At 38.1% G+C, this 72,089-nt stretch overlaps 2 protein-coding genes across 4 annotated transcripts; both read left to right on the top strand.

Moving 5' to 3' along the window:
* The first annotated feature begins 7,092 nt into the window (after positions 1-7,092).
* On the top strand, positions 7,093-16,733 carry LOC148870066 (FkbM family methyltransferase). Its single transcript, XM_088973882.1, has 2 exons — positions 7,093-7,868; positions 15,852-16,733. Exons 1-2 carry the CDS (start codon positions 7,245-7,247, stop codon positions 16,209-16,211), a joined length of 984 nt encoding a protein of 327 aa, XP_088830008.1. The 5' UTR covers positions 7,093-7,244; the 3' UTR covers positions 16,212-16,733.
* A 19,349-nt stretch (positions 16,734-36,082) lies between these two features.
* LOC148870065 (Radical SAM superfamily protein) lies at positions 36,083-68,057 on the top strand. 3 transcript variants are annotated; one of them, XM_088970357.1, is made up of 8 exons: positions 36,123-37,400; positions 37,494-38,132; positions 45,671-45,834; positions 47,011-47,101; positions 47,216-47,373; positions 50,579-50,750; positions 52,541-52,651; positions 67,426-68,057. In XM_088970357.1, exons 2-8 carry the CDS (start codon positions 37,761-37,763, stop codon positions 67,507-67,509), a joined length of 1,152 nt encoding a protein of 383 aa, XP_088826483.1. In that variant the 5' UTR covers positions 36,123-37,400; positions 37,494-37,760; the 3' UTR covers positions 67,510-68,057. The 3 variants fall into 3 exon arrangements, with proteins under 3 accessions (XP_088826482.1, XP_088826483.1, XP_088826481.1); XM_088970355.1 differs by having other exon boundaries at positions 36,128-37,246; XM_088970356.1 differs by having other exon boundaries at positions 36,083-38,132.
* Positions 68,058-72,089: the final 4,032 nt, after the last annotated feature.

Below are 72,089 nucleotides of genomic sequence, written 5' to 3'. Positions count from 1 at the left end.
TCGTTGTTGAGAAGAGAGCTTGGGATTTCCCTGAGCTATAGTGCCAAAACACCATTCACACGGGAGGTGGCTACCTATCCGTGGAAGGTGACCAAGGTTGAAGATGAAAGGATATCATTGCCTTTTCGAATGATTCAGGGAACATTAAATAAGGGAAAAAATGTAATTTAAAATATTAAATACCCTCATCTTATACATCAATACCCACTCATGAATTGGCATTGATTCAGAACTAGCATCTATCCTAATTGTACATTGGGTTTAAGAATTCTGATGCTGGGCTGAACCGATCATCGTCATGGTACACGTGTAAGGTGATTTCATAGAGATGATTGATTGGAATGATCCATTTGAAGAAATCACATGGTTTCACGTTTGGTTGTTTTCCTTGCATACAATAACCGTCAAAACAGTTACCAACAATTTGCAATCATCCCAACAAAGCACACAACTTTTCGAGGGAAGGTATAAAAGAACTTTTGAGGGTTGGAGGTTGTCTTGGACACCCTAATGACACATTTCTTCCCATAGTCTCAGACCTTTGTTTTCAACTTAAGGTTGATTAGTGATTGAAGTGTGAATGTCAAGTGCTCACACATTTCTACAACATAAAATGAAGAAATTACAATGAAGATATTGGAAAATGAATAGACACATCCATGAATAAGTTAGGAAGTTAATGCAAACTTTCATGCAACTATTGGAAAATTAGTACTAAACACCAAAAACAATAACCTTTTAAAGTTCAGTGCTCAGACATTTCATGCAACTATTGTTTACATGCACATCTCAAACACCAAATAAGAGAACCCTTAGAAAGCCCTAAATAAACCCTATTAAACATAAACTAAAGAGAAGATGGAGGAGCACTCACAAAATAGCAGGAGATGTTGTAGGTATAGCCGCTCCCTTGCCCAGGTTGCCACTCAAGTTCCAATGTGCCAAGAAGAAGCTCCCTTATTCATCAGGAGAACCACTGCGGTAGAAATTGAAATGGGCCTTTGGCCGTCAGGTGAACAATGGAAATAAGGGTATAATTGTCCAAAAAAAAATTGGAAGTGCAGTTTTGGGTCATAGTTTGGCGTTAACAGCGAAAACAGAATCTTCTGCTGAGATAACAGACAGAACACTGGCGGGAGGGGGTCTTTGTTTAATGAATAAAGTTCATGGGGTTTTTGTCGCAAAAAAAGTACAGGAGGGCTTTGTTACAGACCCCATAATACCGGGGGTTCGTGTAATTTACCCTTTTATTATGTATAATATTATCGGGCTCTCGGGCTCAGTCGGGCTTATTTGAGAAAGTCCATGCTCAGACGAAAAATAGTCAAGCCTGATGTTTAGAGCCCGAGCCCGTGGACTTGAAACATTGTCCAAACCTGATTTGAAACGAATCAAACCGGTCCGACCCAACAGGCTACCCAACCTATGAATAGGTCTAAGCTAGAGCCCTCCCCTAAGATTCTAACGTCATCTGGTCTAAAGCTGGTTTAGATGATAGCTGCTTCAAGACCCAAAAATGACCGGCTGACAACCGAATTGGGCTCTTTGCATATTTCACCAAATATGTATCTATATACTAAACTGCAATATGCTGATATGGCACATTGCTGCAATGTGAAAAATCGAGTTATATCTCCTGCACATTCATCTCTGCAGATCAACTCAGAGGGTGCCATGTCAGCACCCTCTCATGCATCAATTTCAGTGATAGTGGGATTAACAGATGTTTCAAACGTCCTCCACTCCTATCCCATTTTTAATATATTGAAATTTATACTAAATTTTAAAACAAATAAAAAACAGGGGTTAAGGGGTTTCTTCTTCCCCTGTCAAATAAAAAAGGGTGTGCTCTCCAAGGAGCTGATATATTAGTAAGCAGAAAAACAATGAATAAGATTTCTGACTTCTGGAATTCCTTAACCAATTATAGAACCACTAGTTCCTTAATCCATCATACAACAACTTCTTAGGTCCAATTCTGGCTTCCATAGCAAACCTACCCAAACTAGAACATTTGGACCTAGGAGGTAATAAATTGACAAAAACATTCCTGACTCACTTTGGATATCGCAAAATCGCTTCCTTCATTTCGGCCTTTCACAGAACCAACTTTCTGGTACAATTCCCAAATCGTTAATCCATTTTAATGCAGATGCAATCTATCTTAGTATGAACAAGTTCACAGGAGATGCGTCCGGCGTTGTTCAAAACAAACAGAACATTGTTGCGACGAGGGTGAAGCTTCCCAAGAGCCTAGAATATTTGGACTTATCCCATAAAAAGACCAGAGGGAGTATCCCCAAGGAGGTCATGGGATTGAATTTGTATTGGCTAAACGTGAGCTATAATCGGCCATACAGAGAGATTCCATTCGGCGGGAAGGTGCAGGAGTTCAGTGCCGACTCTTTCTTCCATTACCACTGTATGTATGGTCAGCCACTCCCCAAGTGCTAGTAGCTTATTAGATTCATCGTAGATGATGAACGTAATGGACTATGTTCGTTGAGAGCAAACCCATTTCTTATTTGACAAAGAGGAAGAAGAAACCTTTAACTCCTGTACATACGTTAATCCTACTCGCCCATATGAGATTCACGCATGAGAGGGTGTTGACATGGCACCCTCTGAAGATATACAGGGACGAATGTAAAGAGATCCGGACTCTTTCAAATCCTAGAACGCACTTATCTGAGTTCAAATCAGCACCCCACAACGTCACACAGCACATCCCTCACGGGATGAACATATGCCATCATCGGGAGATGTTCCCAATACACGGCTGACGTTGTGAGGGGCTGATTTGGTCTCAGTTATCTTCACTCACGTTGTTCTCAGAAGGCATTTATCTGGGTTATGGGATTTTTAGGTATTTTTCTTCTTTTTAATATTTAATATCACATTAATGACGTGTTGGTTCCCAAAACATGGTGGGAGACCAAACGTCTCCTCTCTACCATTTTTCACATTCGAACTCTAACAAACAGGACCCTCTCACTCTCAGACGTCCAGCAATCACATTCTCTGAGTCTCAGACCGAAAACAACTTCACTACCTTCAAGAGATCAAGAACACCCTGTCGGACTGTGAACACCACCTTCAACAGACCAAAGGTTGAACCATCTCAGCCACTCTTTTTTACTGAGATTTTCTTTCCTTCCATTTGTATGCAATCTCTCACTTGTGAGTTTTTTACGTAGGTTTTCTTCCAAGTATAAGTTTCAGCTACTCCTGTTGCCGGCGTTGCAAAAGTTTCAGTGAGGTTTCAGTTGTAGCAAGCGTTGCAAGAGTTTCAGACGTTTTACCTCTTTTTTGGTCGAGCATACGTTCCAACTGTTTTTGGGTTGAGCAAACATTTCCAAATGTTCTAGATATGTTTCAGCTTCTTCAGACATTCCCAAACAGCAGGTAGGAGGTCAAACCTCTATTTTATTGAGAAACAACGCATAAATAACTGAAAAAATGAAGATTTAACAAAAGAAGAGTAAAAAAACAAAAAAAAAAGAAGGTAGAAACTAAACAAGTTGATGCATGAGCATGACCTATATAACATTTAGTGCGAAGAGGACGACGAAAACGGCCTGCGATGACCCATTTTCGAAAAACCCGAATATGAATAGTCGGGTCCAGCTGATTCGAACCCGTACTCATTACGGTTCATCTGGACCCATACATAGTACGGGTCAGCTGGAAATGTGCACAATATATTTTAAATAATAAAAAAATAAATAATAACAATAATAATAATAATAATAATAATGATAATGATGATGATGATTGACAAAATATAATATATTTTTATATTATAAATAATAATAATTAACGGTATTTTAATAATTATTTGTATTTTAATAAATACTTATTAAATAATGTTAGCTGTTAATAATTACAGTATTTTAATAATTAACAGTTAAAAAACATTGTTAATGATTATAGTATTTTTAATAACTAGTAATAATCACATGCGTTGCACGTGAGAAAATTTTCTTCATATTAGTTACTTGAATTTTAGATATACCATTGTTAAGATAGAAATTGAAAATTAACATAAGTAACAATATCATTAAAAATAAACTTAAATGCTTGTAGCAAATAACTATTACTATTATTATTATTATTATTATTATTATTATTATTATTATTATTATTATTATTATTATTAAATTTTGTATTGCATTTTTTTCATAAATAAAAATAACTTTTATTTTAAAATTTATTTTTATTTCATATGATGAATGTATAACATAAAAAATGCTCTCAAATATTTTCAACAAAGTTCTATACATTTTCATTTTTGGTGTTCTATCTTTTCTTAAATACTTATTATTCAATTATGATATCATGATTTTCTTTGGAAAGTTGGATAGTTAGTTTTAAATTAGGGAAATTATAGTCAGAGTTGATTGTACATTTAAAATTAAGCTACAAGTTGGCCCATAAACCAACAAAACTTTGACAACTGGCTCTACATTTCAAATTATAAAAACCCTCGCCATGTCATCAAAGGCTTATGTGGTTGTTGCCAACATGGGGCTCTTAATCCATATTGGACACAACAAAAAGCTTATACCAAAATTGCCCTTTAATGTTGGGTGATTGGAAAATAAAAAAAAAGGGTTTTTAGTTTCTCTCTCTCACTCTCACTCTCACTCACTCACTCACTCTCTCACTCTTTCTCTCAATCTCCACTCACACTCTTTCATTCTCACGGTCATCTTTATTTGTTTAACGACTATATGATTTGAAAATAAATAAAAATGGTTTTTGATTTCTATATTTACATTCTCTATATCAATTTCTCTCATTCTCTTTATCTATATATCGTTTTCCCTCAATCTCTCTCATCCTCTTTCTCAGTCAATCTCTCATCTTCCCTTAATTTCTATTATTCTCCTTCAATTTCTCTCCCACTCCCTCTCTCATTCTTTTTTATTTTTATTTTTTTACACACTTATGTGGTATTAATTAGATTGTATAAAAGAAAATGAGACCAATTTGGTATGGTTCAAAAATCATTACACCCATTTGATAAAAAATCACAAGAAGCTCTTGGCTATGTAATTTACACAAATTGGAGAATGATAAAGATTGAGGAAGAGAGAAGGAGATATTGACCGAGAGTGAGAATGAGGGAGAAAAATGAGAGAGAGGTTTTGATTTGGCTATAGACTAAAGCAAGAAGAGTGGGAGATATAGAGGGAGTGTGAGATCGAGAGATGACTATGAGAGTGAGAGAGAAGGGAGGGAGATCAAGAGACAGAGGAAGTGACAGAGAAACTAAACACCTATTTTCAATATTGGTTTTTTGTTGTGTCCAACATGGACTAAGAGTTTCATGTTGGCAACAACCACATAAGCCTTCGATGCAATGGTGGGGTTTTTATAATTTGAAATGTAGAGCTAGTTATTAGAATTTTGTTGGTTTCTGGACCAACCTGCAACCTAATTTTAAATATACAACCAACTTTGACCATAATTTTTTCTTTAAATTATATATTTCATTTACATTATATAAAATATTTTTTACTTTATCACAGTTAATTTTTGTTTGTCTTTCATTTGACTCAATACACTAACCCACCATCCAAAAAGAAAAATATTTTGATTTTTAAGTTGACATTAAATTTTTGTATTACATTTCCATCATTGATAAAATTATTTTTTATGTATAAAACTTATTTTTGTTCAATATAATGAATGCATGATATTAGAGATGTACCCAATATTTTATTTTTTATAAATATATAACATTAGATATGTGTCCAAAATTTTCTTTATTTTTTTAATACTTTTGTGATTATTTGTATTTTCTATTATTAAAAATTTTATTAATTGATTATGGCATCATTTCATTTATAGGTGGATTTTAAATCTGGCATTCCATTTTCACCATTAATAAAAATACTGCTTACATTTTTTAGTTATTTATTTTAATTTTTATTATTTAATTATGACATTATTTATCAATCCATTTGACCCCAAATGGTCAAATTTCTTGCCCACCATGGGAGGGAAGAACATGGTTTTGTTTTCAAATTACTTTTCAAAATATTTATTTTTATACTATTAAAATTAATATTATGGACTTAACAACAAGAATTTAATGATGAAAAAATATATTTTAAATATAGGATTTAATGAGAGAGAATAGGAAAATATTTTTATTTCCAATTGGTTTTAAATTTTACATTCCATTTTCATCATTAGTAAAAATATTTCTTATTTATCATACCTATTATTTTTAATATGTATGTTAAAAAATGTTTCCAGTTTTTTTAGTTTTATTATTTAATCATTTCAACGTGGATTAACCCATTTGACCCAAAATGATTTAATTTTTTACCACCACCTAGATGAAAATACTATTTTTGCTATGTAGATTTTAAAATTATAAGCTTTTATATTATTGGAATTATTAATTTATTAAGTATGAATCCAATTAAGAACTTAATGATTAGAAGAAACAAAACTAACTTAAATATATGAATTAATGAACATGAATACAAGTTAATAACTCAAATGTTGGATTTAATGAGAGATAATTGAATGCATTGAATATCTTTAAATTACCTCTTTTCAACTCATTTAATATTAAGAACTGATTACCCTATTTGTCCTCATTCTTTTATTAATAAATTTAAATATAAAGGGGTAAAATTTGTCCTTAGAAAAATCCAGAAATATTCTTGAGGCCTTTCATGCTTTTTAAAATAGTATAGATTTCATTATTTTAATATTGTTAATTAACAGTACCAATTAACCATATTTTCAATAATTATAGTAATTTCATAAATACAGTATTTATTAACAGATAACAGTATTTTAATAATAAACAATATTTTCATTAAATAACAATAATTAATAATTAACAGTATTTTAATAATAATAATAATAATATGCAATTGACTTTCTTTTGACCATTCTTATTATAATTTATTTTATTTTTTTAACAAATTGATTAAATCGTTTTTTTAATTCTTTCAATTTTATTTATAAGTCTTAATTGTTTTTCATTCTTGGTTAACAAAACCCGTGCCATACACGGGTCTCCGCTAGTGTAGCTTAAAGCTTAAAGGCTGTCTGTGTAGCCAACCTCGGAAAGGCAGAAGCTGCTGCGCTTCATCCCTCCTGAACAAGCCAATGATAATGCATTAAGGAATCGAATATAAACAGAAAGAACAGAACTAACGACGTCCCGGAAAACTTCGAATCTCGGTTTTTCTTCTTCTAATCGTTCTTATTTCTCAATGGCAAATGCCTGGAAAAGAGACAAAACCCCACCACTGCTCACCCCTAGAAACCTGCTATTGTTCTTCCCAATCTCTGTCCTCCTCATTTTCGTCATCGTTTTCATTTTTCGAAGCTCAAATTCAACCCCTAGTCTCGGCGATCAGATCTCCTTCAAAAACCCAACTCCATTTCGTTCAATCGAACCTTTTGACTGCTTCAAATGCCCACAGTCCTATCCTGTTATAGCTAACCTTGTCGAAGGCGTCCGCTATCCGTTCCTCTACTCTCTCGCCGATCTAGGTACTCTCCCCGACAAACCCCACAAGAATATCGTTCGATTACTCAAGGGGAAGCCCTTTAGGAAACCTGACATTTCCGTAACAATTCAAGAGGTTCTAATGCAGAAGATGGGACATACTGGTGGTGGTGAGAATGATGGTTATATTGTTGATGTCGGTGCCAATGTTGGAATGGCGACTTTTGCTGCTGCTGCGATGGGGTTCAAAGTTTTGGCATTTGAGCCGGTGTTTGAGAATTTGCAGAGAATATGTGATGGTGTCTTCTTGAATCGGGTTGGGAATCGGGTTACTTTATTTGAAGCCGCTGCTTCGGATCGTCTGGGAAATATCACCTTCCATAAGGTACGATTTTTGTCATCGGTAAATATAGTTGTTCATTCTAACTATTATTGAGCTTTCTTAAAATCACTTGTTTCTGCTAAACCGGGAGACTTGAAAGCATTTTAAGGTACATATTTCATTTCCTTTTTGAGTTTCTGTTGTGGCCGAGAAGATAATGATGGTTGACCCTCTTTATAACCTTGATTAATGGTTGTCGCCACATGTATCCTCATGGACCTCATCCATGACTCCAGGTTAATGGTTGTCTTAGCCATGGGTTATCACAACTTGAGGATCAATTCTGCCTACACTGGTCCATCGAGTCCAGTCAACAGAGCATGCTGGAAGACAAAATTTGCCTCTTGAGATGGAATCAAAAGCTTAAACAGATCCAACATTATTTTAAGAACATATATCGTGGAACCCTTTCAAAAAGTTATTTCTCTAATGTGCTAGATCAAGACCTTTAAAAGGAGGCTAGGTGAGCACAATATCAATATATTACCATTTGCATTAGGATGATAAGTCTAATTGCCATTTGCACAACTGCATGTAAGGCTTCCTGGTGCAGATATGGAAGCAACGAAAGAATCAATGGAGAGTTAAGTCAGTTTTCCAATTTCTATACCAATTTCAGAATTTTTGGGTTATAGTATATTGGTGTTTCAGATTTTTATTTATTTTCTAGCTGTTGGTGTCTTAAGAACATGGTTCTGTTTTTCAGTTTTTTCTTTCTATTTTGAAAGTACTATTTATGGTAGATTTTTATTTATTTTCTTGTTGTTGACTATTTTTAATAATTTCGGGTGTCTTTAAAGTAAGTCAGTTGTAGTAGGATCAGTAATGAGTTATTAGAGTTGTTTTAATAATTAGAGTCCTCACTGGAGTGTCTTTATGGGTCATCTATGGATTTATTTGTTTTATTTCTAAAACTATTAGAAGTTGTTTTGGGCCAGTTTCCTGGTGCAAATTGGAGTCTGTAAAGGGACATCGGAGTTAATAAGTTGAGTCTACAAATAGAGTCATTGTATTTGAAGTTCAAGAAGAATTGACTTGAAGAAATAAAGTTTGGTTTAGTGAATCCTGGTTGTTGCCAGAAATTTGTCTTCTCTCTCTCTCTCTCTCTCTTATTTCTTCTTCTAAGCAATCTCTCTTTTTTGCTATTTATTCTAACAGCAAGAGTTCTCTTTCTTCTGATTTCTCTTTCATTCCTTGGTGGACAGCAAGCATCCTACTCGCTTTTCCATCCATCTTCTTCATCTTCAATCATCCACAGCTCTCATTCACCCCACAAAGCCTACCAACATATCTTAAATTAGTAAAGACCCATACCCGTCATACATCACTTCCCAAGCAAATTAAGCAGGGTAACAACTAGGCAATGGATTTTTTATGTTAAAAACATAGATCCTAGGGTAGTTCCCTAGGTACCATAACCATATTTCTTTAATAATTATTCATGATTTTCATAAGAAAAGTATAAGTTTCATATTAAAGTATAGAAAATCAGCATATTCATGAGAAGAAAAGGAAGATGGAAAATAAAATTCAAAAAATATAGGGGCTGAACCCTTATTTTTGTTATAGGAAAAGAAGAAAATAAAAAGTATTGGTAGTAGTAGTAGTAGTAGAAGAAGAAGAAGAAGAAATAGAAGAAGAATATATGGAAGAGGAAAATGTGCTGATTAGATAAAGTTTTAAGTTCTTCCTTACTTATTGGTTCAGGTTTTTAAGTCTTTGAGGGTTCAATACAGCATTTAGCAATGTTTGTGTTGATTAAACCCTAATAAATAAGAAAATAATAAAAAGAAATTAGTATATAAACACATAAAATGATCATTTTAGACTTTTTAGTTTAATAATGTCTATTTTATAATTATAATATAAAAAAAGAATGAATAAAAAAGTATTTTATAGTAGGAAGTAGAAAACTGCTTGGCGATTAGGCGAGGCGAGCCTCAAAGGGTGCCTTGTCGCCTAGGCGTCACCTTGACAACTATGGTGTGTAATAAAGTAATGTATACAATAAAGAATCATTAATTAACACAAATAAAGAAATGGATTAATGATAATTGAGCAATATGCATAAATAATTTTCTTGAGTTACAAGCCTGTAATTTTGATTAGTTTTTTGCCTCTTAAATGTCTCATGTATTTTGTATTTTGGCTTTTTGTTAAGACAGTGGGGTGTTATCTTGACACCCCTCAGATTGTATGACTTCTTTTTTTCTTTAATGATTTTATTTTTTACTCTTCGAATAAAAACACAAATAAGTGGTCACGGTACAAGTCTTGCAATAAGTATTTTGAAATTTCAGCCTTGTCTGTTTACAAATTGGTCACTTACTTGGGTAAGTGCACTTATCTAGGTAAGTGTCTCCTAGGTAATACTTACCACCTAGGTAAATTCACTTACCCATGTTCTTTTGATTCCTAGGTAAGTAATACAATGACCTTTTTACCCATAAAAAGCCAATGTTAAAATAGGCTACCACTTGGGAGATGGGTAAGTTTTATCCAGGTAAATGAAACTAACTTTACCGTTGGATTCAATACTTATTGAAAAAAGAACACTATAAAGTTGGTCAATGGGAAAATGATACCCATTGACCAACTTTACACCTCTTATTTACTGATAAACGAACGAGGTGAAAATTAGGCTTATTTAGTGAACTGGCTAGTTTCATAAAATCGAGACTATTTCAGTGGCTTCTTGGTTAAACCGATTGGTTAGCTAGTTTTGACCGGTTTTCTATCAATTCCAATTTCTAGGGTATGATTGAACCGGCCAGTGCCCTGGGTCACAGTTCAGTTGGTTCGGTTGGCTGGTCCAGTCCGATTTTCTAAGCATTGGTGAAAATTAGGTTCATAGTTGAGGTCTTAAGCAACTTAACCCAACCCAACCTTGACCATCGTCATCATCGTCCAAGCTTATCCCAACTATAAGGGGTTGGCTACATAAATCCTATTTCACTAGTCCATTCTATTTAATGCAATATCCATTGTTAAATTATTGGCACTTAAATAATTTCTTTCTACTACCCATATCCTTTTGGGTTTACCACTTGCCCTTCTAGCCCCTTCAACTTGTATCAAATCACTTCTTATAGGTGTTTTTTATTTTTTATTTTTTTGAGAAATGTTAACCAAGATTCATTAAAAAAAAAGAGAGGCACATGAGGACTTCTTATAGGTGTTGTTGATGGTCTTCTATGCATATATCCAAGCCATCTTAGTCTACTTTCTCTCATTTATCACCTATTGGAGGTACTCCTTAGTTCCTATGAATGACTTCATTTCTTATCTTATTCTTTTTAGTTTTTCCATTCATTCATCTTAACATATGCAATTTTGTCATACCCATATCTAGCCAACACTCAGCTCCATACAACATATTTTGCCTTACAACTGTTTTATAGTGTTTTCCTTTTAATCTAAGTGGTATTGACCTATCATATAAAACTCTAGATGCAACCCTCCGTTTTTCCCATCCAGCTTTAATTCTATTGGTAGCATCCTCCTCAATCTCACACTTGTTATGAATTATCAAACCAAGGTACCGAAAATGTCACATTTGAATTAACTCTTAGTCTTCAATCCTAAGTGTACCTTGATTTGCACTCCCATTATTAAAATCTCTTATATTTTGTTTTCGTCCTACTTATTTTGCCCCTAGCTCTTCTAGCCCCAGCTTGCAGGAAGTTGGTGGAGAGAAATAGGGTCTTTGGCTAAGGATGAGGTAAAATTGTCATAGGGGACGACTATACAATGGTTAGTAGTGAAGAGAGTAAGAGACAAGTGCAAGTCCAAGGAGTGCCTATTAACCATTTTGCATATGCTGGGTAAAGACAAAGGCTGTGGAGGTGAAGAAGGATATTGTTTTTGAGCATTGCAAGAATCCTAATTATATGAAGGATACCTGCTGGAAATTACATCCACATCTTTTACCAGTTAGGTTCAACAGTAAGAGGATTGGGAAGATTGGGAATGCTAATGTGACCATTGTTCTAAAAGGGGAGAAAGAGTTTGGTGATGAGAAATCAGCTATGGAGCAACTTGCAATTGTGAAGTCAAAGTTTGAGGGATATGGCTGACTTATTAACGATTTAGAGACCACTGTTTTTTTCCTTTTTGAGTAAACTAAAAATTCCATTAAAAATATAAAGATAAAGGAAGGTGATAAGATATCACCCAAGAGAAGAGAAAACTAACTAAGACACACCTTTCACAAAAACATCAGCAAACTACAAAAAACTCTGTCAAAATAAAGAACCAGCTCCTCAGGCAGCTTCACAATTCTGCGGCATGAGCAAAATGAGCCTAGCCTAGAGGAAATAGGACCCTAATCTTCCTCTTCAAACACTTCTTCCTGACCATCATCATCTTCATCCCACCTCCCTCCTCCAATTACACCTCTCTTCACGCTTTCTTCTCTCTTCTTCCTCTTGAACTCTTCAAAGGCTTCCTGGCTAATTCCTCACCACCCCAGAAGAACCGGCCCAAGCTTTGCTAATCTCTACATCTTTTTTAGCTGCTTCCTCAATAGAAATACTTCCAGGTTTCTCCACCTCTTCAAGGCTTTTATCAAAATCTTTTGTAGTAGAAACAGATTCACCATCTGTTGATTCTTCATGTTGGCAAGTCCCCAACAGCATACCCGAGTTAGATACAACCAGAGAATCCTCATCATTAGCAGCTTCATTTGTCAGCGTAGTAGTCTTACTGCCCCTTGTAGTTCTTTGTAGGACCAGCCCCTACCAATATATGTTTTTACCAAGAAAAGACTTTGTTGACGTGAACAGTATGTGAATATCTTACTCCAGTAGCTCCACGAAACCTTTTGGAGGTCATTGTTTCAGCCACAACTAAATCTTTCTTAGCCTCCCTCCTACCCAAATCCACACATATCCTTCCAATCAACACCTCCTCAAATAACTGGTGATTAGCATCAGCGTCCTCTGTTTGGGGCATGACACAGTAGTTTGTGATAAAGTTGCCACTTCCTTCATCACCAACACTACGATCTCCTCCTAATTTGGCAACAATGACCCCTTTCAAATCCTTCTCCCTCTCCTTAACCCAGTCTCATCTTCTATGTGGATCTCACTAGAAACATTAAACAAAACTTCTTTCACAATAGAAAGAGTCTGAAGACGACATACCACCGTTTTCCTTTATGATGTGTTTGGTTTGAAGGAAAAAGTAGGGAACGGTAGGGAAACCTTCACAAACCTTGTATATGTTTCCCTACTTTTCCCTTCCTTTCCCTACCTTTTCCTTCAAACCAAACATAGCATTAGTGTCACAGATTCAAACTCCTCCACGGATTCACCCCTATTCTGCATGTAGCAAGCATGAGTATCATTGCCATTGCCAAGGCTTCGGACAACGTCACGATTAGTATGCCCCTCCACTGATTTCACAGTGATCTTCTCTTGCTTACCTCTATCGGATTTGAAGATCTCCCATTCTAGCTTATTTCTTTTCCCCTTCGATCCCTAATCAATGAAAATTTGCTCGATCTCCTACGTCTATCATTTTTTGAATGTTTAAAAGTTATTAATCTCTTTCTATTTACCCATAGACTGAGCGGGACGATTGTCTTTCTCACATATTTTGGTTTGCCTTTGGAAGGTGGGCCCCAACATCTTCCCAATTCCCAACGCAAGACTCACCTTCAAAATGCAACGTTGAAGGCTTTTCATCTCCCTCTCCATACCCCAACCCCTTTTCCTTTTGGCCTATCACATGTCTCTCAGCTTCTATCCTCCCTTTGACATCATAAATTGCTAAGTCCAGGGGGCCAGCCCCATTTTTCCTTTAGCCGACTTTGAGTGGGCCCCACTCCTCTCTCCCTTTTCCAAACTCCCCAAATCTTCCCTCTTCACCTTCCCAATGTCTCAAAAATCAATTAGCCCCAAAACACCAACCCCATTATCATCATTTGATTTTTTGTTCCCAAAATGCCCTCATCTTCAACCTTCGGCCCTTCCTCTACTACGAGCCCATTCGACTTCAACCTCCCATATGCATCCCCGACATCCCTAAACGTTTGGAAGCTGTAGGCATGTAAAGGAATACCAAAAATGTTTATCTAGCCGAAGCCTGATAACCCCACATTTCTCAAAGATCCAACAAGGGGGTTCCACCTCCCCAACATTAACTCTAGAACTACTCATCAAAAAAAAAAAAAAGTTAACTCTAGAACCCATAGTTGATCTTGTTCTCATTCAAGGATATCAGGAGCTTTATATTCATTGCTAAAGGAAAAAAGGAAGCCCACGTTGAGCCTTCTAACTTGAAAGGAGCTACTTGGCTGCCATTCAACCATTGCCCAATTCCACACTTCTTCCACGTCTGGTTTAAAGTTAACAAAACATCCAACCAAGCATCTGTTTAGCAGCTTAAGCTGATCAAAAGTGCCTGCAGTCAAGCTAACAACCACCTCTTTCATATTAATCTCTAGTTGAGCAAGTAACTAACTAGAAGGTATCAACAATGAACATGGCAAGGAATCATAGAAAACCTGGAAAAATACATCACATTCTTGGACTCTGACATGTCTGACATACATGTCATGCATCTAGGAGAGTCCATGCAACATTGCCTTGATACCATAACTTGTTTAATCCTATGATATTATGAATATTGAAGGATTGCATCCTTCCCCTATTGCCTCTACTGCTTCTGTTCCCCTGAGCTGAGCCTTGTTCCGGCTTCATACACCCTTCTACCCTGTGCATCTCCAGGCTCCAACATGTTCATAGCACAACGGTTGCACAGATCATCATTCAAGTCCTCAACTTCTGATCGGTGTTTTGAAAAGCATACAAGACATTGAGGCTCACCTTGTGGTGAGGTTCAAGGAAAATGCTTCAAGTCTCAATTTTAGGCTCACTTATGAAAATATAAAGGGCATTCTCCATGGCTTGAATTTTTTTTTTCCTTTTTCATATGCATATGCATGTTTATGTATGTATTTGTGCTTGTGTCTAACTGTCTATGCTTTAAATATTTGAAGCTATTTTGAACTAGTTAACATTTAGAGTTCCATATTAGTTATTAAATGATTTATAAGAATGCAATGACTTTCTATAAATCTTCTAATATCCTTTACTTGTGACCATTTATTCATTTATATGCTTGTCCAACATAAAAAAGTATACTCTTCTGCATATTTCTGTACTCTTCCCTAAATTAGCTTGATGTTCTTAGAAATCAGTAACCATGAGGTTTATGCCTCACACATCAAAAAGTCCCAGTGCATCTATTCATGTCTCCACATTTTGAGACATTGCTTCCAATTCATCTTGGATAGTCTCAACCTCTTCCTTAGTCCCACCCTTTTCTTCTAATCTTTAAAAGGATTCTTCTGCAAAAGAATCCTCCCCAAGAACAGACCAAGAGACTTGCAACCTTGACATCACTATCCACAACCTGCTCTAAGAGATGGAGTTTTCTTGACTTAAATTAAACAATGTCATCTAGTTGGACTTCAGCCCCATTCTGCATTGTGTTTTTTTCTTGTTCTTTTTTTTTTCTCGGATGCCAATACATATGGAGAAGCATCTCCCTGATCTCTGCTTAACCAAATTAACCAGTTAATTCTTTAACGAAGTGGGTGCTCAGCTCTGGCTGTTGCTCACTTTTTTGTTTGCCTTTTTTTTTTTTTGTTAAGTTAATTGGAGATTTCCAAGCATTTTTGTAGGATTTTACCAGGCTTGGGGGTTCGGCTTGGTGGTTGGTCTTTGCAGTTTCAGTGATATGAGGTGTTGCTTATGAATTATGACGTATCCCTTCCACCCTCTCTTAATGTTAGTTATAATAGATACTCATAGTTGTTAATCCAATGGCAAAAATAACATTTTGTTGGTTAATCTCTCATGAACAGGATGAACAAAAATAAAAAATAAAAAGTCGTGTCATCCTGCAGTTATTTTCTTGGTTGGTCAACCTATTTGTCAGCATATTTTAATTAATGTTTTTCTGTGTTTGTCTTATCAGTTGGTTGGGAGGCTAGATAACAGCGCTGTTTCTGCTACTGGTGCAAAGTTGGCATTCAAGTCCAATGAGGAAATTGAGCTTCAGGTGCGATCCATTCCTCTAGATGAAGTGATCCCAGAATCAGAAAGGGTACTTTTGCTCAAGATTGATGTTCAAGGTTGGGAGCATCATGTATTGAGAGGAGCCTCAAAGCTCTTGTCCAGAAAGAAGGGCGAAGCCCCATATTTGATCTATGAGGAAGATGAGCGGCTCCTACAAGCCAGCAATAGCAGTGCGAGAGAGATCCGTGAGTTCCTTGGAAGTGTAGGTTACCATCATTGCACACAGCATGGAAATGATGCTCACTGCACCAAGGATTAGAGGTTACACGCTAAGGACTTCAAAGGACCTCAAACATTACTGTGCTCTCCTATTTTCCCTTTTGTAGTAGAGTGTATCACTTGTCATCTCTACTGTGACCTGTATGGCAAAAAGAGGATGTTGAAAAGAGGACATGAATGCCAGGGGGATTTGGATTACGGCACTAATTTCTGACCGGTTCATGCATCAAGAGAAAGCACATTCATACTTTCAGAAGCTGATTTCCAAACTCCGTTTCTGACCTCGGTGCATATTTTTGGCTTTAAACATTTCTTCTTGTTTGATCCTCTGTTCCAATTTGTTGTACGTGTAATGTGTTACATGCTCAACTCTGGCATGATATTCTGCATTAAGTTCCACGCATTGGACTGATGTAGGAAAAAGAACAAAAAGGAAAAAAAAAAGGAGGGTGTGGTAATCTACTTCCTTACTTCACTGGGTTAGTATGGGCCATGTTACAATCTGGTTATATCTGTCTTCAAAAGTTTGCCACATGAATTAAGAGCCTTCAGGCATTTCAAATCCCTGCTTCTTTGCAAAACTACCAAATTTGGTCAGGTACCCTCTTCATTTCAATTAGACAAGAACATCTACTTGAGACAAGATGACAAGGTTCCGCTTGTTTTCCATTCTGCATGGTGCATATCGATGGGACACCTTGGAAAGCATAGCTTTTTACTTACAGGCAGTTGATCAGTGTGTAGGTTATGTTCAAGTGTGAAGTAGGGACATTTAACTCAAAATCCAAGACCTACTTGATACAAGGTTCAATATATAGGTAGGACAAAGTGTAAGGCAATTCCAATTCGAAACAGCGACAAAAAAAAAAAAAAAAAATGCACAGCTATTTAAGCTTTCTTTTCATTTTCTAATAAGTAAATTTTAATATCAATAGTTGATATTTTGTACATATATGAAGCTTTGGCTTGTCTAGAAGTTCTTAGGCTGCTTTTGGGGTTGCAATTAATAACTAATAAGGACTTGGTCTCCTGCCCACTGGACACTACAGCATGATGTTTGACGTTTGCTTACCTGTTAAACAAAGGAGATAAGCCAGATTTTTTACGTTTGGTAATCTTGGACTAAAACTCCTTTTTCAAACCGGAAAGAAAAAAAAATCTCGAATTAGAAAAAGGAGATAAGATCTTATTTTTGTACAAATGCATCCCACTAATTTTTCAATTGACAAAAATGCCATTGATATTATCGACTAGTTTCGTTGGAAGCCCTCCTGCAACGCTCACCATGATGTTACAATGTTTTTAAAACCGGACCGGATGGTCGGACCAAAAAAATCGGGAATAAGTCTCTAGACCGATTCTGTTTAACCCTAAAACTGTTTTTTGGCAAAAAATCATTGATCTGGTCAGTGAATTACTGACCCGAGTGTCAGACCATTGAACCATTCAACCCGAAAACGGTTTTTGGCCGTTTTTAGGTTTTTAAAATTTTTCTGTCATAACAGTCTGCCCATTCAAACCAGACGGTCAGACCATTCAACCTGAGAACCAGACCCCAAAACGGCTCCCCGTCCAGTCCGATTTTGTTACTTATTCTCCAGTGCTGTACCACGATATACAGGTAAGCAAACTTCTTCTTCCTCTTCCCCCATTATCCAATTGGTTGCCTTACTCTACCATGGAATTTGTTGCAGAGATGGAGAACCTTGCAAGACTTGGTCAATGAAAGAGGACAAATACAGTAATTTGTTGCAGAGATGTGGTATATTTTCAGCTTAGATCATTGTAAAGCAATTTGTCAGAGTTTTCCTTCACAAACAATCTGCCCAATATGTATGTGAAATGTGGTGACTTTGTCAGAGTTTTCAATCCATTTGAAGAAATGCCTAAAAGGATGTTGTCCCATGGTCTACTATCATTGCAGCTTCCATCCAACATTGGTGTGTCCATGAAGCCCTTCCTCAGCTGTCTTCTCGCATGCAACAAACTGGGGTGAGTTTTGCTTTGAATCAAATGTGTGATATTGATTAATGCATTCCTCACCATGCTGATTATACATGTGATGCTGTCCAAATTGAGGTGGCCGTACGAGTATAAAATACAAATCCCACTAAGCTGGACAAACTGTGTTGGCGAGGTGTACCGGACGAATTGTGTTGGATGAGTTATGCTAGGCTGTGCTAGATGAGCTAGTGAGGGTCTGACAACCTGCAAAGCCAAAGTCAGTAAGGAGAGGAGGAGGTTGGCTAGAACGACCTGTTGAGAACGAGCAAGTCGTAGCTGAGCAGTGATTGAGGGCAAGAGAGCTGGAAAGCAAGAATGCTGGAAGTGAATAGAGTCCAGAGAGAGCAATACTTTGAGTGGCATGCCTTTAAATACCTGTGGAGGCGTGTTGCTGTATTCCTCACTTTTCGGGACATGTGGTATGCACTAGGTAGGGCTGTATACGGGTTGGTTTTACCTTTTTGTGACAACCAAACCGAGACTTTTGGGTTCGTTATTGGGTCAACTGAAACTGACCAATAATATCATAAAACCGAGAGAGAGGATGGTAACTAATTTGTCAGTTGTACCATCAGTTAGTGTAGGAAGAGACGTTAGAGGAGGGGGGATGAGAGAGAGAGAGAGGGAGGGAGGGAGAGAACGAGAGAGATGTTAGATGTTGGGACTAATAAGGCAGGGCTTAGTGACAGATTTGACATTCTTATTTATAAAAAAAAAAAAAAAAAAAAAAAGTAAGAGATGATAAAAGTAGGGAGAATGACTGTTCAGCCTAGGGTCAGAATTTTTAGGCCCAAAGTACAGTTGGGATAGGTGCCAGTTCGGAATTGATGCCAATTCACGGGCAAGCATTGGTGCATAGAGTGGGCGTATTTGATATTTTAAATGTTTATAGATTTGCAATGGAATTTAGAAATCTGCATTGGGCTTGTCCGTGCTTTTCCGTTAAAAGTATGGTTTCTCATAAGTCCCATGTCGTCATATTTTAATATAAATATTGGTTATTACTTCATTTCAGTTTCAATCTGGTTTATAGGGATATAACCTGCAACCGAATCGATTCATTGGTTTTTAACGCTCTCCATCATGGGAGGCTAAGTTGAGCACAACGTTCGCTACATATCCCTCTATATTCGAGGCTTATGGCATGTATGGTAACCGTCATCTCCATGAATGGTGATGCTCCATGTCATTGGTCTGGCTAGGGTCATGGTTTGGTCCTCGTCCACATTAATGTCCATGTGGTGGTACAACTGGAGAGAGGTACAACCTCATCACAAGCCCCAAATTTTAAAATCGATGAACATGGTGTTCGACTAAGTAACTCAATGGATGAGTTTCTTAAGTGATCCGCTAAGGAGCTCGATTGACGAGCTTGGGGGATGAGCTCCTTGTGTGTTTAACTAAAGAGCTCAATGATTTCATTTGATCTTGGTTGAACTGTTTGACCCATAGTTTGGTCCAACTCAAGCCAATGATAATAGTTTGTATGGTAAAACTTGAATTTAAAAAAATCAAATAAAGGGGAGTTGGATTGCGACATTTCATCCTCCCAAGCTCATGCTCTGGGTTGTTGATCATCCTAATTTGACTATTGAAAGCTTCTATATAAGGAGGCAGATAGAGCCATTTCCCTTTATCATTTGGATGAAAGTGCCTATCGGATTTTGGCCAGTCCTCGTCCTCATCTGGTGCTTTCTAGTTTGTTGTAAAGATCATCTTCAGGAAGTATCTATATCCTCATCTTCAGGGCCTAGTGTTTGAGCTTGAATAGTGAGCAAAGTTTGGGGTCGTTTCACCAAGAGATGACCAGGGTAGTGGTACCAGAGATCGACATCAATGAGACTAAGGTCGAGGAGGTGATCCTTGAGAATGATGCCAAGGAGGTCGAGATTGTGGGTGATGTAGTTGATGTGAAGTTCGAGGTTTGAGAGGAGTTGGAAAAAGACTTCATTTTGGATGAGATTGAAGGGTTGACCAAGAAGACCAAGGTCGATGTGTTGGCCGAGAAGGTCGAAGTCCTAGCTAGGGCCTTAAAATCACTTTGGCAACGCTCCTTGCATGTTACAAAGGGATGGCATGTAGAAGATTAGGGAGGTATATTGCATCCCTCCGAAATCTAAACTTAGGTGCTCGAGGAGTGGAAAGAGGGCTTAAACGCCTCGGCTAGGAAAGATTTGTGTATGAGGAGAGTTTAGTTGTTGGACTTAGATTCCCCTTGGATCTGAGGTTGGTGTCTGTGATGAGGTGGCACAAAATTTTGCATGTCTAGTTGATGCCAAACTCCTTTATGTACCTATTTGGGCTCCTTTCCTTTTGCACCATCCACAATATTTTGATGACCTTTCCATTCTTCTACACTCCCTCACCCCAAGAAGAACTAGTAGGACTATTACTGCTTCTTGACTTAACCAAACATGGAGATGTTCTTTGGGACCCCTCTTAAGGCCTGAGCTGGCGATCTTGAATACCAAGGTAAAGGCACCTAAATTGCAAACTTTGTCTGAGGAGGATAGTGAAGCATTGGCAAGGATAGTCGAGATCTAGGTGGACATAAAGAATTACGCCTCTTTAGCCATGCTAATCTGAGTTGGATCGAGCCCAACTTAGGTTGGTTGGTCACTAAGCCACCGAGACTTATTTCTTAATGCTTTTTATCCAAGTACTAACCTCGGATGTTGTTGTGTAGGAACTAACATGGATCCCAATGAGAAACAGATATTGCACTTCTAGAGGGTAGCGATAGTGAAGAAGAATGTAGCAACAACAATAGACACAATGTTGCTCCCACCTCCATGGAAGATCGTGGACCCTATGATGAGGCCCTCAAAGAAGCAATAGACATCCAAGGACAAGTTTGTGGCCACTGATTCTAATGAACAGAGGTCGGCGGAAATGGTTTAGTAGATTGCTACCGCCTACCACCTAACTTTGAGTAAGCCGAGGACGATGTCTACCGCATAGATTGGAACATCTGTTACTGGGACACTCTAAAGAAGGATAGAGTGGTTGAGTAGATTGCTTAAACGGTCTTTCTCCCATAGATAAAAATCAAGACCACAAGCCACACAAGTGGGGTGTTGGGAGGTCGACTATTCACACGGTCGTGGCGGTGAGTAATCCTCTTGATGCTTTGGTCAACTTTTAGAGCTCAGACCTTTACAGATTAAGTTGATATTGTAGAACATCTGTGTAGTCATCCAAGAGGTGAACAGGATGCATGGTTTGTGCAAATATATTAAAAAAAATGGAGAGTTCCAAGGCGTCTCTGAAGTTTGAGCTTGAAGAGGTGAAGACATGTTGTCAAGGCCAAGGAGCAGGAGAACTGAAAGCTAAAGAGTCGAGCCTACGACTTGAAAGGCAATATTGCCTCTTTCAAGAAGCATCTAGAGAAGGCCATGCTTGAGTTCAGACCACAAGGACTTCAAGATCATATTGGATGACTTCAACACAAACTCCTACCGTTTGGATTCAATTATTGTAAGAGTAGGATCTCAAGGTTCTTTCTTGAGATTGTTGAGGCTATAGTTGAGCTTGGTGCATTTGACTACGAGGAGCCTAAGTAGTAAGCCTCGGTGACCAATTAGCCTAAGGAAAATAAGCAAACCAAGATAGTTGACCCCAATTGAGTAGTGAACCCCCGAGCCTTTCTATGGCATGATCTTTAAGGATTTTTGGACGATTTTGCATCTATTGGTTTTTTCCTTTTTTAAGTGTAAAGATCAATATGTTGAGTTCATGCCCTAAAACAACATTTGGATCAATATAATGAAGATTTTTTGTACATTGTTCACTTCGGCTATTTACTTCATCTTTCTTTCTTCCCTCTCTTTTTTTTTTGTTTGTGCAATTCAAAGCTATTAGGAAACCAATTAAGCTGAAGTTTATTGATGATATTGTGGCTCAACTCAGCTTCAAAGGGCCAAAGTCCTTAGCAATACCTAGGATTTTCGACCCATTAGGCCAAGGTTTTAGACTAAGTTCTTGTGACTAGGCTTCATATAGCCAAGATCTCTCATTTTTGTACAAGCTCAAATTGCACCCAAGGTGCAAGGGTCACAACACTTTTGAACTCATAATTTCTTGGTGTTGTCTAAGTATGGGAACTTGGTAGGTTATGATCCTTTATGGGCAAGTACAAAGACATCAATAAACTAGTTGTGGTCCTCAACCAAATGAGGCTGTTTAGATGCCACACTTAGTAGTTTAGATTGGTCATCCTAATTGCCATGAGTGGTTGGGACAGCATTCCTACCATGCTTAACCCTGGTTAGGTTTTTAAGGTCGATGCCTGGTGCCATTAGTGCTTGGTAGGGTTGATGTATACATGGTTAGGGCTTGGTGTGCATAGTACCATTAATGCTCGGTAGTGTCCATGTATTGAGGCGTAGACATGTTAAATGGAAAGAAAAGTAGATTTTATTGCTAACAAATAATTTTAAGTACAAGAACTTTGACAAATGTTAAGCTCGGAGCCATTCATTGGTAGTACATTTTCATATTCGTCGAGTTCAAATTATGGAGTACAACATGCCTGTTGAGGTCTTCTAGATGGTAAGAGCTCTAACTTAGCACCTTAGGGAATCTATAGGGACCCTCCTAATTTGGTCCTAGCTTGTTGATGCCAAGATCGGGTATGATGACTTTTCGTAGTATGAGATCTTCTATCTTGAACTACCTGCTTGTAATACCTAACTAAACTATTAATAAACAGTCATCTTGATTTGTGTTCAATCTCAAGTTTCCATTCGGAAGTCGAGGTTAGTCCAAAGTCCTTCATTGTTACTTGCTATCATAGTTCTCGGTCTGAAGTGTAGGTGAACCAACTTTTACTAGGATCACTAATTTAGTACCAAAGGTAAGGTTGAAGGGAGTTTCATCCGTAGTCATCTGTGTCATGGTGTGGTATGCCCAAAGAACACTTGGTGTCTCTTCAACTCATTTTCTGTTGTCTTGATTTAGGGGCACATTCAGTTTGTGCAAGGGAGTATGGTTCATGACCTTGGTTTGGTCGTTGCTTTAAGGAATGTAGATAATAATGAATTGTTACTCTATGTCAAACTCTTGGTAGTATTCCTAGAACTTCTTGTCTTTGAATTGGATACCATTGTCTATGATCAAAACTTGAGGTATGCCAAAGTGGAAAATGATAGATTTCTAGAGGAACCCTTGGGAACTTTTAGTTGTGATCTACGCCAAGGGCTCAACTTCGACCCACTTTGTGAAGTAACCGACGATGATAAGGAGGAACTTCTTTTGTCTCACTACAAGAGGAAATGCACCAAGGATATCTATTTTCCATTGGGAAATGGGCCATAGTTTGCTGATTAGTGTTAGGGGGAGCACGAGATGATGAGGTATGTTAGAATGCTCTAACAATGGTCACATGTCTATACAAGCCATGCAATGTCTTGCTTTATTGTTGGCCAAAAGTATCCCTGCTGAACAGATTTGTTGGCAAGTACCCAACTTCTGAGGTGGTCATCATAGATCCCCTTATGTATTTATTGAAGTACATAGTTTGCTTCATTGGGATCAAGATACTTCAAGTAAGGGAAAGTGTAAGATCTTTAGTACAGGTTCCCCGAAATGAACTAATACTAGGTTGGTTTATGTGTGATTTTTCTAAGATCGGCTTCAGTCAGTGCAAGGCCCATTCGATGCATTGGGAATATTGTCCCATGCAATGAAGTACATAGGCATAGAGGTATTCCCAATGCAAGGCTATAAAGGCTATTCGAATGGTATTCGAACATGCCTTACACTGACTGAAATCGAGTTTAAATTTTCTAGTTTTGGCTTAGTCTTCTAGGAAAGTACTATCTCAAAGGAAGTAAAAAACCGGGTCTATCCAAGATGATTGGAAGTGAACTAGGAGAGAAATCAGTGTTACCTCGACAATGTTGGATTATGCAAGAGTGTCTAAATGAATTATACCTTTGAGGTTAGAGTGTAACGATCTGGCCAGTTTAGATAGGGTGTTAATTCAAAAGTTCTCTAACCATGGTACTTGTTGGATAATGAAGCTTTTTAGCCCATAAGCGAGCTCTTAAATTTTATTCAGGTAGATCTCCATGATGGGTCCCCAAGATTCAAACTTGCCATTAATTTGATTCACCATGAACTGGGAATCACTAAAAGTTTCAATGTGCTATGCACCAACTTCTCAAGGAAAGGTGGAGTCCAACAATGAGAGCCTCGTATTCCGCTTCATTATTAAAGGCCTTGAAGTCAGACCTAAGGGTGTACACATTGGAAATTCTCTTGCTTGTTTAGAGGTGGAGAAGGTGCATTCTATTATGAAGTTAGTTAAGGCTTGTGCTTTGATCATTAATTGAGGTGTATACTTGATGTCAAAATCATCGAGCTTTGTACTCTACTAGATGAGGCATCTCAAAGTTTTGGGCTTCTACGGAACCTACCTGAGAAGATGGTCAGTGAGAACACAAGTGTTATGAGCTTGGAAGTAAGATATGAGTTTGCATGCTGATGTTAAGAGGGCCAAAGCTACCTTCTCCAAGTTTGAATATCTAGTTTTTGCATCCAAGAGTACCTTAATAGTGTAGTAGATCGGTCTTTGTAAGGCTTCTTCTTCTTTGATGATGACTAAACTAACCACCTCATCCCCAACAAAGAGGTATAAAAGTGGCTAACTAGTGGGGTTCAACTTGATCAACAATGATGAAGAGCACAAGTACTACTTTAACTGCTAAAAATCTTGTTCACACTCTTCATTCCTCAAGTATCAATTTATAGATGTTGAAACCTTATGGTCGTTAGAAAGTTGTTGGGTTGGCTCTAAGTCATTCTTGGTAATGCTCAGAACTTGGACCCAACTTATAAAAAGGCATACCAAAAGGATGTAACTAGTTGTTTAGCCTTCAAACAATCAAATCTTTAGTGTTGGTAATTTACTAATAAATTTTTTTAGTTGACTACTAGTCAAAAGTAGGAATAATTTTTCTCTATTAGTCAATTAACCTCACTCAATTAGATGACTAATGATTTGATTCCAACTCTTAGTTGTAAAGGGTAGTTGACTCATCATTTTAGGTGGTTGACTCATGAATAGTGACATCTCATTTTTTGCCTTAGTTGTTAAAGGCAGTTAACTCATCAAAATGAACAATTGACTCATGAATAGCGTCAACTTAATACATGTCTCAGTTGTCAAAGGTAGTCAATTCATTAGTTTGGGAATTCAATTCCTCACTGTTCAAAACTTTAAAAGCTTGCATAGATTCATTTCAATGGTCCAAAAAACAATATTCCTTAGGATTTCAAAATGAGATTAACCAAACTTTTAAGTTCAAGAACACCTAAGAACCAAACCTATTCTAACCATTAGTCTCTAGTGTTTAGGTTTATGGATGTTGGTTAATACTGAGCTTAATGTGTGCATCTTGAGCTTATGGTTTACAACAAAAATGGACAACTGCCCAATGCTTCCATATTGGCTTTGCTTCATTTAGCATTTGTTAATCATGTTTAGCTCAATTAAGATAGCTACCCCACAAAGCATTAGTACTCTTAATGGATTTGTTATCATCAAAACACATAGGGTCAACATATGAGATAGATGTTGTAGAAGAGAAGCAAAAAGGGATAGATGTTGTAGAAGAAGATGTGATGGGCGTGGAAGACCTAAATTGGTGGGTTAACCTGATGGAGATAGCGAAGGATTTTTTTGAATGCCAGGGTAGCTCATTGGATATGAAAGAAGAAATCTTGAACAAGAATGGGACCAAAGGGCTTGACGGTTTGGATCCAAAGCAAATTTCTGAACTTGTTAAGTCTTGATATCCAGGTTAATAAATAAATCATTTCTCCTTTATTTACCCTAATGATCATTTGCTAGTACCTCAAAAATACTTGCTTTTTGATTAATCATCGTAAGTCTTTTGTTTGTTCTTTCAACATGAAAATAAATTCTTTAGTTGGAATATCAGAGGTTGTAACAACCCCCAAACTTATAGATACCTCAAAAAACAAATTAGAATCCAAAATCCCGACCTAGTATTCTTTGCTGAAACCAAATTGGATGTTGATAAAACAAGTAAGCTAGGGCCTATTGGTGGGGTGTGCTAGCCAAAGGGTTGTTTGAGGGACTTTTTGATGGATGGAAAAAAGACACGTTTATAAAAAAATCTATTCATCTAAGAGAATAATTATACTAAATTTTAAAAATGGGCCTTTGGACCTGGACTAGTGGTTATGTCTGGTTTATGGGAAACTTTTGTAGAAAATCTCAATGGGAAACAAAATTGGATGATGATAGGAGACTTGAATGACGTAGTTGGAAAGTATTGATTACTACGGTTCAAATATCAATACAAAATAGATACTCTGGTTCTTTACAGACCCTAATTAACCATTACACCCTACTTGAAATACAAATGCTTGGAGGTGCATATACTTAGACAAATGGTCAGAAGGGGAATAAACTAGTAAAAGAAAAATTGGACAGAGGTTTGGCAATTCCCTGGTGGTACAACCTCTTTCCAGATGCAAGAATATCTACCACTCAATCCATATTTTTTTATCATGTATTTCTCTCTTTGGAAACTAATCCTCAAGTGTTATCTGGTCCAAAACATTTTCACGTTCTTCCCATGTGCGTAAATGAGGATGAATGTAAGGAGATAGTTGAACAACGATGGAACACATCTTGGCTAACCTGCCAAATAAACTAAAAAATCATGTAAATTGGCTCTAAAACAATGGAATAGAGAAGATTTGGGGAAAATTGAGGAAAAACTGAAGCAGATAAAGGGAGAGTTAAACGACTTAGAAGGAGAAAACCAATGTGTGATGAAGAACACAAGAGGAAGCCTTATGAATGAGTATGACAAGTGGCTACTCAGAGAAGAGCAGTTGTGGGGATTGAAGTCAAGAGAAATGTGGCTAAGGGAGGGTGACAGGAACACCAAATATTTCCACCAAGTTACATATTACAATAGAAGAAGAATTTCTCTTCAATTTTTAAAAAAAGGAAAGTGGGGAAGCAAAGAATTTAGAAGAGATAGATGAACCATTTAAAAACCATGCTTGTCATGTCAGTAACTCCTAATGGGATTCGGATCTAGACCTGCAGGGGTTAATAAATAAAAAAAAAAATCTCTCAAGAGGAAGTGAGTGACCTAGTTACTCATCTCTCCATCATAAGAGAAGATATACTAAATTGTAAAGTCATTAAAGGCACACTCAACTTTAAGTCCATATGGGTTTACACCCTTCTTCTATCAAAAGTTCTGGCCCACCATTAAATAGGACGTGTGTAAAACTGTTCAGGATTTTTTTGAAACAATAGAATCCCCTCCTAAGATAAACTCAACCAACCTTGTCTACATTCCAAAAGTAAGATAGCCTAAAAAAATGTCAGTATAGACCAATAAGTGTTTGCAATGTAACATGCAAAATCATAGCAAAAACCTTAGTACTTAGAATGCAAAATATCCTTGAGAAAATAATTGAATCTAATTAAGCAGCTTTTGTGAAAGGTAGGCAAGGTACGAACAACATAGTTTTGGCTCAGGAAATTGTAGAAAAAATGAAAAAACAAAAAAAGAAAAGGAAAAGGTTGGGTTTTTATAAAGATTGATATGTCAAGTGCATATGACAGGATCAGAAGGGATTTCATTTTGGAGATGATGAAAGAGATGGGGTTTGAAGAAAATTGGTGTAAGATGGTTAAATATTGCATAAAATCCCCAAGATTTTCAATAAAGATAAATGAGGTTATGAAAGATTTTTTTCCATTAGAATAGGGAATAAGACAAGAGATCCCTTATCCTTGTACCTGTTCATAATTGAAATGCAAGCTTTATCATGCCTTTTTGAATAAAGTTAAACTTAATGCTCAGATCCCACCTATTATTTGCTGATGATTGTGTTATCTGGTGCAAGGCTGAACCTGCCCAACTAAGAAAGATAAAGGAAATATTGGATGTATTTACAAAATGGTTAGGAGAAAGAATTAACTATGCTAAATCAAGTGTACATTTTAGTAAAGGGATTTATAGAAGGAAAAGAAAAATCATTCTCAATATCCTACAAATGAGACAAATGCCCAATGAAGAAAAATACTTGGGTACAAGGTTATGCTTTTGGGGTAGGTCCAATAATAGCCATCAAGAGATCATAGAAAAAATGAACAACAAATTAGCAGCATGAAAATCAAAACTATTGTCACAAGCTGGGAGAACGACACTGGTCAAATTTGTTCTACGGGCAATTCCTATATATTTAATGTCTACAAGGATCCTCCAAAAGAAAACAATGACAGAGATGGAAAAGTTCCAAAGAAAAAAATTTTTTTGTGGGAGTGTTCCCCGGAAAAAAAAGTTTACATACAATTTCATGGGATAAAATTTGTAAAACAAAAAGAGAGGGAGGTTTGGGTTTTAGAAGGATTGAGAAATTCAATAAGGCATTATTTTTTAAACATGTATGGAGATTATTAACTAAACAATCAGGCCTATGGGTGGAAGCCGTTCGAAGAAAGTACATTAAGAATAAGTCAATATTTATGCTAAACAAGAAGACAAATGACTCAAAATGGAGGAAATCTGCAATTGATTTGTTGAATCAATTCAAGGGAAACTTGTTTTGGCATATGCAAAATGGGACTCTAATAAACATACAAGACCCTTGGATCCCATCTTTGTCAAATGGTCGCCCAAAACTAAAATCTAAAATTACAAATAATAGAGTTGGTGGGGAATGAAAAAGTGAAAATCTTTCTTAAGGATGATAGGTCATGGAATGTTTCACTTCTCCATCAATATTTTGAAGCTGAAACCATTCACCTTATCCTTCATATCCCTCACTTGTCTCCTGTAAACCCAAATACACTATTGTGGAAGGCTAGAATCAATCTAAGAACTCTTCTTATAGTGCCCAATCTTGTTACAAAGTATTGTTACAAAAGTGTCCATCTTCATCTGGTCCCAAGGCTTAGTTTGTAAGGAGTACAAATGCAAATATGTAGAGTGCAAAACCTTATATTTTGTATGTAGTTGCTCAGTACATATTTACATTTGTACTCTTTCCAAACTAAACCCAAGGAATCCTGGAGACTAATATGGAAAGCAAATGTCCCATTTAGATTTCAAATCCTCATGTGGAAGGCTTGGTGGGAGGGGATTAAAACAAGGGATAAATTACACCACTTACAGGGGTTAGACAAAGTACGTCCCCTATGAAACCAGTCACAATAAAATTGGAGACATTTATTTTTTCAATGTCACTATGCAAAAGCATTATGGATATTGTCTCAAATTGGAATAAATCCAGAGATAGTACATGCCTTGCATGTAAGTCAATTTGTGTCTTCTTGGGTTCAGAATAAACTAGGGACATTGAACTCTGAACTTAAAGCCCACTATATATCAATTCTTGATACTATTTCAATATTAATATGGGACACGCAAAATGCAAGAGTCTATAACCAAAAGATCCTAAGCCTATATCAGTTAGTTGTGAAAACTAATTCATTTTTATATACACTGAGGAATGATGATATAGAATACATAATTGAGGTAAATGAATGTTTAGAAGTTAGAACAACAATTATATATACATGTGGGTGGGTCGTTTGACCCAGCATTAGGAAAAGCAGGTACAGGTGTTATAATTTCATCCTCTGACTGATCTATTCTATGGACAGAAAGTAGAAGGTTCAGGGCTTCATCAAGTTACCAAGCAAAATGGTGGGCTATAATTAGGGGTGAGCAAAAAAAAATGAAAAATTGGACCAACCAAAAAAATCGACCGAAATTAAACCTAAAAATCAGTTAATTGAACCAGTCGGTTCGATTTTTGTTCGATATTCTTAAAAAACTAATAGTTTCTGTTCAGTTTTGGTTAACCATTTCAAAAAACTAGCGATTAACCGAACCATTTGATATATATACAGTAATATATTTATATAATATTATATATATTATATTATATTTTTATTTATTTTTGAAAATTGAATTCAGTTTTGGTTTGATATTCTTAAAAAACTGATAGTTTTGGTTCGGTTTTGGTTAACCATTTAAAAAAATAGTAGTTAACCGAACCGAGCGATATATATATATACACAATTATATATTTATATAATATTATATATATTATATTATATTTTTATTTATTTTTGAAAATCAAATAAAAACTTCGGTAGTCTGCCTCTGCTGGAGTGCTAGACTGGAGACTACAAATCTCTTAGTCTCGAAAATCGAAAGTTTTAAAGCTTTTCTTCTTTTTTATCTCTTCGAAAATTTTCAAGCATTTATTTTCTTTTGTCTCTTTTACAATGTAGACTAGATCTTAGTCAGAAGCATTGAACGATCTCTTGCAATGAAGAATAATGCTACCTTTAGAAGCATTGAACGATCTCTTGCAAGAAAGAATAGCGCTCTGGATCCCGTCTACTGCTGTAACAGTGAATCATCACGTCTCCTTGGTTGAAATGCCACTGGCTTTATGGCGGCGACTGCCAAAGATGCTGACCAGATTTTTCCTAGGTGCTTACGAACCACTCGCAAGCCCGCTGGTATATTCACCTGTTTATGAAGCAGGTGCTTGGCATTATTACTCATGGGTGTCTCAGTCTCCTCTACTTCTCCCTCAGTGATTGTTGTTTTCCTTCGTGGGAGACGACACCAGTGTTTCCAGCTTCGTTTCCGCTTTCGACGACAATGATGCTACCTTTCCCGAGCCCAAGCTTAAATGTCCAGAAAATCTGATCTTCTCTTTGTACATCCTCAATCTCTATCACTTTCAGTCTTAGTTCTGTTCATATTCACTCTCTCCAGACCATCGGCAGGGAAGGTTTTCCCCCCCCCCCTTTTTTTTAATATTGAGGGCAACAAAAAAAATGAAAAATTGAATCGTGGTTAATTGGTTGCATCGGTTTGGTTTTGGTTTGGTTAAATTGAAAAACCAAACAGTTTTGTTTGGTCCAGAAAATTACCGCACGGTTCAGTTGAGTACCCCTAACTATAATCCATGGTCAAAAGCTCTAGAGTGGAAGAACGTATCAACAACCCTATTTCTTTCACTCTCTTTTGGTTGTTAATAGCTTAGTGAGCAAGGAGGATAGTGAAGTATGGCACGTGACTCATCTAAAGGATTATGCGATGGATCTTTTGTCGTCTTTTGGTAACATATGTATAAAGCATATAAATAAAAACAGTAATATACTAGCTCATTAACTAGCATATAATGCTTGTAAATATAATATAGTTGCCCAATATGCTAGTAGTATATTGCCATCCTATACAAACTATTTTGGGTAGTAAGGATATTTTCTTATGTTTTTTGAAAAAGAAAAACTTCTTGGGTTGTAACCTAAAGTGTGAAGGTGTGTATTTGCAAGAAACATTGAACTGGACCAAACCCAATGAGTTTCTAGACTTTATGATAGTTGGAATAATTAGGTGTTGCTTCTAAGCCCTAAACTTGATATTGTTATCATGTTGAGTATTAGATTTGGTTGCCTTTGGTATGCCAACTAGTGAAATCCTTTTAAGGTCAAATATCTAAGTATGTTAGGTCAATAAAAAATGGTATGTCACCTGGTGATCAATGTAATAGAATCTACTATGATGTTGAGATAAAAGATGCTCTATACAACTTCCCATGATGGATGTCTAAATTTGTTGATAGTAAGATTACATGATTCCTTTATTAGGGTCTATTGGATGTGGAGGCTAGGCATTGTGTCATAGGAAAAAAATCCTCCTATTCCCCATATATAGACCTGTTCATGGGGCGGGCCGGGCTTTGCATATGTATCAACATAATACACTTAGGCCCGAGCCTAAGCTCAGCTCGACCATCAGGCCTAGGTCTTGAGCCCAAGCTCGACCCTCAAGTGTTGTTGACAATGAGATTAATTTCAAGTGATAATATGGGCTAATTTAACTAGAAAATCACATAATGGGCTGGACCAATTGGACTAAGACATTTAGGATGGCAAGGCTCAAAGTCATCAAGTGTTTAGACACTTATTGGACCGATCCATTAAAGACCCTAATTGATAAGGGTAAATTAGCCACATTGGTGAATGGCTTTAAGTAGTTGGCCCCACTAGGCTAAGTATTGGGCTTATGGAGATTAAAGTTGGATAACATATTTAGTAGTGGTTCCCATTAGGGATGTAATCGGATCAGATAATATCTGAATTCGAATCCGACAAAAAAATCCAATATCCGAATTCGATTTGATATTTGATGGATATTGAAAATTAATATCTGAATTTGAATCCGATTAAATAGTTGAATATTCAATTCAATTAGATTAATTAATTATTTTCTATAATTAATAAATATTTTATTGATATAATGTATATAAATATATAAATTATTTATATAGTTTAATTATTATATATATATTATATAAAATAATATATATATATTATAAGAATTAAATAATCGATCGAATTCAAATGTTTATCGAATCGAATCAGGTCATATTTGAATTCGAATCTAATTAACTATTTATTATAAATAGTATATTTGAATTCGACCAATTAAATATTTGAAATATCCGAATTCGATTTGATTACATCGAATATCGAATTCGTTCGGATTTTTGAATACCGTTTACACCCCTAGTTCCCATGCCATATAAGCTAGTGCATCCCTTTATTAGGAAGATTTCCAAGAACAATAGATGTTTTAATTTGGTTAGGAGTCATCTTTTTAAGAAAGCCTAGTCAAATTATTACAAGAAAGTCAAAGATAGTAATAAAATTTAACTATGACTCTTAACCAGAATGGTTCTAGTATTTGGGCTGAATTAAGAGATCAAGATTCTCTCCATATATTTCTTAATTATGTTAAGAAACATTATTAGATTAGGAAAAGATTCTTGGCAGTCCATCATAAGTTATAAAAGACTCATATGGAGGAGATCTTGTTGCCCAAGTAAATAAATCCAAGAGGGGATGAATTGAGTTCTACAAGTTTTCCTTCCAATCAATGCCTTTTCAGTATAAAGAAAGAATATCAGCAGTTAAAATCAAGAAAAGCACTAACAATGAAGTGCACATACAAGATTTTTATTCAGGTTTGGCCAAATAAGATATGAATAATATAAGTATTGGTAAATGCAATGCCTCTGAATAGGCTTATATAGCTATACAAACAAAACTATCTTAGGTAACACAATGAATTCTTGGGATCAATGAGGCTTTTTGAGATTCATCGAGATCTTTGATTTTTTCTATAACTAATATTAATTAATATTAACTATTTTATTTAATTATTAAAATAAATAACAATGATTAGTTATATGCTTATTAAATTAATTATTTAATTATTAATTTACAATAATTAATAATCATGTAATTGTTTATCTTATATATTATTAATTTTACTATTTACAAATTATTTTATGTTCATATAATTAATCGCTAACTAATTTTTTAAATAATTAAACATACTTTCTCATATGCAGGGTTTAAATGGTTAATTGCTATTTTTTGCAATTCAACATTTAGATTTTAAAACAACATTCTTTACATTCAGACTTCATAACCAAGAAAAGTTGACAGATTCTAATACACCTCTAAAATTCACTATGACTTTTATCCATTTCTCTTAAACTCATCGTGATTGTTTAAAACTTTTGAGAGCCCCTATTAATGAATTTTTTCCTAAAGCTCACCTTTTGTCGATTCACATAGGCATTTGATTATTTATAGAAGTCCACATAGGCATTTGATTAATTTACTTAACCAAACTACCCTTAAATGACCAAAAAATCTTATTAAATATTTCTTATGACAAAATTACCATTGACCCAAGCCCAGCCCACAATAGTTAGGGGTAATTTTATCATAAAATATTTAATAAGGTTGACTGATCATTCAAATGATAGTTTGACCGAATAAAATACTTAAATGCTTACATGAATAATTTCTATTAACGATCACTAATGATGATCTAATAGAAATATATAATGAAGGGCAATTTGGATATTTAAAAAATTCTTAATATATCACGTGATGTAATAGGAGTATTTTTCGTGTACCTTGAAAGGCTAAGCAATGTGGCTATTTGGAGTTGAGATCTCATGCTAACAAAATGTTCCAACCCTTTACCAACTTGATCTAATACCACACATCTTATTATGAGATTGGGACCCACCATAAAAGTGAGACTTGCCATGTATGAGATGTGCGGTGTGAGATTATGTTGGTAGAGGGTTGGAACATATTTTGTTGGCAGGTGATTTGGACTTCGCTATTTGAGCTAGAAACCCTACAAATTTACGAGTTTGGATATGCTACTCATAGGGTGCACCTCACACCGATCTCATAACCCCATTTGGACTTGAGGTCGGCGTAAGTCCGTGAGGAGCAAATCCCGATTCCTAACAACCACCCATGAGTTAGTTTTTTTTTTCTTTGTTAAAGAGTGCGTTTATCTTTAAAATTTTCTAAATGAAGACAATGGGGTAGTTTCTAACTAGAAGTGAGTAAGAAAAAACCAAAAAACTGATTGAAACGGAACTAAAAATCTGGTTAACTAAACTGTTTGGTTTGGTTTTGGTTCAATATTTTTAAAAAATTGAAGGTACTGGTTTGGTTTTGGTTAACCAATATAGAAGACTGGTGGTTAATTGAACCGATCGGTATACATATATTTATGTATATTTATATAGTATATATATATTTCTAGTTTTTATTATATATTTATATATATTTTTATAATTATATTGTAAATATAAAAAACAGAAAAATCGACGAACCAAACTAGTGAACTAGTTAACTGATTGACTTCAGTTCAGTTTTAATTACTAGTTTTCCAAAACCAATAATACCGTTCGATTTCAAAAATAGGCCTACGAACGAATTGGGATCTACTCCTCACAATGACCTCATAGAAGATGTTCCCAATGCATGGTGGGATGTGCCTATGAGGTCGTTGTGAGGTGCCCTATGTGAAGAACAAATCTGATCTTCCTACAAATTGAACTGAACTGTTGGCACCCCTCTAACAAATGAGATCAGATCTGCTCCTCACATAGGGCGCTTTACACGTGCCTCACACGAACATCCTACTATGCATCGGGAACATCTCCCGTACTTATAAATTATTTTTCACGGGAGATGTTTCAAATGCACGGTCGATGTGCACGTGAGGCGCAAAAGTGTCAGGCCCGTTCCCTAACAAATTGCATGAACACCCTACGGAGCACCTCGAACCCGCTCCACAATACAATCCAACGGTGCATTGGAAGCATCGCTAATGACAAATAGGAGAGATGTTTCCGATGCATGCTGACATGCGAATGTGGGGCGCCAATTTTCACTCGTCCGGTCGTCCCTAATGAGTTCAGATCTACTTTTAATTAGACGCTCCTAACACGCAATAGACCACGGTAGCTACATCGCCCAGGCATTAGAAGTTGATTTGAGCTCGGATATACTGTCCACGAAATATGACAACTGTGCATTTTGAATATCTTCTTATAATTCATGGGGAGGTGTTCACGATAGATGGTGGTGGTAATTTGAATGAAGTACTTATAAGTAGAAGATTCCGAGTCTTAGGATTATTGGAACATCTCCTATAAGGAACGGAATCTGCTCACGACACTTGCGCCTCACATGCACATCCACCGTGCATTGGTGACGAGATCCGCTCTTCACAAATGGGCGCTTCATATGCACATTCACCGAGCATTAGAAACATCTCCCGTGAATGATAATAAATAAGTACGGGAGATGTTTCCAACGTATAATAGGATATATGTGTGAGGCGCTAAGTGTGAGGAGCAGATCCGGTCTCCGCGCATGTGAGGCGCGTGTGAGGCTCCCTAAGTGGGAGCAGATCCGATCTCTTCCTATGAATGACAATGTAATATTTGCAAGGTCAAATTTCTTAAAATACCCTTAAAATGAATTAATTGACTAATTCCACTCCTACTTGATTATTGTTCCTTCCCTTCCCCTATTCCGTCACTTCTTTGACAGCAACACCATCGTCTGGTAGCTTTAGGCTTTAGCAATGGAAATCCCAGTCAGCCTTTTCGCTCTCTACCCCGTTGAGCAAGAACAAGCAGGCAAGCCCTCTGGAATCAAGATGACCGCCATTATCGAACAACGAAGCTGACAGGTTAAGAATAATTGGAGATAGGTTGAGGAAACTCGCGGAAATCAATTTCAGTCTAGCAACTCTATAACTTTTGTAAGTAAAAATATAGTCCATTTCTACATTTAAGCTTTCAAAGAAAAGAAGAAAAATGTAGCTCTAGCATCCCACCTCACTCCCCTTGTTCCTTGCCATTTAGAAAGCCGTCAGTAGTTCCCTGAAACATGGAGATGGATTCCATCTGTTCGGTAACCAGGACTGTTGATGATTATCCTCCAATGGGTCTTGAATCTGGGTTCTAGCGCTGGCATTGTCATTTAGCCCAGAACATATTGAGTGAAATGGCTACCAATGGCCGAACACAAGGGTTCTGGTGCTTGCCAACACCTAGCCGAACAAAACCAACATCCAATTACATTGGGTGGTGAACTGGCTACCAATGGAACAAGCTCTTCTTTTCGTTTTTAACATCTTCAGTATCCCCCACTAAGTTTCCGAGTTTTTCCACTCCCAAGCGTGAGTTCTAGATCATCCACTCCTATTTCGTGAATCCTCTCTCCCTCCCAAGGTTTCACCCTTTCGCTTTCGAGCTCAAACTCTGATTCCCGTCCCTGCTCATCCCTCCGAGACCGACAACAGCATCCTGGCTTGAGTTTTGCTCGGTCACACACTTTACAAGGTTAAATGTAGGCGAAGATGGAGAAGCGATAGGACCAACTGAACCAACTGCGGAGGCATCAGATTCACCACACTCGGGTATGGTGGTAGGTGGCTGATGGTGACGGCGAGTAGGGCTTGCAGGAGCAAAGGTTGCAAAAAAAATGAGCGACGGAAAGAGCCCAAGGAGCTGTTGGAAAGAGATTCCACGTCAGGGTTCAGTTTGGAGCTCTTGAAGTTGGAGAAGACAAAGGCAGCGATTGCAAAAATGAAGAGCTTTAATGTGGCTAAAACTGCACTCGAGAACACAGAGGACCAGTTCTTCCATGTAAGTTTCTAGAATTTCTGCTTCTTATGGCCAATCAGAAAATGAGGAATCAACGGATATAGCAACATCCGTCTTCAATGCCACCAGATGCGTACTATAGTGGCAACATTTTTCCTCTTCAGATCCGACCATTAGGAATAGGATCGCGGTGGCGGTAAAATTTTTTTAGCAGTTGAGTTTTATTTTGAAAATTTGAGAATCAGTGAATGGCAAAATTGACATTTTATTTTTTTTCCGATGACGACAGTTCTATAAACTTTGGGGGTAATTTAAGAAATTTGCCCTATTTGCAATGAAGGGCCGTGGTGGAATGTTGGATTGCGTTGGTATTGTTGGTAGCACGTCCCTGCCGGTCTCTAACGAGGGCTGATGACTGGGCCGGTGGGCGGAGAATCCAAAGTTCCATGTTCGACGTTCCACAAATAGAACCACCTTTCCCTCTCTTATTTGAGAGCCTACCCGCTAGCACTCTTAGGCGCCATTTCTACTCCTCGTTTTTGTTCTTGTCGGTAAAATGATTCATCAATCCATTCCGAAGCCTTTTACCTCTTTGATCTCTGTTCCATGTCCAAAAACCAAGTTCCTAGATTTCCATTGCTGGCCCAGAATTCGATCAGAAGTCGTAGATTCATCAAGGATGACCGATTCTAGTACTTCACCTTCTTCGTTGCATTATAAATTGCTTGAGTCTGATGGGATTTCATCCAAGGGGCCTTACCGAAATGGGTTGGGGCCTTACACTGGCAGAGATCCGAATGAGAAGAAGCCTGAGTGGTTGCGGCAGAGAGCACCCCATGGAAAGAGGTTTCAGGAGGTTAAGGACTCGCTGTCAAAGTTGAATTTGAACACTGTCTGTGAAGAAGCACAATGCCCCAATATTGGAGAGGTGACAATCAATCTCTTTGCTTTCTATATTTCCTTCAGTTCCTCCATTTTCGGGTTTTGTAGTAATAGTTGTTGAACTTTTTTTGTTTCCAGTTTTTTTTTTTTTTTTTTTTTTGTTGGGATTTTCTTTTTGTGGGTTTATACTTTCAGGATTTTCTGAGTTTTAGGTGATAAAAACTGATGGATGATTTTGCTGTTTTATCATTTAGCTGAGGTTTTGGGTTTTGGAGGGTGATTGGTGAAACTGAAAAAATAAAGAAAAAGAAAGACAATAAGCTTCTCTTTTCTCACTTCTCTGTTTCTTTCCTTTTGGTTTTAATTTTTTCCCTATGGTGTTTGGCTTTGGGGAATTTTCACATTCATAATTTTCTTTTTGGGTTGGTGATTTACATGTTCTGTTATTGAATAGTAGAATCAATGGATATTAAGGTTTTTGTTTTCTGAGCCTTTGTGCAAATGGGAGTCTTAAAATGTAAAATTTTGGTAATACCTTTTCTTTAGTAATTAGAACTAGTAAAAGTGCATCTCTTTTTTTAAAATATTTTGATGAAAGTTAAAATAAAAAATATGTTATTAATTGAATATCGGATGGTCACAGTTGCTCATAAAAAGGATGGTCACTGTTGAAACATGGTTTAAGTCTAAAACAATGCCAAAATTTTTACATTTTTTTAAGCAAAAACATATTAACAGCAAATGTATCTCTAGGCAATTTATTGCCATATTGCATATGTTCAAATAAAACTTAAACCATATCTTTTATTCTGACTAATGAGCACTATGCAAATTTATGTTATGTTATGTTTTGATCCCTACCCAATTGATAACATTCTTTTGGTACAAAGGATGTGGATGCACTTTTGAGTATACCAAACTTAATCTATTCAATTTGTACACCAAACATGAACACAATCACATTATTAAAGTACAAAGAATCTGCAAAGAGGAAGATGGCAGGGTTTGGGGATAGCAATTAATCATCCAAATCCAATCACTTATTGAACCATAAGTACCAAGTACCAACTGCCAAAATGTCCCTCCATTGGATGCTTCAAAATGGAGTCCCAGCTTGAACTTGTCCTTCTACTGCATAGTTAAATTATATAATCAACTGAAGATACTTCTGTATAATTATTTGGTTTAATGGGTTAGGTTCTATAAGATATTAAGTCAACAGATGGATGACTCTGTTTGGAGTCACTTGGAAAACTTAGAACAAGAAAAAGGAAAAAAAAAGGAAAGACATAAGTAGTGCGATAGAGGAGAAGAAGAAGTAGAAGAGAAGAGAATGCCACATGTTTAGAGAGAAAATATTCTCTCCCATGGTTGCTTCTGTTTCCTTTGTATTGCTAGCTATAAACAACAGATAATTTCCAAGAAACCTCCATTTACTTAAAGTTTGGTAGGTTTTTGTTTGCCATAGATTGGGATGATCTTTTTTTGATCAATAACAGTAACATAATTCATTAATTTTTTTGATAGGAAACAGTAACTTTCATTAGATAAAAACCAGAAGTACAACAGTCACCTACTAAAGTGAAAGGTGACCCCTGAACAAAAACAACTTACAACACTGCCCAAAACAAAACCTCCCGATTCACCCCTTGCTTTGCTAGGTTGTCAGATAAAGCATTTGCTGACCTCCTAGACCAATAATTCATTAATTATCAAAGAAATAATTACAATTAAGATAAAGGGAGAGACAAACTCTCTTAGCTCTCCCTAAAAAGGATATAGTATTACAACCATGCCCAAAGCAGTTGATTCCTTCCCACCCCTTGTTTAGCCAAAGAAAGAATTAGCATCTCTTTTAACCCATTTTAGAGTAACATCCATGCCTTGCATCAGCCACTCCACTCCTCTTCCTTTTGCAGCCATCTAATAGCTAGCTTTGAGTCTCCCTGAATTGATAACTTCTTGATGTTCAAATCTTTTGCTTTTTGAATACCATTTAAAACAGCCATTATTCAGCTCTCAAAGAATCACCCACTCAATAGGACCCAAGTAAAGAACAATAACTTTCCCTTCCTCATTCCTGAATACTCCTTCAATACCTAGAGGACCCAGGTTTCCTTCACTGCTACCATCAATTGGGAGGACCTTTGGAGTGGGGTAAGTTGTAAAGCATTGCCTAGGCTTATCTTGCACCATTGCCTTATCTTATTAACTCTGAAAAATTTGACAAATGGACGATCTCCTTTCTGATTTAAGAACATGTGGCCATGTGGGTTATGCACCCTTTGTTTAATAGCTATGTGAATGGATGAAAGAGTTGAGGGGAGGTGGAAAGGCTGAAAGAGTGGCATAGAGAAACTTTTGGAAGACTGGAGGTAAGAAAAGAAGTTTTCTCAAATCAAATCAAGGAATTAAACTAAAAAGAAGCTCTTAGGCAGCTAACATTGGAGGAGAATAGGAGAAGATTGGAGTTAAAGGAGGAATTGCATTAGAGGGAATTAGATTGATTTGATTTTATTGCAAGAAACAAGGTTGGAAAGGGTGGATAATGTTATGGACACACCGCCCGGGCAGCACATTGCAGCGCAGTCATAGGCAGCGCGCACAGCAGCATGCAGCACGCACCGCCCGGCAGCGCGCAGCACGCACTGCCCAGCAGCGCCGCACAGCAGCACGCACTGCCGGACAGCGCGCTGCACGCACCGACTGGCCACACGCAGCACGCACCGCACGGCAGCAGCACTAGGCAGCAGCACGCACCTCACGGCAGCAGCACGCACTGCATGGCAGCAGCACCGCAAGACGCGCGCGCCGCCCGGCAGCAGCAGTAGGGCGGGGCCCACAGGACAACTCATCAAGGTGGGGCCACACTTATCTTACCACATCAGCTCTGCCTGCCAACTCACCGCCAGCTTACCTTATCCCTTATCCCTTATCTTATCTTATCCTTATCTTATTTTTCTTAAGTAAGAGTTGTGTTACCATTAGGAGTTTTAGTTTGAGTAGGTCATTAGGAGATTTAGTTTGAGTTGGATTACCCTAGCCTAGCTGAATCCAACAAGGAATTTCCTTTTGTAATCTCCTATTTAAGGAGCTACAAGGTGAAATAAAGTATTCAGTTTTCCAGTCAAGAAAAGAGTGAGGAGAGTTCGGGTGGTCTCTTGGACAAATCACCCCAAGGGAGAGTTCGGGTGGTCTCTTGGACAAATCACCCATTCCGTTTCTGCAATAGGGTCTGCACGCAAGGGAAGGCGCAAGGGAAAGCAGGGCTTTCTCCCTGTGGACCGACCCGTGACGAGATCCTACGCGCGGGACCATAACAGATAACCCCTTGCTATCTCACGCCACCATGCTCAGAGATGACTGTGTTATTTATTAAGGATGCCTCTGCATGGATTTTTCTTCAAATAGCATAGTATTCATTCAACTGCATCTGAATGATGTACTCTAGGCCAGGATATGTATTAATCTGATTATGCTAACAGTATAGGACATAACATACTAGGCCTGTCATGCATAGGTATAACAATTGTTTGAACATGGGTGTGGTGAAGATGATGGTCTGGCCTTCAAAGGTCTTAAGGATTGGCTGGAGGTGGAAAAACGAAATGGCTGGACCCTGAGACTGGCTGCTTGATGTACCTTCTTGAGAGGGATCGGGCAGAATGTAGTTCCGGAAGTTTGCTTCTGGTGGTAGAAAAGAGAGATGGCGGGAGGAGAGAGAGAGAGAGAGAGAAATGGTTGAATCCCTCTTTACATGGGAATGAATCTTGTTATATATCAGATTTCTTTCCTTTTTCTTAATTCTTGGATAGGAGGGTTTTTGAAAATTTCCAACAGCTATCCCATGTCAGTAGTTGTCTGATACCAACTTGTGCTAGAACAGATTGATAAATAATAATAAGAAGAAGAAAACAAAAGGAAGAAAAGAGAGAAAGAAGGAAGACGAATTCAAAGAAAAGGAAAGAAAGTTGGAAGAATCCGATCAATCTTGGGCATAACCCTTTCTGATATGATTTATACGAGTACAGATATTACAAAAATACCCTCCAATAGACTTAAACAATATTTTGACTATATTACCCTTAATTAGATGTCTCTCTTAACAGATTCCTTGTGCATTTGCACTGAAAAGTGAATGTCATTAAGACAAGAAGACTACCATTTAAATGTGATCTTTGACCTCATGACCACTTTGGGATCTCTTTGTCCAAGTCTGAGCCTGCAGCATTGTATTCTTACCATCAACCCTTGAAATCACTGTGGTTCCAAACAATAAGATTATTCTATAATATGTTTAATGATGTGAATCCTGCATTGAGGGAGGAATCCTCCCTTGTAGACAGGTTTACTCTAGTTAAGGAAACATGCTCCTTTCATCCATATTCTCTCAATTTCGTTTTGCTATAATGTTGGGTTTTTCTAATAAAGACTACTGAAAAAATTGTTATTCCTCTCTCGTCATAGTCTGAGGTAATTTAAGTGCCTTTTACTAATTTTTTTTTTTGTTCCTCTAACTGATAAATTTATTAATTCAATCAAACCTGAAAGAAATTACACTACAGGAAAGTGCAAAGGGTTCCCTTACACCTATATCCTATTCACCCTCTGTTTAGCAAGTGTATCAGCCAGGCCATTTGCTGCTCTTCTAATCCATTTGAAGCTGACTCCCAATTAATCTGCTAGAAGCCTCACCTCCCTCACTACGCTGTTAGCTCTCATTCAATTTACCACTAAAAGAATGAGTGAGAAAACCTCATTCTTTCAGTTGATCATGATTTTTAGTGTAATAGGTTTTTCTTTTTCATAATTTGGAAAAGAAATACCAATTGCTTTAATCATATTTTTCTGTCTTTTTTTTTCATTATTTCTTCCTTTTTTCTTGTTAATCATTTTTTTGACTTACCTTTTCCTTTTTAATGATCTGTATGGTCTTTCTAGTAAATGGAGACTTGGATGAGGCAGAATGTAGAAACTGGTTACTTAATTCATTCATCTTGAGAATTCTCTTCTATTGAGGAGAGATATTATTGAAGGGATGGGAGATTCATCATATGGATGGCAGAACCATGCAGGGTGGCTAGGCGAAATTTCAAAAATTTCTTTCTTCCATCCGGGAATCCCATTCCCTGATTTAGAAAAATTGCATTTTTCAAGGTTCGTTCTTGAAACAAACCGGACTAAATCTGAACCAAGATTAGGGAGAGGAATACTTGATTCGGAATCCACACAAAAAGCTCCTCCCAACGTAGGTGTTCATGCCCAAAGAGGGTACCAAATCCTTCATCCACTGAAGATGACACAGCTTAGGGTGAGGTAGGGATGTGAGCACAACTTCAAGATTGTTTCTTCCACCAAGAAACAATATCAGGATCCAATGTTGATCACTCCAAGAGGTGGAGATCGAACAGGGTATGATAGCAAGAGCAGAGGGAGAGAGAACTGAATGCAAAAAGCAGTAGAATGTGTAACCCTTTTCCAGTTCCCCTCCTCTTTATATATAACCCTTAAAGAGTCAATCTCCTAATCTAATTAGGAGTTTCTTGATCCAAATCTTTATTTGGATCTGGACTCTTTAAGTGATAAGGCTTATCCCTTATCTTATCTGTAGATCAGGATCAACTTCTCCTAATCCAATTAGAAGCTTCATAATCCAAATCTTTATTTGGATCTGGACTCTTTAAGTGGATAAGAGTTATCCTGCTATCCTTATCTGCTGATCCCTAATCCATACCCAGATTCACCCCCTATTTAATTAATCCAATTAACCTAGTTCGAAATGGGCTTTAGGCCCATTAAGCTTTTAGGCTCACTTCCTTTTAATGCTGGCTAGCTTTGTATGGTGTGGGACCTATCATTGATCTCCACATAAGCCACATGGGTTTAGCCTAGCCTTTGTTACAAGGCCTAGCCGGATTCACTGTTGAGTACAGTGAACCCTTGAGTCCATCAGTATGGGCTCTTAATGGGCCCAACATTTACACTAAATGATCTTTGGGTCCAACCATCTTATGATGGCCCAAGAATTGTGGGTAGATGTGAGATTAGCCCATCAAGTTTATTATCTCTAAATGGTCTTACACTTAACCTCTCAGCCCTTAATGATCATATACTGCTCGACAAGAGAGGACCTCTCCCTCGGCTACAAGTTACAGTGTTACACTTTCTACTCGCATGGATCCAGGGAATGAAAACCTTTTTGCAAACAATTTGTGAAACCATTATATACATATATATGTATAAACAAATTTCAACAAGTTTGAAATCAACTGTCAGCATTTTAGGTTTCCATAAGAGAGAGTACATTCCCCGACCATTCACTTTGTCTGACAAAGAGGCTGATCCTGTCACTATGATCACCCACTCAGGTGAATTCTTGGGCTGCCCCAACATACCTAGGTTTTGACCCCCTCTAAGGATCTCATTGATTGGCATATCAAAGACAGCCCAATCTGACACCTAGTGTAGTACCATAATCGAGTCTAGGGGTCAGGTATAACATTCTAGTTTTGCCCATCTGTCTCCAAGGTTCAAGGCAATATTGGAATTTGGTCCGATTCAGGGTTTCAAGAAAACCCACACTGTATGTGCCTCAGGTCTCACCTTGCTAGCTGAGACAAGCCTTGGCAGCCTTGGCAGGATAAACTTCCCCAGGCCTATCCAACGGCTGTGAAGGTTCTAAACTAACACAAGTCTCATAAGTGTCAAATTTAAGGGTATTACACAGAAACACACCATATAACATGAACCAAATATGTATTTTTATTCATTTACAATAAATGTCATAATGTACATCAAGCTGATTGGAGCTAAGGGCATACACTGTCTAACAATTATGGCTGATGTTCAGGCTGTACAGTGGGCATGAGATATGAACTTGAGTAGATTACTCATTGAAGGTGACTCAAAGGTGGTTATTGGTTGGCTGTTGAACTTGAACACTGAGACAATTTTGTAAAGTGAAAACCTAATGGGTACAAAGGTCAGCTAAATGCACTACTGATGCATTAGCAAAACAAGGGGTGGCTAGGAATCTATTTTTTCTTTTTGTTTTTTGATAATTAATTTTTGGGCTCAGTTGTAAAGTAAAATGTAAGGGGAGAGGTAGTAGTGACTATACTCTCTAAAGGGTGTATGTAAGCATTACATATTTGTTCTTTGGCTGTTGAACTTGAACACTGAGACAATTTTGTAAAGTGAAAACCTAATGGGTACAAAGGTCAGCTAAATGCACTGCTGATGCATTAGCAAAACAAGGGGTGGCTAGGAATCTATTTTTTCTTTTTGTTTTTTGATAATTAATTTTTGGGCCCAGTTGTAAAGTAAAATGTAAGGGGAGAGGTAGTAGTGACTATACTCTCTAAAGGGTGTATGTAAGCATTACATATTTGTTCTTTATAACTATCAAAGCTGATGGTTACTTATAAAAAAAATATCTTCTACTTCATATTTATGAGAATAATGATTTAGTATAAAACAACAGATTGATTATTAGATGGTGGTTGGTTAGACATCTAGAGATTTGAGGTTCGATAATATCAATTTATTTCTAATTATTTGTGTGTTTTTGTTGTACTATGATAGTGTTGGAATGGAGGTGGAGATGGTATTGCAACTGCAACAATCATGCTTCTAGGGGATACTTGCACCCGTGGTTGTAGGTTTTGTGCTGTGAAAACAAGCAGAAATCCAGAACCACCTGATCCAATGGAACCGGAAAATACTGCTAAGGCTATTGCAAGCTGGGGGTTGGTCTTCAAAAGCTTTTTAACATTATTTTTCTTCAAGCTGTACCTGAAAATGATAGGTTTATTCGGTGTACTTGTTATGGAACTTCTTGTTTTCAGTGTTCAGAGATCCTTAAGCACAAGAATTCTGTCCATGAATCACATTTTCCTATGATATCCCCAAGATAAAAAATTAATACGATCTTGGATCAAGTTATGGATCTCTTTATGGAAAGTTTAGGGGATTGAGTAAATTCTAATTATTGAGATTATTTCAATTTTTTGGTCCAATAACTTCTTAGTTTGAGCAATGTATATGCACATATTTATGCTTAAGAGACATTGGTCTTAAGCAATGTGTGGGAGTTTTGCAGGTTCACAACTGATGCTTGACGTTCTCAATATGATTACTCTAGAAGGCAGTCCTGTGCATGTGATGAACATTTTCCAAGTTTTTATATTCATTTTTTGATTGTAAGAATTTATACAGTTATATTTTTTGAATTCAATGGTCACCTCTTGTATTTATTTGATTATCTTATGATACAAGCAAGAGCCTTGTACCACTACTTTTGATGTATCTATGAATTAAAAATGGTTGACGTAACATTGTATCAAACATTGCATAAAGAAGAATTCCATAACATGTGTAGAAGACCACCAACAGCTCCATTTAGAAGAAGTGATTTATTACAAGTGGAAGGAGCTAAAAGAGACAGGTAGACCAAAAAGGACATGGGTAGAAGTAGTAAGAAATGACTTAAGCACTAAAATTAGTGGATATGATTTTAAATAGAACGGATTGGCGAAACAAGATTCATGTAGCCAACCCCATATAGCTGGGATAAGGCATGGATGATGATGATGAAGAATTCCATAACATGTTATTTTATCACAATTTATCTGGGCATTCAAACAGAAAAATGCACAATTAGCTTCCCTATGCATTCTAAAGTTTTCTTATTTGCTTTCGTATTTTTGTTTCCTCTTTTGCACCTCATTTTATTGACATGTACACTTGTGTTTTTGCATTGCACCTCTGTTGCATTTCTCACTTAATTGCAACGCTGGGAATGTCCATTGCTTATATAACTTCAAATAAAGTGGAGAAACCTTTAAGGATATCTTTTAGACTTTCAGCAAAGCTTAAGAAGACTAATGTAGTATTTTTTACACTTTTTGTGTTTGTTTTTGCAGTGTAGACTATATTGTTCTGACAAGTGTTGACCGTGATGACTTACCTGATGGAGGTAGCAGCCATTTTGCAAGCACAGTTGAAGCACTGAAGGTTTATATATTTCTTCTAGCCTTTAATTGTAATTTCTGCCAAATTTTCTATACCCAAAATGTGGACTGTGATTTAATTTATAGTTCCATTTAATTTCCCATAATTCATTTGCAGAAACTGAAACCTGATATCATGGTTGAGTGCTTGACTTCTGATTTTCGGGGCGATTTAAATGCTGTAACCACTTTGGTGCACTCAGGATTAGATGTTTTCGCCCACAACATTGAGACTGTGAAACGGCTTCAGCGAATTGTTAGAGATCCTCGGGCTGGGTAGGTAGTGCAATTACTAATCTTTCTATAGTTGTTACATCTAATAATTGGTTTTGTGTCAGTGTATTTTTCTTTACTTAAGTTACTTCTTAATCTTGGTTTGAAAAACCTAGTCTGTTTATGCCACTTTTACTTCGACTCTCTTTAGATCTACTGCTATTTCAAGTCTTATTAATATGCCAGACTTGGAAAACTTTGTTTATTCTAGTTTAAATCTACACAAGTCCAAGGACTTCTTTTTTATTTTTATTTTTTGAAATGAAAAATCAATTATAAAGAATACCTGGGAGTCATGCTCCATTAATTTATAAGTGTGTAAATATTACAATGGAACACTAATAATTTTTTTTCCCACTTGATGAATAAACAACTCTGCTTGAATTATTCACTTGGTTGCTTTTATGTGACACCATTTAGTTCTTGTTCAAGATAGGTATAGTGCTGATTCTTATTCAAGTAGAGATTAGATATGGCAATGTCCTGATGCTATTGAATTCAGTTGCTATATTCTTGGACTTGAATTATTAATGCCATCAGAATCTTTTAATATGCCTTATTCCTGGAATTGATATCTTTTCACTTAGGATGGCCAGAATTTGAAGAAACTTCTTATAATCTTTTATGAAACTATTTGATTCCTTCTAATTTTTTGAATAGACATTTCAACATTTCCCTTTTTGCTGATTCAGCAAGGAGGTGTTTCAACTTTTACTGTTTTTTCTGATTCAGCGGAGAATGAAATAGTGGGATGAAAAGGAAAAAATTTCTATCCAAGCAACCTGTATGGGTCTAATCATGCTATTCTTCCATCGTTTTTACCTTATATCAGGTATGATCTTTGTTCTTGTAACTGATTCCTCCTAGGATTGGGGCTTTTCGTTGGGAAGTCTTTCTGGGAAGGTGTAACACTTGTGATTTGCTCCAAAGAAAAAGGCCTAACTGGTGCTTTTCTCCCAATTGGTGTATCCTTTGTAAGGCTAACGGTGAAAGCTGTTATCACTTATTAATTGGTGCTTATCTCCCAACTGATGTACAAAGCTTGTTTGCCTCTTTTTTCTTCAGATGGCCAAAGAAGAGGGGTAGAACTCTATGGAGGTGTGTTAGGGATGCTATTTTCTGGACAATTTGGGAAAAAAAGGAACTCAAATTTTTTTCTGACAGGGAGTAAGGAGGCCATTATTGAGGCAGTTACTATTAGAATGGTACAGTGGCAATAGTCTCGGGGAATATTTGAAGGTATTTCCACAGATATGGTCAGAAGGAATTGGAAAGATGTGGCTGATTCAGCCCCTGCAAAGACCAAGATTACTTCCTTCTGGTCTCCACTAGCCCTTAGGTTTGTTAAGCTGAACTTTGATGGCAGTAGTGAAGGTAAACCGGTGCCATCTGGCATAGGCAGAGCGTTTAGGGATGAAGAAGGAAAATTCATTGCTCTATTTTCTGGTCCTATTGGTGTTGGTGACTCACTTTGGGCTGAGATCTTAGCAGTGATGGAGCCATGGAGGGAATGAAGAATGCTAAGGAGTTGAGTTATTGCAAACTTATTGTTGAAGGGGATTCAAAAGTGGTTATTGGCTAGTTGCAAAAAGGAGAAAATGGTCTATGGAAGTTTGCTAATGAAAAAAGATTGTTCAATTGGCTAGCACGAGACATGGAAATTCAGTTACAATGGGTATAGAGAAGTGTCAACTCCTTTGTGGATACTCTTGCTAAGAAAGGGGTGGGAAGGGAACAAATGTTCTGGGCTATGTTGTAAAGTGTGTGTTGTTTTCCCTAGGGGAGGGTTAAGAGGGTTTAGCTCTCCCCTTCTTTCCTTGTATTCATTTCTCTAATTCTTAATGAAAGCTTTCTATTATTGATAAAAGAAAATCATAGTACCCATTCTCTCATGGGCAAAGCTTTCTATTATTTATGTTTGTTTTACATAAATCAAGCACATGTTTTAGTTGAGAAATAAAGATACCATCCTTAGAAAGAGAAACTTCAATTCCCAAGAAATATTATACTTCGCCCAGGTCTTTTATTTCAAATTTAGTATTAAGAAAATGCTTAAGTTTTTCAAGTATAGGGGGTATCCTGAGAAATAAGGACAGCACCATAATTTCCCTATTCTCAAGACCGGTGGGAGTGGGGGATTCCACAAGGGCAGAAATCCTTGCTGCAGTACAAGGAATTCAGATCGCCAACCAGCTTGGGGTGGAGTATCTCTTAGTTGAAGGGGATTCTCAAGTGGTAACAAGGTGGCTCCTAAACTTGGATACCACCATTTGGGGCTACAAAGGTCTCATAAAAAAAGTAAAGTGGCTAACCAGCAATATGAGAGTTGAAGTAAAATGGGTTAGTAGGTCTGCTAATTCTTTGGCTGACGCTTTAGCCAAACAGGGGGTTTCTAGGGAAGATCTTTTTTGTGCTTCTTTGTAAGTTGTTATTAATTTGGAAATCTGTACTTAACTAGCCCGGAGAGGTTGCAACTCGTGCCTTTCTTTGGGGACTTTGTACTATTGTCTATTGCTGATTAATAAAATTATTTCAATTATAAAAAAATGCTTAAGTTTTTCAATTTCCTGCACATCATCACCAATAACCACAATATCATAAACATAAACAATAAGTGTGGTCATATTGATAAAAAAAAATACGTATGGTCACCGAACTATCTCTCTTCACAAAGAGAGTATGATTTGACTGGGTTTGAACACAACCAAATCTAGAAAGAGTGTTATGAAATCTCTCAAACTAAGCTTGAGGTGACTACTTCGACCCATAGAGATTTCTTTAGCTTATGCACCTTGTAATGAAAGAGAGTAAAACTATTATGTGGAGAAAGGAAACCTTTATACTACCCTACTTGTTAGTCAAATAGCATAATAAAATAAAATTAAAACACAAAATATCTTGGTTTCTTTCTAAAATATTATCTTCTGGATCCATCAATATCAGACATTCTGTAGTTGGCTGCAATCTTCAACTGGGATAGGAGGCCAGCTAACTTTAGGAGAGGGGATAGTCCCCAAAAGGGCCTAGGGCCCAATTGGAATGGTTGGTCTGTCAAACCATTTGGCTTGGGATTAAGATGGGTCTGCATTGTTGAGTTAATTGCTTGTTTTTAGATTTTTCTTTCATTGTTTTCTACATTCTTCTGTCTTTGACTTCTCTCTACTTTCCTGGTGCTTGTCTTAATAGAATTTCTCTGTTGATAAATCAGGTATGAGCAGAGTTTATCTGTTTTGAAACATGCGAAGCTCTGCAAAGAGGGGATGATAACAAAATCTTCCATAATGCTTGGCCTTGGTGAATCTGACGAGGAGTTGAAGGAAGCTATGGCTGATTTAAGGGCCATAGATGTTGATATTTTGACACTTGGACAGTACTTACAGGTGACATGACATAGAAAAGCCATTTTCTTGTTGTTTACTTTTTAGGAATGCAATATAGACATGTTTTAATTGGGCCAAGATCAATTGAGTGTCTCCTGCTCAGTGATAACTGACAGGATCATCATCATCTAAGCCTTGTCACAACTGTATGGGGTTGGCTACAGGAATCCTGTTTCACCATTCCATTCTGTTCAGTGTCATATTCATTGTTAAATTATGAGCCAATAAATCATTTCTTACTACTATCTAGATCCATGTCAGTTTTGGTCTGCCCTGACTCTTCAAGCCCCTTCAACTTGTAAAAGATCACTTCTTACAAGTGCTGTAGATGGCCTTCTCTGCAAGTGACCAAACCATTTTGTTCTACTTTCCCCCATTTTGTCACCTATTGGAAAATTTTCCTCTTAGCCTATATGTGGTATTGACCTATTACATAAGACAGCTGATGCACCTCTCCATTTTGTCCAATTTGCTCTAATTTTATTGGTGAAATCCTCCTAAATCTCTCCCTTGTCTTGTTTTGGATTGTTGAAACAAGGTAACAGAAGTCATATTAAGTTATCTCTTGGTCTCCAAAGTCCAAACCTAAGTGTTCCTTAATTTGTATGTTCTTTACCGGATAAAGCAAGGCATTTTGTCAAGTAGGGCCTCATAGGCCTGGGTGGTGTAATTTTTTGTTCAGACTGATGATAAGTTGACTCCGCTAGTGTGAGCTTGTCTTGTGCTGCCTGTCCCATGCCTGAATAAAGGAGGTTGTGTTACATTGTTAGCCAACATTAAAAGTTTTGTGAAACTCTTATTGTCATGAATCCTCAATTGCCTTTTTTGTGCTTGAACAGAATGGAATGGTGAAAGAGGATTTGTGTTGTGCTTTAGAAGTGCAAGGTGCAAAAAAAAGTGCAAGGGGCTTTTTGTGCCCAAGGCACAAGATTCAAGGCAAGGTTCACACCTTTCTGAAGCAAGGCACAACATTTTTAAAAACTTCAGAAAATGCAAAAAAAATCAAACTAAATAAAAATATTAAAAATAGTATGAATTAAAAAAATGCATACTTAAATTTCAAACTAAATGATTTAAAAAGCTTATTGGCTTAACTTAACATGAATAAACATAATACATTAAACATGTTCAAAGTGAAAACGTAAAAAAAGAATCGAGCATAATATATAAAACATATTTAAGCAATCAATAATGCAAGCATATAAAACTTCCAATCTTTTTATTCCCAATCACATTACTTCAAATAGCTAATGTGATGTAAAACATCACACGTTTCATTCCTAATTCTACAAGCTGCCTTTGTATCAAACACCTTGAGGCAAGACCAAATGAGTCTGTGCTAGGGTCTTAAATTCTTAACCTGTACATAAAAGATTGGTTTTGTAATTTTAATTATGGTTCCTTATGTTTTGAAAAATGTCTTCACTAAGAAGTATGAATGAACAACATTAGCAAAGACGTTTTGCCAAGGTGTGCATGGGCTTAGGCGCAATGTGCAAGATGCACCAGGCACATGCCCTTTGAAAGGGGCTGCACCTGGGCCCTAATGCACTTTGCCTGTGTGCCTAGGAGTGCATTCTAAATCACTGGATTCAATCATTCATGTAGCTGACCCCATATGATTTGTTTCTGGAGTCTGGCCAGTACTGAAAAATTCTTTCTAACACTCTAGGACTTCCCATCCCATCAGGATGATCTAACAGATTTTACCCACTTACTCTTAGATATAATGAATTTGTATGATTTCTTGATCTTAATTAATAAGTGTTTTTTTTTTTTTTTTGTTGCAGCCAACTCCCTTACACTTGACTGTTAAGGAATATGTCACCCCTGAGAAGTTTGATTTCTTGAAGGAGTATGGAGAATCGATTGGTTTTCATTATGTAGCCAGTGGCCCCTTGGTAAATTCTCCTTACTATTTTCCACTCAAATTATTCTTTTTATAGTTTGTCTTCTGAAGTCATTGAATAACTAGGATAGAAGTGTACATAAGTTATCTTTGAAACTAAACAAAGCCTGGACGCATGACTAGTCTATTTCAAAGAATTAAATGGATCAATGTGTTAGCTAGAAACTAAAGTAAAAACAATTAGGTTTTCTCCAAAACTTCACCAGCTTGCCAACATAATCATGGATTGAATTGAGCTTTTGCTTGATCAGTTACTAAAAGTGTAGTTCTCTCATGATTTGGCTCTAGGTTTATAAAAATAATATATGCTCACTGAGTTCTTGACTGCAAACCTTGTTGGTTCTCAGTGAAGGTAAGATGACTTAGAACAATTGGATTAAGAAACCTGTTTAACCTATATACTGGGCTTAACACTATTCAAGAGCCTGAAGGAATCAAGAGTGAATTGGCTTCTCTCTCTCTATGAGTTGAGAATAGGAAAATTGTACATCCCAGCTCAACTCCTAGTTGTTCCTTGTCATAATAATTAATTGTTTTCCTGCAATGCATTAAAATACATACAAGGTGTATGCTTAAAAGTGTGCTTCTGTGCAAGCATCCTCAAAATGTGCCGAGGCACTCAAGTATCATGAACCTTTTGCTTCATGCATCGAAGTGTTCTATGAGTTTTAAATACTACTCACAAGGGATAGAAAAGAAAATGAGTCACCATTAATCTTAAGGAAATAGTGACACGGACCACCCAAATATAAATAAAAGTAGTAAATAGAAAAAAAAAAAAGGACTTCAAATGGTAATATGGTATGCAAGAAAGAAGAGAAGGGTAAGGAGTTAGAGTTTTGAAAAAAGATGTGGTCAAGTGAGTTTGATTCAATATATTCTTTTAATCATTTAGAAATAATAAGAGTGTTATCTCATTCTATGTTAAGAGAGGATTGACAAATACAACTATTTGAAAAATGGAAGATCTTTTAGATAAAATAGGTTTGGAAAACGAAAAGGTCTAGGGGAGGTTAGATTGAACATTGATGTAACCGTTTCTGGTCACCTACCAATTTTTGTGATGTATCAATTTTTTTTGGCTAAGTACCTCGTCATTTGACCTGCTTCCAGGTGGCCTGTGACTTAGAGGATGATGGAGCTCCCTGGTGGCGAACTGCCTGGTGATGAGCTACTTGGTGGCAAACTCCCTGGTGGAGAGCTACTTGGTGATAAGCTTCCTGGTGGAGAACTACTTGGTGACGAGCTCCCTGGTGGAGAACTGCTTGCTGACGAGCTCCCTGGTGGAGAACTGCCTGGTGGAGAGCTACTTGGTGACGAGCTCCTTGGTGGAGAACTGCCTAGTGACGAGCTCCCTAGTGGAGAACTGCCTGGTGACGAGCTCCCTGGTGGAGAGTTGCCTGGTGACGAGCTCCCTGGTGGAGAGCTGCCTGGTGACGAGCTCCCTGGTGGAGAGCTACCTGGTGACGAGCTCCCTAGTGGAGATCTGCCTGGGTGGACTCGTCATTTGACCTGCTCCTAGGCGGTCTGTAACTCAGAGGGTGGTGGAGCTCCCTGGTATAGCGCAACCCGACTGCCCTCTGCATGCTCCTTTGTAGGCGGCGGGAGCTGAGGGACCTGCGAGAACTCCATCCTTTCCTCCTCTTTGTAGGCGGTGGGAGCTAAGGAACTTGCGAGAGCTGGATCAGAGGACCAGGGGGTGTTTACTCGGCGGGGACTCTCTGATGCCTAAGTTAGCATTCTGATTGCAGAGAGCTTGGAGAGAAATGAGAGAGCTAGAGAGCAGGGATTACCTCCATTTTTCCATTCCCTCCCCCCTTGGCTTTGGGGGTTGGAGTCCTTATATAGTGGTGCCTAGTCACATCAGGCGTAACCGCCACTGTCCAAGCCATTACTGCTAGGACTGAGGAGACAGGTGCAGGCTGCTGTTGCAGGGTACAGACTCGTTAGGCGTGCCATGCTTTTCAGAGACGGCAGGCACGTCGCCACCTGGCAAGAGATGTGGGTGCTACCACCAGATCTGTCAGGTACGATTGTCAGGCAGGAGATCTTCCTGCGATACGCCAAACTACTCTTCCGTACCAAGCTACCCTACAAGTGGCGAGCTGCCCAGGGGAGCTATGCCGAGCTACTTGGGGCGAGCTCTGCCGAGCTGCCTGGCTCCTTGGTGGCAAGCTCCTTGGGCTATGCCGAGCTGCTTGTGGCGAGCTCTGCCGAGTTGCCTGGCTCCTTGGTGGTGAGCTCCTTGGAGAGCTGCCTAGCTCCTTGGCGCTCTTTGGTGAGTTACCAAGCTCGTGGGGTATGCATGCTGTTATCGGTGGGTGTCTTATGGGTTGTCAAGTCGGGTCAGTCAGATCATGTGCCAGGCTGGTCCAGGTCGGCTAGGTCGGCCAGGTCGGATCATGTGCCAGGTTGATCCAAGTCGGCCAGGTCGCGCAGGCCGCTCCAGGCAATGCTTAGGCCGCGTGCAGGCAGCGCGCAACGTGCAGGCCGCGCACCAGGCAGCACGCAGGCTGCGTGCAGGCCGCGCCATGCCGCTCTAGGCCGGTGCCTGGGTGGGACACCAACTTGGCAAGTTGTTGCTTGGGTGTCGCCTAGTTGTCACGAGGTGCCACGTGTCACAATTTCATTGGAGGGCCAAACATGCCCTCATCATTTGCCCCCCACTCCCGAGCTGAGTAACTCAGTGAAGGGAGTATTCTTCTTTTGGCCTGTAAGTCGACAAGCTAGTAAGTGTCGATCCAATTCCTTAGGCCTTGGGAGTCGTCTATATGTGGTGAGTTGTCTGCAAGTAGCGAGCTGCCTATAAGGTTAGGAGGTCTCCGCTAGTTCAGTAGTGTAGCCCTTAGGCTCTGGGGGCAACTTATAGTTCACTTTTTGCTGATTTTGCCCATGCTGAGGAAGCAACGGGGTATTTAGCGATAATGTGGCCCGTAGGCTTTGGGAGCGACTTGTAGTCCACTCTTCTTGACTTTGCCCATGCCGAAGAGGCGACCGGGTCTTAAGCAATAATGTGGCTTGTAGGCTTTGCCTGTGAGGTGCCAAGCTACCTATGAGGTGTCAGGCTGACCAGGTGCCAAGCTACTTATGAGGTGCCGGGCTGACCAGATGCCGAGCTGCCTGTGAGGTGCCGAGCTACCTGCAAGGAGACGAGCTGACCAAGTGTCGAGCTACCAGTGAGGTGTCGAGCTACCTGCAAGGTGCCGAGCTACCAGTGAGGTGCCGAGCTGACCGGGTGCCGAGCTACCAGTGAGGTGCCGAGCTGACTAGGTGCCGAGCTACTTGTAAGGTGCCGAGCTACTAGTGAGGTGCTGAGCTGACCAGGTGCCTAGCTACTTGTAAGGTGCCGAGCTGACCAGGTGCCGAGTTACCAGTGGGGTGCCGAGCTGACCAGGTGTCGAGCTACTAGTGAGGTACTGAGCCGATCAGGTGGGTGCCTTGGAGCTATGATTGCGTTGCATCAGCTTAGTAATGTCGGTCACCCACTCCTACAAGAAGCTACTAGGAGCTCGACCTTCGGGGGCAGCACTACTAACTTTAGGTCGCCAGCTCACACGGGAGCCTTGGAAGGCTCGACCAGTAAGGGCACCTATGTAGTCTGTTGGCCGCCAACTCCCGCGGAAGCCACGAAGAGCTCATCTTTGTAGGGGGACCTTGCGAAGAGGGCTGATGAGGCTTTAACTGAATTGAAAATTAACTTAGTCTGTTAGCTACCTGTGTAGTCTTTGAGTTCATAAAAAATGTAAACTATAAAGTGAGAGCTTCAATTTCTAAAAAGTGAGGACTTAGCTTTCTGGGAGAAGAGGACTTAGCTTTTGTAGGATGAGAACTTAGCTTTTTGTAGCGTTTTCCCACAGACGGCGCCAATTGATGTAACCGTTTCTGATCACGTACCAATTTTTGTGATGTATCAATTTTTTTTGGCTAAGTACCTCGTCATTTGACCTGCTCCCAGGTGGCATGTGACTCAGAGGATGATGGAGCTCCCTGGTGACGAACTGCCTGGTCATGAGCTACTTGGCGGCGAACTCCCTGGTGGTGAGCTACTTGGTGACGAGCTCCCTGGTGGAGAACTACTTGGTGACGAGCTCCCTGGTGGAGAACTCTTGGTGACGAGCTCCCTGGTGGAGAACTGCCTGTGACGAGCTCCCTGGTGGAGAGCTACTTGGTGACGAGCTCCCTGGTGGAGAACTGCCTGGTGACGAGCTCCCTGGTGGAGAGCTACTTGGTGACGAGCTCCCTGATGGAGAACTGCCTGGTGACAAGCTTCCTGGTGGAGACCTACTTGGTGACGAGCTCCCTGGTGGAGAGCTGCCTGGTGACGAGCTCCCTGGTGGAGAGCTGCCTAGGTGGACTCGTCATTTGACCTGCTCCTAGGCGGCCTATAGCTCAGAGGGTGGTGGAGCTTCCTGGTGTAGCTCAACCCGACTGCCCTCTGCATGAGGTGATCTCCTCTCCTTTGTAGGCAGCGGGAGCTGAGGAACCTGCGAGAGCTGAATCAGAGGACCCGGGGGTGTTTACCCGGTGGGGACTCTTTGATGCCTAAGTTAGCATTCTGATTGCAGAGAGCTTGGATAGAAATGAGAGAGCTAGAGAGCAGGGATTACCTCCATTTTTCCATTCCCTCCCCCCTTGGCTTTGGGGGTCGGAGTCCTTATATAGTGGTGCCTAGTCACATCAGGCGTAACCGCCACTGCCCAAGCCATTACTACTAGGATTGAGGAAACAAGTGCAGGTTGTTGCTGCAGGGTACGGACTCGTCAGGCGTGCCATGCTTTTCAGAGATGGTAGGCACGACGCCGCCTGGCAAGAGATGTGGGCGTTGCCACCAGATCTGTCAGGTACGGTTGTCAGGCAGGAGATCTTCCTGTGATACGCCAAACTACTCTTCTGTACTGAGCTACCCTACAAGTGGCGAGTTTCCCGGGGGAGCTATGCTGAGCTCCTTGGGTTTTGCCGAGCTGCTTGTGGCGAGCTCTGTTGAGCTGCCTGGCTCCTTGGTGGCGAGCTCCTTGGAGAGGTGCCTAGCTCCTTAGCGCTCTTTGGTGAGCTACCGAGCTCGTGGGGTATGCATGCCATTGGTGGGTGTCTTATGGGTTGCCAGGTCGGCCAGGTCGGGTCGGTCGAATCACGTGCCAGGCTGATCCAAGTCGGATCATGTGCCAGGTTGATCCAAGTCGGCCAGGTCACGCAGGCCGCACCAGGCCGGCCAGGCCAGTGCCCGGGTGGGACACCAACTTGGCAAGTTGTTGCCTGGGTGTCACCTAGTTGTCACAAGGTGCCACGTGCCACGTGGCGCATGTGGAAGAAATAGGTTTGGAAAACGAAAAGGTCTAGGGGAGGTTAGATTGAACATGACCCCAAGAGACTAAATAATAGGGTTTGGGTCTTCTTTTTACATTCCTGTTTAGACTCAAAATAACCAGATACTGTTGGAATAGGGCTAGAATCCATCAGATGGATGGCCCAACCATGCAAGATGGCTGGCCAAACTTAAAAAAAAAATTTTCCGAACCTTCTCGGGAACCAATTTCTCGGTGATCGTTCTTGCATCGAACTGAACCAGATTTGAAACCAAAAGGAAGGGAGAATATACCTGATACGGAGACCACAAGTTGCAGCTCCCAAGGTGGTAGTTCACGCCCGATATCAGACCCAAAACCATTCTCCAACTAAAGATGGCACAGTGTATAGAGAACCGATTCAGCAACACTTGATTGGAGCAAATCTGCTATCCAACTTGCTTGGATCGAATGAGGTAAATGAGCCTGATCTTCCTCAACATTTTTCTTGCAAAAACTTGAAGAAAAACTTACCAAAATTCAGTTTTTTTAGGGTTTCTTGGCAGACAAAGAGAACAAGAGAGAACAAGAGAGAGAGGTGTTCTGGTATGGTTCGCCCTCTTCTTCTTTTATCTCATTATGGAGCACTCTCCTAATCTAATTTAGGAGATTATCCAAACCTGATTTGGATCTAGACTCTATTAAGAGATAAGCCTTATCCTCTTAAGAGGATAGGTGCTCCATACCCAATACCAAACCTAGATTCGACCCAGAGCACGTTGTCATGTGACAGCTTAATTAATCTTATTAATTTTTGGCCTTAGGCCCATTTAGTTCAAAGACTCGTGACCCAAGGTGTTGCATGGCCACTTTAGGCCTAATATTGTAATGTGTGGGACCCCACAATGATCTCACACAAGCCCACATGGGTTTGATCTAACCTCTGAAAGAGGCTATGCCGAAATCAGTGCTCAAGGTAGTGAACCCCTGACCCAATCAGCATTGGTCTAGTTTGGGCCCAACATTTACACCTAAATGATCCTTAGATTCAACCACCCTATGAAGACCCAAGGATAATGGACTCATGTAAGACAAAGCCCATCAGGTAATCAGCCCTGTAATGGTCTCTTATACTTAACCTCTCGGCCCATAATGATCAAAACACTACCCGACAGGGAAGGACCTCTCCCCTGGTTGCAAGGTATTGTATCACACTCTCTACTCAGATGGATCCCGTGATTAAAACATTTTGCACACTTTTTTCATAAAATAGTAGTATATATAACATATAAATACTTTTGCAAAACCAAATTTCAAACACAGATGAAATCCACTACCGGTAGTTTAGGTTTTCATTAGAGAGAGTGCAAACCCTGATATTTACTTTGTCTGGCAAAGGTGCCAATCCTATCACTATGATCACCCACTCAAGTGAATTCTTAGACTACCCCAACATACCCAAGTATTTGACCATTAATGGATTTCACTGGTTGGCATACCAAAGACAACCCAGTCCAACACCTAGTGCAATACCATAATTAAATCTGGGGTTATGTGTAACTTTCTAGTTTTGCCCATCTATCTCCAAGGTCCAAAGCATAACTAGAAATTGGTCCGGGTTCAGTGTTTCTAATAAACACCTACTGGCTGTGCTTGGGGTCTAACCCTAGCAGTTGAGACAAGCTGCTCCAACTCCTTGGCAGCACACCAATGTCAGCCTTGTCAGGATAAACTCCCCAAGTCTATCCAATGGTTGAGAACATTCTAAACTAACATGAGTCTCTTAATTGTCCAGTTTAAGGGGTAATACACAGAAACATACCAATATTAACATGAAACAATAATGTACTTTATTCATTTACAAATAAATGTTTACGTACATCAATATGATTGGAGCTAAGGGCATTCATTGTCTAATAGATACAACTCCTGATTGCTTAGGACTAAAGAAAAACCATACCAATAAGGACACTCAAACAAGGATTTAGATTTTTCCTAATAATACATAATAATTCTACTACAACCAAACAAACTAAAACAACTACAAGATCGACCTCAAACAACTAATCTCATTTAAAACTTACACTTTGTAGTTAAAATGGCAGTAACTCCCTTAAATGTGTCAGTTTTAGAAGATCTTGGTCTTATTAGATAGATAACTCAATAACTTATCTAATAAGTAATAGCTCAATAATTCAATAAACATTTACTATTGAAAAATAGATTGAGAAAACAACATACATGGTTTCAGCTAACAACCCTTCAGTTAGACTCTTTAAACTATTCTGACCTTTTAGGATGATTAGCCTAATCTGTAAGACACTAATAAGCTGAAGAATAAATTTGAAAAAAAAAAAAACAAAATTCAAATCAATAAAAATTACAAAATTGCCACTTGATAAGAAATTGGTGAAAATTGATTTCTTTATTCATGAAATTTTCCTTGTTTTTGTGTTTGCATCAAAAGAGAAAGGAGCATTGAGTAGGAAACTTTTTTTTTTTGATAACTATAGTAGGAAATTATTTTGAATTAAGAAAAATAAAAAAAATATTGATATTTAAGCCTAATATTGGGTATGGTGGACTCACTTGAAAGTTGAATCACTTGACTCAAGTATGACCATAATTATCAGAAAATTGAACATTAAAAGATAGGAAGGTGAATGGATTTAAGCAAGAAAAGGGAAATGTAGAAATGGTGATAATGAAAATTCATGGAAGCACACCAAATTGAAGTTTTGAAAATAAGATGCAATTTTGTTAGGGAAAATCTTTTGAACAATTTTTTGTGGAGTTTCTCCTTAGGAAAGGAAAAGAGAACAGCATAAGTTGCCTAAAAGTTAATGACGAGATGGTGTATGAAGTTGGAAGAATTAAAGAAGAAATTGTGGACTATTACTCAAACCTCTTCAAGGAGAGATGGAAGTTTAGACCTTGGTTGAATGGGCTGCACCTAAATAGCATCTCTAATGAGGGAGAGGTAGAGTTGGTTAAACCATTTTCAGAGAAGTATGTGAAGCAGTAAGGCAGATAGAGGGAGATAAAGCACCAGACCCGATGGTTTCACAATGCAAATTTTCAAAGCAGGTTGGAATTTCCTTAAAAAGGATCAATTTAAAGTGTTTGATGGGTTTCACTCAAAAGTAGCATTAGAGAGTTGCCTTTACTCCATCCTAGGTTTAAAATGTTGGTGGAAATATTAGTCATCAAAATACAGTAAACATGTTGGAAATATTGGAAGCATCCTATGGAAATATTGTAAAAATCTTAGACATGAGGAAACATTGTGAAATATGCAAAAGTGTTGAATGCTATTTCATGTGATGATAAAAAATGCATGCTAGATCCGTCTAAATTATCATCTTATTTGAAATCATCAAAACTACATGACAGAGGAGTTCAAGCAAACTTTAAATTCATAGAAAGTGCATAGATCACTCAAATAATTTATTATACAAAAAAAAAAAACTAAGATTTGACTTCATGTTTGAAAAGAACTTTTAGCTGGCTTAAAGTGGGAATCATGTGCATTTGGTGGACAATAAAACTGCTATTCTACATATCTAAAATATTGTTACCAACTTATGTTATAATATCTCTTGAGATCCATATAGCACCAATTGCTTTCATTGGGGAATATGCCGATTCTAATAATATTTTGTGTGGTACCCATGGAAATGGAAATATGTAGTGGAAATATAAGGAAATTTGTGGACATTTTAAACCATGACTCCACCTTTATTACCTTGGTTCCCAAGAAAGACTATGCTTGTGATATAAAGGATTATACCCATAAGCCTAATAGGTAGTGTCTATAAAATCCTCTCCAAGGTTTTGGCTTCAAGAATGGGGAAAGTTATGGACAAAATTATTTCATCTTCTGAAGGTGCTTTTGTAAAAGGAAGACAAATTTTAGATGGGTTCTTATTGCTAATGAATTAATTGACTCTAGACAAAGGGAACGAGGGGATGGAGTCCTTTTTAAGACTGACTTAGAGAAAGCATATGATCATGTTAATTGGAGCTTGGTAGACCATATTTGGTCAAAAATGAATTTCCCATCAAAGTGGAGGAACTGAGTCAGGGTATGCATTTCAACTCCATTCTCAATTTTAGTCAATGATTTGTCATATGGAAGATTCAAAAGCTGAAGAGTTTTAAGGCACGAAGACCCACTCTCTTCTTTCCTCTTCAATTGTGTGATGGAAGCACTTAGCAAAATGACTTATAGAATTGTAGAAGGGGGGGCTTTATTCAAGGCAATGTTTTAAAACGCTGAGGTGTGACGTGAGACATTCCACTACCTAGAGGCTTGAGGCGTAGTTTAGAACGCAAGAGGCATAAGCCTCCTTAAGAGGAGGGGGGTTAGGAGGAGGAGGATGAGGAATGAGGGATCTCATTTTTTCTTTATTTTTAATAAAAATATTTTATATTAAGAAGAATAAAGATGCATAACATTAGTTGAAAGGGGTGTGACAAGACCCTCCTAACTCAAAAAAACTAATTGGGATGCATCAAAAAGGAGGCGGGGGGTCTGGGGGGCAAATCCCCCCAGCCGAAGGGGCAGGGGGCAAACCACTTTCTTTCCCCTTATCTTTTCTTCCCTTTCCTTTCCTTTCCTTTCCTTTTCTTTCTCTTTTTTTCTTCTCTTTCTTTTTCTTTCCTTTCCATTTCCTTTCATTTCCTTTTCTTTTCTTTTTTCTTTTCTTTTTTTTTGTCTATTTATATAAGATGTGCACGAGGCATACGCCTCTAGCATGCCTCATGAAAAAAACGCATGAGGCTTACGCCTCTTGCACTTGAGGCGTACTCCTCAGAGGTGTCTGCACCTCTGGCATACGTGCCTCCAGGCGTACGCCTCCCACGCCTTTTAAAACACTGATTCAAGGTTTTAAGGCTGGTTTAAAACTTGGAGTAGATCCTTATCCTTTAGTTTGCGGATGGCACTTTTCTTTTCTTTTGCAACACTATAGTTGATAATGTAACTTATGTGGAGTATATATTAAGATGGCTCTAGATGGTTTTTGGCTTGAGAATTAATCTAAGCAAAAGTGAGCTAATGATGGTGGGGCAAGAGAATAGGGCTGACCAACTGGTTAGGTTGCCAGGTGAGAAAACTACCTTTCACTTATTTGGGTCTGCCTCTTTGTTCTAAAGGAACATCTTGAGTAGTATGTAGGGTGCTACATTAGGAGACATCTATCACTCCATCCACATCATTTGTGACTACATCATGTAACTTGGCTGCTTTTTATGTGTCATCAGCAAGGTTTAAAATATCGATACGATATTCTCGATATGGGGTGTATCGTATCAGTATCAGAAAACACCAATATGGGATACACTACAACTAGAGGTGTATCCTTCTAGTCATGTGTATCAGTCTGATATGCCATCATATCAGTACGTATCATATAGTATCGGCTGATGCGGTGTATGAACCTATACAGAGGTGTATCAGACAACAAGCATTTTTTACTCCATAATGAAAAAAAAGAGGCACCGGTGTGATTTGAACCCAAGTCACCCAGCGCCCAAGACTTAAATTCGTCCCTAACCAATATGCACCTTTAATTTTATGAGAATGAATGAAATAAATTAGCTTTAATGTCCACATGCAATCCAAATAAATAATATACACTTATATTCAACAACTCCAACTACAAATTGAAAAGAGTAATATTCAAAGTTTGTATTTTTTTGATAAGTATTCAAAGTTAATATTTCATAAACTATTAGAATAAATAATCTATCAAAGGACATTTATATCAAAAAATGATTTTTAATCTTAAGAAATTTATACAAATAAAAGTACTGCTTTTAGTGCTGGCCGCCCTACTAAGGGTATTCATGTAATTGTATTTACATTACAATCAAAGAATAAAAGATCATTATGAGGAACTAGAGAGAGATTCGAATGGCTCTCTTCTTACCTTTCTTCCTTTCTCTTCCGTCTTCTTCTACACTTTCTCTCTTCTATATTCTTCCATCTCTCTTTCTCTCTGCTTTATTTTGAATTTATACAAGTGAGATTGACAACTAATATATTTATGGAATTTGTATGCATTTCCCTAATATATACAAGTGTTTCCATAATTTTTGTCCATATCCATGCATTTCCAAAATGTATCCATATCTGTATATGTATCCGAGTTATCTGATATTATATTCGATACCAGTACTTTGATCCTTGGTCATCAGTTCTTACTAAGCCCCCTTGGATTATTAACTTGGGGGTCTCTCGACTAGTACGACTGGTAAGCTCCACTTGTTTTCCTCCTATTATCTAGTCAAGATAAGGTCAGATTGTTTGATGGTTCTTTTCTTTACCATTGCTGGTCAAGGACCTGTCTTTCTTCCTTCTAACAAAGATAATGTTTTTGTTTGGCATCATTATCATCTCAGTCATTTGTCCTAAGTCATTGGGAGTTTTATTTCCAGAATTGTTCAAGGCTATTAGTGTGTCATTTCTTTATTGTCAGACTTGTCAATTGAGTAAGCATTATAGAACCAATTTTTTCACAAAATAATAAAAGAGCATCTTCTCTTTTCTAAATTGTTTACTTTGATGTGTTGAGGCTTGCTTACTTGTCAATTTAGTAAGCACTTTAGAACCAATTTCACAAAATAGTAAAAGAGCATCTTTTCCTTTCCAAATTGTTTATTCTAATGTATGGGGCCTTGCTTCTATTGTAGCTAAAGGGGGATGTTGGTATTTTATTAGCTTTATTGATGACTACTCTTGGTACATGTGGATTTATCCACTTTTATCTAGAGAGGAAGAAGAAGATTTATCAAAAAAAAAAAAAAAATCCAGAGAGGAAGTTCCTAAAGTTATTCGGGATTTTTATCTCATGGTTTTTACACAATTTAATGTTGAGATAAAAATATTTCAATCAGATAGTGCCAAAGAATATTTGAAGAAGTTTTTTTTGCATCTTGCAGTTCCATTTATAGAAGTTCATGCCCAAATACACCGCCAAGGTTCAAAATTTCGATACGATACATCCCGTATCGGGTGTATCGTGTCGTTGGCTTAACGATACGCCCCTATGGGGATCGTATTGGGGTGTGACCTGGTTCAGGGGGTAGACCAGCCTTAGACCGATCCCTCTGAACCAGTTTCAAAGAAAAAAAAAAAGGAGAGTGTGCTTTAATACAGGTAGATATGCCCCTACCAGCGTATCGGTCTGTGTCGATATTTTAGACCTTGTACACCACAAAAAAATGGTATTATGGAACGAAAGCATTGCCATCTTGAAAAATTCTCATACTCTTTTACTTCATATTGATATCCCAAAGAGGTTCTAGTTGGATGCTATGCTAACTGCCACCTATCTGATCAATAGGATGCCTTCCCAGGTTCTACATTATCGAGCCCCACATTAGTGGTTTTTCCCTCAGTCTCCCTTGTTCTCTATTCCTTTACGTATCTCTGAATGTTGTTTTTTGTCCATAACCTTTGTCCATCTCTTGGTAAGCTTGATGCTAGATCTATCCCTTAAGTGTTTTTTGGGTGTCCTTCCTTACAGAAGGGATATAACTGTCTTGACTCTAAGTCCTACTTGATTTCCATGGATGTTGTTTCTTTGAGAGTCACCCCTTCTTCCATGTCTCTCCTCAAGGGGGGAATGTTATCTTCGAGAAGCAGGTACAACAGGTTCAGCTCTCTCTTCCCATTCCTTATTCTATTCCTCTTTAGGTTTTTGCTCGTAATTGCTCTTGTTGCTACTTGGACCATCAAAGCTTCCAAGGCATTGAATGAACAGAGACTATGCTCAGAATCCTCAAGGTATGATTGTTCTAGTTGATGTTCCCACTAATTTTCCTTTTGATATTGTCCCTAGCGATGTTCCTATTGTTGGTGATGACCTAGATGTTCCCATTGCCATCTATAACCATAAGGGTGTTTGTGTACTACTAAACACCTCATTGCCTATTTTACCTCATGTAATCATCTATCTTATTCCGTTCTTTCCTAATAGCTATTGCACATGTTTCCATCCCTAAGAACGTAACATAAGCCCTGGTTTCTCCTGAACGGACAAATTCTATGAGGGAGGAAATTTTATCCCTACATAAGAATAATATATGGGAGTTAGTTGATCTTTTTGAGGGGAAGGAGCCAGTTGGGTGCATATGGTTTTTAACTGTTAAGCATAAGGCTAATGACTCGGTGGAAAGTTACAAGCTAGATTGGTGACAAAGGGATTCACACAAGTTTATAGAGTAGCTGCAAATCCTCTCTTGCATGATCAGAGCATGCACATAAAGGTTGACAAGCATTTCATATAGAAGATTGAAAGGGGAGAAGTGTGTATTACTTATGAAAACTCCAGGGATCAACTGAATTGATGCATTTACTAAGGGTGTAAATTCCTTGTGCCATATCGAGTTATGTAACAAGTTGGGAATGATTGACATCTATGACCAAACTTAGTAATTTCATGTTTTATTATGCCACCCTAATAAAATAAGAGTGGAACACCGCCAGCCACTCTATTGGAGATTCTTCTCACTTCTCATCTTTTCTCTCTGCTTTCTTATCTGCTACAGATCTGATTCCCATGTTTTTCACCTTTGTTTCATAAGAGAATGAAACACATTGAAGTAGCCTAGCACATTGGGAGAGAGAAGCTTATGAATGGTGACATATCTACACCTTATGTCAAATCTGAATATTAACTAGTAGATATATTTATTAAAATCTTGAGTCAAGGTAGAATAGGTTACATTTATAACAAGCTGGAGAAGTATAATATGATGTAAGGGAGTAGGCAGTAGAGCAGTTCTGTGCATTCACTCTAATTGCTTAGGAGGGATAGTCTTGCCATTTGAGTTGTACTCCTGTTTTAGACTGTTTAGTATAAATGTTAGTTTTATTTTATTTATTTTTTTTGTGCTTCATGGTATAATATTAGTTGAGCACCGGTGATGATATGTTTTCTTGCCGCACTCTTCTTTCTATATTTTTTCCTCCCCTCTTTTGCCCTTGGATCTCTTTCTTCTATTTTTCTGCTATTTTGAATAGGTCGCAAGTTTCATGACAATATTCACTCTTGTTGGGCTCCCAACAGGATAAGACATTGGTGAGGGTGGCCCGGTTCTGCTCAATCACCGGACTGTGTTGTGTACTAAACATTTAGACATTGGATAGACTTGTGACCACCAAGGGAACCTTGCAAGAAAACCATCACATGAAAACCCATTGTTTAATAAAGAAAAATAGTAGCATAGTAACAAAGAAAACGTGTTAGTGTTGTGCAAACATGCAATGTAAACTATCATCCATTTTTGTTTTATCAGTGATCATAGTTTGTCCGAACAAGGGCCATAGGCCACATGGTCCAATAGTAACCCCATTTTGTGTATACCATTATGATCCCCACCCAATACACAAACAAACAAAACCCAAAATAAAAAGAAAAAGAAAAAAAGAAAAAAAAGACTACTGCATCTTTGTCTGATGGTTTCATTTTTCTAGGTTCGGTCATCATACAGGGCAGGGGAGCTCTTTGTTAAGACCATGGTCAGAGATAGGGCCAGCAAAAGCTCTAGTACATTATAGCGATCAAAGCTCTCATGGTATCCATTAAGGCTTAACAAGTGCAAGAAACTGCAAACGTAGGTGGATGTGGAGCTGACAATTTGTGCAGATGTGTTCATAAGTCATTCTAATGTTCCAAGAAGCTCATCCATTTGATCATATTATTCCAAGTTAAAAAGCCTTCTGCAACTATGGTGATAATCATTTCAGGGGTATTCATGTTAACTGTAAGGTGACAGCAGCCTATGGTATTGCTATGGACTGTATTTTCTGCTCAGGTCTGCGATCGTGGGGGAAAACTTTACCCAGTCTTTTTGTTGGATATAATATATATATATATATATATATATATATATATATATTTTAAGTTGGATATAATTTCTGAATGCACTTTCATCTGTGATATGGTAAAAATCTTTTGAATGGGGCAAAATCTGTATGTTCTTATTACCGCTTTTCACCCGTTCTATGTATCAGTGCTCTGGGGTTGTGGCCACATTACTTTAACATTGATATTTTTTATGAATAGTATTTCGTTCTGGGCCTGTGACCAGGTGTTTTTCTATCAACTTTGTTATTCCGTAATACATTAGTAGTTTGGTTAAATTAAGTGGGTATGCAAATGATAAGCACCCTTTTCCTAAGCTGCAGTTGCAAACGGGTTGGATCAAATAGGATATACCTAAATCAAAATTTGATTGGTGATGTTGGGATTAAATATGTATCGTATTCGTTAAAATTATTAATGAAAGTTTTTCAAGAAAATATTATTAATGAAATGAATTGAAAAATGACTAATATTGTATGTTGCGAATAAAGTGGTTTTAAAATAGATTCTGTGAGAGTTGAAACCAAGGCTATATTGAACATACAACATTTGAAATTTATTTATTAATTTGTGAATAAGTATTAATTTTAGGGCAGATTACTTAAATATACCCTGTGGTTTCCAAAATTACTCAAGACTATCAAGTGGCCTACTTTTCTGTTGGTAAAACGTTTGGGCTGTTTACATGTGATTTCACATGCATCATATATATTAATGTCAATGAAGACATTGCAAAACACACACGAGATGGAGAGAGAGATCAGGATGTTGGCTAGACCTTTTTCCAAAAACATCTTGTAGTATGGTCTAATCCAGGTTCAGGCCGGTTCAGCAGAGTTAGTATACTTTTGTAACCCATCGTCTTCTTTACTGTGAAATGCAAACAAAATGATATTTGCACTTCAGTAGGTAATACCCCTTTTTATTCTTTTATTTCTTCTCTTTTTTTGTCATTACCAGTATTATTATCATCGTTATTGAAATTATGGGTCGTCAATTCAATTGAACTGATGGAGTTTCCACCGGACACGTTTTTCATGCATGAGGGGTTTGCATGATCTATCTGGGTGCCTGCATAGAGATGAGAGATCACATCATCTTTCCATAAGGGGCCGCCACACAATGTCCCACAGCACATCCTGCCGTGTATCGAGAACATCTCCCAATGAATATCAAAATTGATGATGCCATCATTGGAGAATGTTCCTAATACACGGCAAGGATGTGCTGTGAGACGTTGTGGGGCAACCCTTGTGGGGTGGAGATGTAAACTCGCCTGCATATGCACCCAGCGTCTGTGATCTCTCAGAATAGAATAGGAAGGTTAATGAGATAAAAGTAAGGATGAGGGATGTTAATAAGACACTATAAGAATTTAGCATGCAGTTTGAATTGAAGGCTCATGGCAGCGTGGGGAAAATATTACTTGTCGCTTTTTTTTTACCTTTTTTGCCCTTAACACCTCCTTGCAAGGTTTTCACCAAGTTTGGGTGTCACCTTATAGCCATTTTAGGTTTTCATCAAAGCTGGCGATATTTTCTCTTATCATAATTTGATGTTTTTACTCAAAGTAGGTACTTTTAGGCTTTCACTTCGCCATTTCAGACAACGCTCATTTTTGTTTAAATTCTCTCCACTCACTCTACTCCTTTTCTTGCCTAGGGTAGGGAAATGCTTCACATTGACTTTGTCGATATAAGCCATATTGCCTCTTTGATTAGTGAGGACTTCACAATGGAACGAAACGTATATGGGTTGGTTGTTCCAGACGATGGGGCAGATGTTATCTCTAAGGTGAATCCCTCAAGTTGTTTTGATATAACTGTTTTCCTCAATTCTTCAATAAATGTCTCATGCTTCACCCCAGTTTTTCTCTCCCTCTCTCTCTTTTTTTTTTTTAATGTTGATATGACAAACTATAATTTTAGCAGTTTTGACCAGTCTGTATCGGCCAGTCGGACCGGTTAAATCATGACTTGGGACCTTGACCAGTCTAGTCATGTCCCAATAACCACATTTGACAAAAAACAGCTGACCAGCCGATTTAACCGGAAAATCGATGAACCGGTCCTGATTTTGTGAAACCGCCCGAGTTCCCAAGTGGTGTATCTTCTCAGCGGCATCTTCTTACCATAACCGGAGATCCTAAATGTAAGGTGGTGGTGATAGAGACTCAGGCCCTGAAGTTGAGGAGAACAGTGCAAAAAGGATTAAGGTTTCAGAACTCAAGAAAGATAAGGGAAAGAATGAATTAAAGGGGCCCCTTCAACTAAGGGGTCTCTATTTATAAGTGAAGAGGAATGCAAAGTGAACGGGAACATGCGTCAGAATGCAAAGTGAGGACCAACTACTGGCCTGCGTAGGCTGTCATTGTCACCCCTTCACGATTTTACCATGTGTCAGTTGCTAAAAGCTTTTATAAGAATGCATGCCATCTATCCATGAGTTTGCAACAACTTTTGCAGGGATCGTGGTTGCCTACCAAACACACTGGTGACTGACCTTAGGCCCCGTATGGTTCACGGGAATAAGGGTCTGGAATTGGAATCGGAATGGGCATTTTGATTCTAACTGTTTGGTTGGATGGAATCTGAATCCCATTCCCATTTCTGCTGGAATGGCATTCCCCCATTTGAGGAAATGGTCATTCTCTATCTCTTTCTTGGGAATGAAATTCCATTCCTTCTGATTTTAATTCTTGTTCTCATTTTTGTATGAACCAAATAGATTATGGGATGGATCATTCTGATTCTGATTCCCACTGCAAACCAAACGGACCCTTAACTTATGACCTTATATTAATCATTATAATGTTGTGATAGGTAACCGCAATTCTCTTCTCCTTGAAGTGGAAGTATACATATATTTCTGTACTTCAGGACATTCTTTTGGGTTACTATATCTGGCATGCCAATGGCTACATCCTAATTACACCACCTCGGTGATTAGAATATAAAGTAGGCATTGTTGGTGAATTAGGTTGTTTGGGAATGCAGCCATAGTCGGGTAGTAAATTCTTCCCAAGGCTAAATACTAATAAGAGGCCAACAGAGAATAAGTACCATGAGAGAAAGATGAAAGGACTTTGAAAATAGAATTAAATACTGCTTAAAAATATTGGGAGGGAATTAGATGGAGACCAAAGATGCCCCATGGCCAAATGCGAAATGGGGAGAACTAGTGTGCCACTTGCTGATGCGATTGTGACAATGCCCTGAGCCTAAACTATCATGTTATACTCAAGGAGACATGTTGTGTTCAGGAAGAACACACCCTAGGCATGTCTCAACACCTATTGGTTTGGGCATTAACATGTTGGTTCCCCATTTGGCCTATCTTGAAACATGGACAAGGAGTCTAAAATGTGCATGAGTCAATGGGTGAATAAACTTGTAAGATGCAGGAAGTTGATTGGCGGGATCCCCTCATGCATTGGACAACCAATTAACTTAGATCTTTTGAGAAGAGTTAGAGAAAGAGCATGTTTGTTAAGATCTGAAAGATGGTGAACTATAATTGAGTGTGGTGAAGCCAAATTGAATTTTGGTGGAGGCCTGCAACGATATTAGTGTGCAAATCATTCATTTGACTTGGGTATAAGGGAAAAAGACTAATCAAACCTTCTACTAGTTGGTTCCTTCGAAGTTTCCCTCAAAATTTCTAGAGCCTAAGTGTGAGCTCTATCCGGTAAAGTCAATGATTAGAGGCATTGGAGGTGCAACTCCAATAAACCATGACATAGAATTGAGAACACTAAGAGGGGCATTTTTTGTAAGAAGAACCAATGATGTGGGATGATTCGAAAGCTAGGTTAGGGTGCTTAATTATGTGCTAACCTAGAACCCACAAAGTGTATCACTTAATTAAGGCAATAGGGTAATAGCCATAGAAGCCAAAATTTGCAAAGGAATTATAATAACTCACCTACCAAATCATCTAGCCCCAAAAATGGAATTGTTTAATTCACACTCATTAGACACCGTGGGCACAAGCTTCAAAAGGGAATTATGTTAAAAATCCCAAACCAAGGCATGGCATTTAATGGCAACGTTAGGGAGTTTGGATACATCAATGCGGGCCCCAAGAAGAGTTATCTTTACTTTTTAACAACTTACATCTTATAATTGGCTCAGTTGGAGGTAGGGTTTAGTGCGGAATGAGCACCGCACATTGCATGGTGTTCTAATGTGCCCTTAGTGGCCCTTGAAATTCCAGAGATCCAAGTGCCAATTATGATCAGATCTCTATGGTAAACATCCTCTAGTCAATGCTA

Source organism: Nelumbo lutea, chromosome 2 (genome assembly GCF_056320005.1).
Source record: "Nelumbo lutea isolate HS-2025 chromosome 2, American lotus-T2T, whole genome shotgun sequence".
NCBI classification, from domain to species: domain Eukaryota; kingdom Viridiplantae; phylum Streptophyta; class Magnoliopsida; order Proteales; family Nelumbonaceae; genus Nelumbo; species Nelumbo lutea.
Note: the sequence above shows the minus strand (reverse complement) of the source record. Positions and strands in the feature narration are given on the sequence as shown.

What these genes read in the sequence shown, in the direction of transcription:
- LOC148870066 (XM_088973882.1), top strand. Translation starts at nt 7,245, where the DNA reads ATGGCAAATGCCTGGAAAAGAGACAAAACCCCACCACTGCTCACCCCT. An exon ending in GAAATATCACCTTCCATAAG is followed by an intron (nt 7,869 to 15,851) that starts GTACGATTTTTG and finishes TTGTCTTATCAG; the next exon opens with TTGGTTGGGAGGCTAGATAA.
- LOC148870065 (XM_088970356.1), top strand. Translation starts at nt 37,761, where the DNA reads ATGATTCATCAATCCATTCCGAAGCCTTTTACCTCTTTGATCTCTGTT. An exon ending in AAGGCTATTGCAAGCTGGGG is followed by an intron (nt 45,835 to 47,010) that starts GTTGGTCTTCAA and finishes TTGTTTTTGCAG; the next exon opens with TGTAGACTATATTGTTCTGA. An exon ending in GCACAGTTGAAGCACTGAAG is followed by an intron (nt 47,102 to 47,215) that starts GTTTATATATTT and finishes ATTCATTTGCAG; the next exon opens with AAACTGAAACCTGATATCAT.